Source organism: Miniopterus natalensis, chromosome 5, assembly GCF_054644295.1.
Source record: "Miniopterus natalensis isolate mMinNat1 chromosome 5, mMinNat1.hap1, whole genome shotgun sequence".
Lineage (NCBI taxonomy): Eukaryota > Metazoa > Chordata > Mammalia > Chiroptera > Miniopteridae > Miniopterus > Miniopterus natalensis.
This window is the reverse complement of record NC_142085.1, coordinates 55,009,251-55,081,189: the sequence shown is the minus strand read 5'-3', so window position 1 is coordinate 55,081,189 and position 71,939 is coordinate 55,009,251. Positions and strand designations below refer to the sequence as shown.

General features: G+C 44.9%; 1 protein-coding gene and 1 pseudogene across 1 annotated transcript; both read right to left on the bottom strand.

Moving 5' to 3' along the window:
* Positions 1 to 15,654: 15,654 nt before the first annotated feature.
* Positions 15,655 to 23,381, bottom strand: LOC148093104 (large ribosomal subunit protein eL33 pseudogene; annotated as a pseudogene).
* Positions 23,382 to 45,010: 21,629 nt separating this feature from the next.
* PRDM1 (PR/SET domain 1) lies at positions 45,011 to 64,966 on the bottom strand. The gene is made up of 7 exons (XM_016217559.2): positions 64,815 to 64,966; positions 62,964 to 63,215; positions 56,404 to 56,523; positions 52,876 to 53,128; positions 46,978 to 48,074; positions 46,376 to 46,504; positions 45,011 to 45,994 (listed from the first exon to the last, which is right to left on the bottom strand). Exons 1-7 carry the CDS (start codon positions 64,854 to 64,856, stop codon positions 45,422 to 45,424), a joined length of 2,466 nt encoding a protein of 821 aa, XP_016073045.1. The 5' UTR covers positions 64,857 to 64,966; the 3' UTR covers positions 45,011 to 45,421.
* Between the last annotated feature and the right edge of the window lie 6,973 nt (positions 64,967 to 71,939).

The following is a 71,939-nucleotide window of genomic DNA, read 5'->3' as shown; positions in this document are numbered from 1 at the left end:
GTGTTGGCTATTTGACACCTCGGGTGATAGGAGTTGGGATGGAGACCGTATTCTGGGTCCATGGCGCAAAGGTTCTTGAATTGTTGGGAGGAGCGTGTTTGGGTTATTTGGTGAGGAATGAAGGGCCTTGGAAAGTCGCAAGGCTGGATGGTACAGAGTCGAGGGGGACTGAGTGTGCAGGACGGGTTAAAGCAGGAGATGGGGATTGTTGGCAGACCAGGAGGGCAGAAGAGGCAAAGATTAATCAGAGCCTGCACCCTCGCTCTGGCAGTAGGGGTGAAAAACGGCCCAGTCTCTGGGGTGGATAGAACTTCCACGGCGGAGCCACAGAGTGAGCACGGCACCCCCCCGGAACCCCCCCCCGGCAGGCCCCCCGGCAGGCTCCCCCCACCCCCCACAGGCCCACCCTCCCATGCTGTGTGCTCCTCAGCCGGTAACCTGTGCCGGGTGCTGCCAGGAAGAGAGGGCGTTGTGACATTTGAGGAGATAAGAGTGACTGTAGCACCCAGCGAGCGATAAATGGTGAGTGTGATAAGAGAAGCATGGCTGAAGAACCACAGGCTCGGGCCCTGGCCCGGCGGCTCAGGGGGTTGGAGCGGGTTCGATTCCCGGTTGGGGAGCGTATGGGAGGCAACCAATCTGTTTCTCTCTCTCCCTCTCTCCCTTCCTCTCTCTCTAAAAATCAATAAACATATCCTCGAGTGATGATAGAAAAAACAAAAATAAAACTACAGGCTAGGGTGGGAGAAAGATGGCACCGGCCGCAGCCATGGAGTCTTCCAGAAAGAATGACATCGAGTCATTGTTTTGCTTATAGGTGGCAAATGAAAAAAGGATAGGGGTCTGCATTTTTCCTGTAAACAACTAATAAAGCTTCACCTCATCCCAGTACACACACACTCACACACTCACTCAGCTGGAACCGGCTGACTCATGCTTACAGGACTTTCACAATGACAAACACGGGGAAACAGTTATTCCTGCAAACGCTCAGTTGGGTTGTTCTAGAAGAAAACTTGGTTGCCATAAAATAGTGCTGTGGGCCATTCCTTAGACACCGGCTTCCCTTACCTCCCTCCCTAACTGACTGCCCAAGCCACGGTTGTTGTCATGATTAAAAAGGGTAAGAGACAGACAACGTCGTTTTTGTTCAGCCACCAGCCGACCAGCCAAGGGCAGGCTAGGCCAGCGGGGCTCTTCCTCCTTCCCCTCGGTTGTGGGGAAGCGCACATCTTCCACCCTCACTTTAAAGGCAGACAATTTGTTTTTATCATTTGCCAACACAGCTGAGGATGATTATTAATTAATCAAAAACACTAACTTTTAACTTCCCACGCTCTCTCCAGAGATGCTCCAGTGACAGCCTGCATCTGGACTTCAGAACTGTTTAGATAGAAGTGGGCACCACGCAGCAGAGACGTGTTTTTTCTGGTTTATTCTTTTTAAAACACAACTCTAGCTAACTCCCATGTAGTCAGTAAACTTGATTTTAAGGTGGTCTCATTCTGTGGGGTTTCTGTTGGTCTTTTTACACAGCTCCCTTTGAAACCAGAAATGCTGTGTCAGGATGTCACAAAAAGGAAAATAAGTTCAGTACATTTTCTGTTCATCAAAAGCCCAGCCCGAAGCGCCCCAGCAGCCTGTCTCCGTGAGCAATGAAACGCCGCTGTCTTCCTCCGCTTGCAAGCTTATGTTTTGGTCCTACCTGCCAAGGTCAAGGTCTCCACAGCGAGTACCTGACAGTTTCTGAGAGCAAGTTTGAAAGGCTGCATTTGAAATATCACAACAAAGGATTATCTGATTCAGTTGGCTGAGGTTTAAGCAACTGAATCCCCCCACCCCACCCTTTCTAAGATGGCGCTGCTGAGCAGCCAGAGCCCCCGCGCTTGTGGCCATACAGTGGTTTTTAATGAAAAAAGGAAGGAGAGGCAGAAGATAGCTTGCCTCAAATTACACATCAAAGCCCATGGCTGCCTCTAGAGTGAGATGGGGGTGCGGCCTGGCCTCACCACCAGGCAGAGGCTAGAATGCCTTTAGGGGCAGCACAGACTGAAAAAAATTTTAAGCAGCCCTGGCTGGTGTCTCAGTTAGTTGGAACGTCATCTGGTGCACCAAAAGCTTGCAGGTTCGATTCCTGGTCACGGCACATACCTAGGTTGTGGGTTCGATTCCCGGTCGGGGCGCATACAGGAGGCAACCAATCAATGTTTCTCTCTCTCTCTCAAAATTAATAAAACATATGCTGAACTTAGGAGGAAAGGCTGCTTCACTTCCATTTAGTGAGGGCCACATCTTCAGGATCTCAAAATACCTGGAAGGAAGTGTGTTGTCTGGTAAAAGCAGGGCTCCAAACTTGGGGAGTGTTTTGTGAAACATGGAGCTAGAGACCCAGGCCTGATGAGGCTCCGCTGCCCCTCCCCCATCTTCAGGGACAGTGTTCCCGTGAGACCTCCAACTTCAACACAACTCCCGTCTTGCTAGTGCTTTAACCATGCGAGTTTTTGTGTCTTCTCTCCATCCTTCTGCCACCTGTGTTTTTTCCATGTCATTGTTTATTAGCATCACCACTGGAGGTGTGTGCCGGAAATAAAAGGAGATAAACTCAGATTCTCACAGTCACTTGTTTCCCATTAACGACTCTGGTAAAAGGCCAGAGAGGAAGCTATTGGCCAAGAGTTTAGATAAGGTTTGAGGATTATCTGTAAAATTCATCTATTCATGGTTACCTACCCACCTGAGGATAATGGGTGGGATGGGTGTATCTTTATCATGTACTTTTTTTTTTTTTAGGAAGAGCAAAATTATTCAGTCATTTCTAAGAACTAGTCAAAATAACTCGAGATACAACTAGTACAGCTACTTTATACCTTGGTGACATAAAACTAGCATAGCAGCTAAAAATCTCAGCTGAAAATCCACTCCATTGTTTTTTTTAAATATATCTTTATTGACTTTAGAGAGAGGTAAAGAGAGGGAGAGAGAGAGATAGAAACATCAATGATAAGAGAGTCATCCACAGGCATGTGCCCTGCCTGGGAATCGAACCCCGGTTGCCTGGGTTCTAGGTCAATGCTCAACCGCTGAGCCACGCCCAGCTGGGCTCCACTCCATTGTTTAACTCAAGTCAAGTGCCTCTGAAAATGAAGAATTTCCTATCTTTAGGCGGGAAATTTAACTCATTCTTGGGTTAATGGGAGTCACTGGACAGCTCTGCAGTGCTTTTGAATGGCTGGGAAGAAGCAAATTGAATAGATAAGTTAAGGTCTTTGATTGCAAGTCAGAGAAAACAATTGAAACTAATTTAAACCAAAAAGGTCAATTTATTACAGAGACTCAGCAGAGGGATCTCTTGGGACCCTCAAGGGCCAGTTTTCTGCAAAGGGCTGGGGCTGAGGCCTGGAAGGCTTTAGGACTCTTGACTCAACTACCCCACCCCCCTCTTTTTAAATCTATCCATCCTCTCAGTCCTCATTTATACCCTAATCTGCCCCTACCCCCACCCCCTTCGCCATGTACAGGGTAGGAAAAACAGCTGATTTAGGCTCCCAAATTTCCACTTTTACTTAGCCAGCCACAAAGAAACAGACACCATTCTCTTGACACTAAAATTCTCAAGAGAGCATCTGATTGGCCCAGTGTGACTCAGGTATCTGCCTCTGGCCCAGTCAGCTCTGATGGGAGGGCAGGGTCATAAGTATAAATTTGGCTGCCGGGTCAAAGATAGATAGTGCTCAGAACAAAGTGTGGGTGATGGTGTAGGACCACTCAATGTTTACTAATGTAACAAAAGAAGAGGGACATGGTACCTGACCTCATACTCACAATCATGTAGGAAGACAATTAAAATTATTTAGTGCCCATAACCATGAGGATAAAAACTCTCATTAGAATGAACTCTTAGGAAATTGCCCTTCTTCAATAGAATAGATGAATACATTAGGGATACGCATAAAGTAGAACCCACAACACAGCAGTACAAATTAATGAGCTACAGCTACGTATTTCAGTATGGATGAGTCTCAAACGTATAATGATGCATGAAGAAAGCAAGTCACAGAAAAATACATACCAGATGATTTTACTTATGGGAGCTTCATAAAAACATGCAAAATTGGGCAATATATTATATAGGGTTATATGTGTGTATGTAAACTAAAGAGAAAACAGTGACAGACTAAATTTTGAGGTGGGAAATGAAGATGTGCTCAGGAAGAGAAACACAGACCTTCAGACAGGTTGGGCACATTCCATTTCTTAAGCGGAGCGGTAGATTTGATGACATTAATTTTATTATTATTTAATCTCAACTTATGTACTCTTTGTCTAGATGATATATTTTATAATTTTAAAAATATATAAATGAATGCCATTAAGGAAGAGTTCTGTCTAAGGAAGCCATTTCCCTGACCTGGGTGACAGCCAGCCATGTTGTGGTCGCCTGGTCAGGGGACGGTAGTGAGTAATTCTGTTTGTCAAGTGATTTTCTGGTTTCTATCCATGTGACAACCACCCTAACAAGGAAGGTGTCTGGGGTGACCTGTCAGCACTGTAGCCTGGAGAGCGTGAGGTACAGCCACACTTTCCTCAGGTCTTTGGCCTGATGACAAGCCGCTCAATTATTCATCTCTACTCCTCGCTCAAACGCCCCACCATCCCCACCCCAGAAAGCCGTCTCATGCTGAACATTCCCATCAAGACAGACACAATTACAAACTGTTTGGCTGTTTCACACAAGGTTAGACATAGAACTACCCTGTGGCTCATCAATTCTACTAGTTATATCCCAAAAAATTGAAAGCAGGGACTCAAGCAGACACACCAATGTTCACAGCAGCATTATTTACAGCAGCAGAAAGGTGGAAACAACCAAGTACCAACAGATGAGTGGATCAGCAATGTGCGGTATATCCATACAGTGGAAGATTCGGCCATGAGAAGGAATGAGGCTCTGACACCTGCTACACGTCGATGAGCCCTGAAAAATCGTGCTTTGTGAAATAAGTCAGGAGGATAAATATATGAGGCTACTTACATATGATACCTAGAATAGGCAACTTCATAGACACAGAAGGTAGAAAACGTCATAGATACAGAAGGCAGAATGGTGGTTACCAAGGGCTGGGAGGAGAGGGAGAAAGGAGTCAGTGTTTACTGGGTACAACGTTTTTGTCGGGGTTGATGAAAAATTTTTGGTGTAGAAGCGTGGTAGTTACACAACATTGTATGTATTTAATCCTATGGAACTGTACACAAACAAATAATAAATATGTATATTTTACCACAATTAAAAAGAAGCACAATTGCATAGCACTGAGAAGGATGTACATTGGGATAGAGGTAGATGAGTGCATGGCATTGTTTTTCCTGAGATTTCTTCCTAAGTTTCCTTACTAATTCCCTGCAGAGTATCTAAACATCATTTCACCTCCAATGCAGTCCTGCAGTCCTGGACCATCATTTCCAGCAATATTTTCAGCGCAACAAAATGAGAGCTGTTGCCTCCTACATGGAGAACGTCCTTCTAAACAGACAGAGATCATTCCCAGGTCCACAGAATGGTGGGAGGAAAGGGGCATGACTGGGTAGGTTAGGAGTGGGTTGTAAGTAACAATGTACAGCTGAAGTCACCCTAAAACAGAAAGGGACCTCTCCAGGGAGCGAGGGCTTGGATGCATCCCAGCCTCATGAAGAAGCCAGGGCTACATTATGGTCCTAAAGGACCCTGGTCACTATTGCCTTGTGTGCCCCCTTCTCCCAATATCAATATAAAAATTATTTTTAATATAACTTTAAATACATCAACATTTTTGTCTCTTTTAGACAAAATTTAATTGGTTTTTGTGGGCCCTAAAACTTTTTTTTCTGATGTAAGAAAAAAAATTAAAGCATTTTCCTAGGCCCCTGTAGGTATTTCTGCCCTAGCACTGCGCCTACTATGTAACCTGAGGACTGGCACATGCCTTCTATTTCTTCCTGTAGGATTCATTCTCCTGGGGTAGGAAGGGACTTTGAGGTCACCTGTGCCACCTCCCATGCCTGCAGGAATCTCACTAAGGCATCTGCAACATGGGATCCTGTAGTGTCTGCTTCCAGCAGGGGATCTAAGCAGCCCTGCTAAGTACAAGCAAGTGCATGATATTGAGCTTTTGTTGTTAATCCTCACCTGAGGATATTTTTTCCATTGAATTTTTAGAGAGAGTAGAAGCGAAAGAGGGAGAGAGAGAAACAGTGATGTGAGAGACACATTGATTCATTCCCTCCCACAAGCACCCCAACCCAGGCTGGGGATTGAACCTGCAACCTAGGTACATGCCCTCGACCAGGAATCAAACCTGTGACGGTTTGATGCGAAGGCCGACCTTCTAACCACTGAGCCACAGTGGACAGGGCTTGATACTAAACTTTTGAGCAAAAATCTTCTCAATATTTGAATACAACTCCTATGCGTCATCCCTACCCCTCAACCCAAGCTCTGTGCTCCAGGTTAAGCACCCTGAGATCTGTGTGACAAGATTCGCACACCCCTCATCTGCCCAGCACCCTCCTCCAGACAAGGGCCAGCGACCTGATCACACCTGTTCCCTCTGCTACAATGTCACCCTTCTACCATGGTCACTTAGTAGATCACATGATTGGTACACACTAAGCCTGTAATTAGACCCCATAGTTCTTTGTTTCCCTCCCAAATTGAAGTTAAGCCCATCTCTCCCAATCTCAACTCAAGTCACTGATCTGTTCTGCGTGGAGACATACGGTATCTTTGTCTTGGTTCCTCAAGATTTTTATTCCATTTTCCCGGACAGAAGTTGTCCTTTCCATGCTTGTCTATCTACAAATTTAACAAACACACTTTTTTGGGTCTTCATCTTAATGTGACAGGGAACAAATCTATTTTCAAATTTGCCAGCACTTTCTCCAGTTACTGAAGATTGAGTCTGCACCCTGACATGATTGAAATCAAGAAACTTCCATTTTTGATTTGTGAGTGATTTTTGCATTCTGGGGAAAAAGGAAATTAGCCCTTGGAGTTCGTTTGTCCTTTTGTTATACGAGGAATCCTTTCGATTAGGGTTTTCATTGTTTTAAGTAACCAGGTGTAAGGCTAGATGTTATGGGCCAAGCTTCCAGGAGAGATGATCCATCCTGGCCACACGGTGGTGGAGCAGTGCTTTGGTGAGAGGTAGCTAGGGAAAGATGGAGGTGATAAGGAAGGCTCGTGGGAAGCTACCTCCTTGAAGCTTCTGTTTCTGCTCTGTAATTCCCTTATGTTATTCTGCTGCCTTGGGGGAAACAGGCAGCTTGCCTGGACCGGGAGGAGCAGAAGTGAAGACAATGAGAAACAACCAGGATGGATTTGGAGAACAAAGACGCACTCCCAGGGCATCCCCAGAAAGGGAGAGGGGGCATGGGGGCAGAGATGGACCTTCTGACAGGGGTTACTCAGGCAAGGGTGACCTGCGAGGTCTGGAGAACGCCGACCGTGCAGGTTCCACGAGACATTGCCAGCAGTGAGAAGGCAGGGATTCAGGAGCTCAGTCAGAGGAGGATGTCTGGCAGACGCTGTCAATTTAACATTAGTTTTTTTTTAAGTCACATGCTTTGGGTGTGGAATCATACCTGGGGTACTCCAACAGCCTGACACCCCTCTAGCTGTGTTGTTGTTATCCACTTACCTACGTCTTTCTTTGGTTTCTTTTTAATTACAAAAGTAATCTGTGCTTCTCAGGAAAATCCAAATGATAAAGAGGTATACTGGAAAACATTTTGTCAAATGTTATGTTAAAATCCGGGCCTAGTTGGGTGTGGCTCAGTGGTTGAGCATCCATCCACCTGGGATCCAGGCGATTGGGCTTCGATTCCCAGTCAGGACACATGCCTGGGTTGTGGGCTCGATCCCCAGTTGGGGGCCTGCAGGAGGCAGCCGATCAATGACTGTCATCATTGATGTTTCAACTCTCTCTCTCCCTCTCCCTTCCTCTCTCTGAAATCAATAAGATATATTTAAAAAAAAAATCTGGCTTATGGCATTTGCCAGATGTTTTTGACAGTGAGGCTCTTGTTGACTTGGCGTGCTGTCTGCCCTCCCCCAGCTGTAGAGTGTGGTCTGGAGACTCAAACTTTTAAGTTCCTTGAGGTGGTGTTGTCACTTAGCAAGAAATAGTATTTGAGGGCCAAGCTAAGATTTTGAGTGGGAATAGAAATGGCATTTAGAAAAATATTCTGTTAGTGCACATGGTAAAATGTTGACTTTTAATTTCTACATATAAGATGGTAGAGATCGATTGTTTTTACCTGCCGTACACTCTTTCCCTCATTTGCAAATAGCATGCCAATTTTCCTTTGGGGAACCACTCCTCCCCCATACTGGACTCTAGTGGTCTCTGAGGGGCCACCTCCATATCCTGGCTTTATGCATAAGCATGTAACCTAGGCCAAGACGACAAGAGCGACACATCCACCTGTTCCAGTGACCTCAGAGAGGAACATGGGTTCCAGTGGGCCAACCACAGTCAATTCAGGACTTTATGCCTGTGCTGTCAGTCAAGAAGGGCTCTCACCTGCAGGGTTGCTCCACTGGGGGGTGTCAGCCTGAGCTCAAGTGGCTACTTTGCCTTGAGGAGGTCAATCCTGGGCAGAGAGAGAGGGAAACACTTGGGTAACGATGACATCATTTGCTCACAGGAGTCCATCTCCACCGGAAGCTATCCCTGGAATTCTCCATCGATGCCAGTTTCAATAGAGGCCCTGTAACTGACAATTGAGAGGCCAGTATCCTTTTAGCAGCTGCAGTAAAAATGCTGTTTCTAGAAAAATAATTGGTGTCGCAGTCATATTTTGTTCATCCTATGTTGAATTTATCAAGATATATGAATATATGAGAGGGATAGTTCTAAGGAGTCTGAATGATTGACTGTACAAACAATATTTAGAATTTTTAAGCAACAGTTGGGCAAGATAATTAGGAGGAAAGGTGGTTTCCACGTAGTGTCTAAATCATAGGGAGAACACCTTTGGTTCTTTAGACAATTAACTAACTCAACTCTTTAGACCAAAATACAAAAATAAAGGTGGCAAAGAAAGGAAGTCTAGCAGACTGCTGACATGTACATGAAACCGCAGTTAGGAGGAATCCTGCCTTTCCTCACACAGAGCGGGCACGTCGCTGCCAGCTCTTGTCCTGTTTAGGGGCTGTCCACCAGCAGCAGGAGATGGCTTGGCCTGGACTGGCAGGCCAGTTCCACACATCACCTGCCTTTCTTTCCTGAACTCCTGGAGAAATGCCTTCTCTGGTGTGTGTGTCAGTCTGATGTGGTTCTTAAGTCTTCAGTGATGGACAAGTGGGACCCAAGCCTCAGACCAGGAGACAGGGAAGCCCAAATTTTAATTTCAGGTATGACACTGAATCCCTGTGTGGCTTTGAAAAAGATACTTACCCTCCTGGCCTCAGTTTCCCTGTCTTCAAAATAAGGCTCATAATCCAAATTTAGATGCCTCACCAGGCTGCTGTGTACATTAATTATTGTTTATAGTGCAAGTGGAAGTTGAGCTGTGTTAATTATTATTATCATTTCTGGGTCTTCTAGCCAAGTTCAAGCCAAGCCCTTGTCTTGCTTTCAGTTCCTGAGATCTGACAAGATACAGCCCTGGGCCATGCAGAGGGCCATAAATCCAGGCTAATCAGCAGATTATGCATATCTCACTGCAAGGGACTGGCCCTAGAAGACTCTGTGAGCCACAGGCAGTCATTTCTGGGGCTCCAGGGCAGCCTGGGGATGCATAGGCTTTATTAGAACCCCATCCTAGCAGCCGGACTTGTGAAGCCGCTGCCACACTCCTGTCCCCTGCCTCTTTGTGTACCTGCCATTTAATTTACTAAGAAGTCTGGAGATCAATAAGAGGAGCTCACCCTGTCATTAGACAAGGCCCTAAATTGCAAGTTACAGGTGGAGAAGCTTCAGAAGTATTGTGATCACTCATGAAGAAAGATGACTAATCGCTTTCTTCTGGTCACTTATTTGGCTTATGACTTTGGTTTCTACTCTCTAAGTACAACAGTTATCAGATTTCCATGTAAGTGGGCAGCTTCATTGAAAACACTTGTGGGTTCTGCCACTTCCCCTAGTCCAACCTGCTTGGTTGTATTTCCCCCACCATCAAGTAAAGTTCAGGAGGCGAGTGAAGGAGAGAAAGCTCACCTCACCAGTTGCCATCTCCATCTCCATCTCCATCAGCATCACTGTTGTGTGTCCAGGAGACACCGTGTGTTTAACCCTTTGCAGGGAGGTTAATCTCTGGGTATACAGTGCAAGTTGGGTAAACAGTTCCAGCAAGTTTGGATCTTGGCCGTGTGCAGAACCCCGGACTTTCGAAAACAGCACCCAGATACATGAACATTCTGAAGAGCAGGAAAATCCATATTTTGCAGAAGGTTTCAAGTGAACTGTCCAGGGCACAGAGGCAGCCTGTTTCCTGTATTGGCTCACTTGGAGCCATCTGATTTTAGGGAAATTCTGAGCCCCCTATGAGGCACCATCCTTACCCACCCAGGACTGGAGCCAGTTGTTCAAGGGCAGATTGTGTCCCTGCCTGTGTGCTCGACATCTTTGTCCAGGAATATAATATATTCACATCTATTTGCCCTAATTCATAACTGTCTCCTTCCAAATTCAGTCCTTGATGTTAATATCCCCCACCAACACACACACACACACACACACATACACACACACACACACACACACACAGCCTTCACCTCACATGCCCTAGCCCTCACTTTCCCCAGCTCTGTAATCCCCTGGCAAACAGTCAGGGCCCGCCTGGCTCTTTTGTCTGCTCAGCACAGCAGGCAGACGGCAGGGGGGGTGTTGGTGAGTGCTAGTTAACTAATTAATGATTGTAGAGCACTTTGAAAACATAAAGAACTAGATAAATGCCAACTATTATTGTTATTAATGATGAGGAGGCTGGTTAGTCACCCTTCGCTGTGAACTCAGCCTGCTGCCTCCTCTGTGGCCGCAGGGTGAGCTGTGAACTAGGATGAGCGCTCTCCCCCTCCCTGCAGGCGCTGTTTCACACTGAGTCAGTGACCAAGGTGAAGGCCAGGGGCCAGGAAACCTCTCCTCGTCTCCCACCTGCTCTCGAAGCACGGCCTGGTTTGTGGCTGTAATGCTAACATTTACCGAAAGCCAGGCTCTGAAACTGCCTATTTCCCATTCACCTGTTTAGTAAGTTCGCTGATGTTTGAGTTCTTAATTACGGTGAATTAGACTGCTCCTATCTCAGCTCAGGAGGAAGCCCACAGCGAAGCCCCACTTTTCATTTTGCGTGTGGACTCACTCACACGCACGATCATTATCTCCTTTACAGGCTTTTAGGGCCTCCTCCCTCCCACCCCCATCCCCCAGGGCCCCTATTCACATTTGCTTGTTTGAGAGAATAATTCAGTTGGCTTAGGGAAGGCAGATGTATTTTCCCCATTTTACAGACTGGAAATCTGAGGCTTAGGGACGTTAGAGACCTTGCCTAAGGCTCCAGGGTATCTAGCATCTGGAGACAGGGCCACAGTTCACCCAGCTCTCCTGTGCCAGGGCTGAGCGGTGCCCTCCAACACACAAGATGATTGCAACAGACTCCAGACACCTGGCAGGATGTGCAGGGAAATGTTAACGAGGCTCTGTGATATATTCAAGTGAAGCAAACGCGCTCAGGAGCACCTGGCCTCTGCACAGTCGTCTGACAGGAAGCCCCGGCCGCTGGCCAGCATCGAGCTCTCCTGTGTCCTGCTTGAGGCTTGCGCTCCTGGGATCTGACATTCTATCAGAGCCAGAACGACCTCAGAATCCATCCGTGTAACACGTTCCCTTCACCGATGATGAAACTTCGATCCAGAGATGTCAAAGTACTCATTCCAGACGACGGAGCAGTCAAGGAATGAGGCTTGAGGCATGCCGTGCCCCTCTGCTGCACGGATTCTTCTCAGTAGCCATCCCTGACTCAGCGCCCGGGGCTCTGTCACCAGACGGCGAAGCTTCAGGCAGCTTCATGCTCTTTGAACCTTTCTGTGTTTTCCAAAATTTCTTCTGAAACAAATGATAGAAATAATCAGAGAACAGATCATTGTTCCGTGTGTATTGAGCACACACGCAGGTATGGAGCACTGTACTTTTCTTCCCCAAACACCTAACTCTTCCTTGAATTGATAGATATTCTTATAATGGAGGCTTAGTTTAGGGTTCATCATTGCTGGTTGTCTTAGCTGTTGAAACGGCTGTTACAAAATACCACAGACAAGGTGGGTTATAAACAACAGAAATTCATTGTTTACAGTTCTGGAGGCTGGCAGTCAGAGAGCAGGGTGTCTGCACAGTCGTGAGGCCCTCTTCCAGTTTGCAGAGTTCTGTCCTCGCTGTGGTGGGAGGGGCCAGGGAGCTCTGTGGGGTCTCACTCGTAAGAGCACCGATTCCACCTAAGCCCCTCCCAATACCATCCTAACACCATCACATTGGACATTAGGATTCAACATATGAACTTTGGAGGCCCTGGGGACACAAATATTCAGTCCACACCACTGGTTATGGTCTCCCATTTTAGTTTCTAAAAAGGAGTCATTTCAACAAACCTACAACTTGGTCTAGGTCTAAGTCACCAAAGGTGGGGGACATGGGCCTGGGACAGCTGGTTGGCCTGAACCTCAGCCCTGTCAGTAGCTTCTCTGCCTCAGAAAACATTTCAAGGGCGCTTCAGTGACCATGGGATCTAGCTAACACCACCACAGGCCATGCACCTTGACCAAGAGCTGGACCTGGCACAGTGGCCCAAGCTGCTGTGGGGTTTCTTTTTTTATGTAGTGAGTTTATGATGTAGCTACATTTAAACAGTGCAGCTTCAAAATACACCAAAGTTCAAACCTGCATCATGAATGAAACCTGGAGTGAAGTTAGAAAGCCCAGTGGTGCTTGTCAGAGCCTCAGTTCTGCCCTCCTTTGCCCTTTCTCAGTTGAGAGCAGCCCCTTGAGTTGCCCCCGTGGCTGCAACGCAGTGGGACCATGGCCCTCCTCAGGGGGGCAGGTGGATGGGCACAGCCAGCAGGTTTCTCTTCATGTACCTTTGAGCAGGTGCTTTGTCCTGAAGAATTCTGGAGTGTCTGGAGAGAGCAGAAGAGAAAGAGAATCCAGCAGAGAAACACCACTGGGGAGGGTGAGTCAGTAAGAGGCATCAGACTAGTCAAGTGGACAGTAAGGCAAGCATGTCCCAGGAAAATCAATAGCCCCCCTTTGGGGTTTTCTGGCATGAGTATGGCATAATTCACATGGCCAAGTGATAAAAAAGAAAATTAGCTTCTGAAAGTTAGAATTTTCACCATCACAACCATTCCTGTCTTCCTAACATGGATTGAGCACTTACAGTGTCTCAGGTACTACACAGATAGTCTCTCATTTAAGTCTCATGTCTGCCTAGGAGCTCAATTTTACAGATGAGGAAACTAAGGCCCAGGGAGGTTAAGGGGCTTGCCCAAGGACACACAGCTCCTATATGGTAGAACTGGGATTTGAATTGTGTCGCCCTGATTCCAAAGCCCACGCTCTTCATTTTTTTGGTATTTAGACACCATAATCCCATCACAGTCTCTCTAATCCAGCTGCCCTCTCAGTCTGAGAGCCAAATGAGAGGGAAAAATATTCTGGAATCTCTTGTAATCCTGAAAAAAATTGCCCAAGAGATGTTAGGAAGGTAGAGGTACTGGCTGAGTCACCCGATGGGGAATTTCTTCCCAGGGCTGGTGCTCTTGGTGAAAGAAGGAAACGCACAGAGGAGCTTTGCTGTTGGTCGAGCGGGATCTGGAGGGAGTCAAGCCGGATCTTGAGTGTGTAAACCACCTGCACAGGAGCGAGAACACCAGGCCTTCTCCACAGGGGGAGAGATTAGCTTACAAGTACTTTAGTTGCCCATGATTTGAACACTGCAGTACGATTTCCATTTCCATCAAAATCCACCTATAGATACTGTTTTAACGAGCCTGACTTTAAGCATAAAGGCGTAGGTGCTGGGAGAAAGGGATTTCAGATACACTACCTCCCTGTTTGAAAAGCTTTTGTGTGGGCTGTTGTGTTAATACTCATGTTCTAGCAGCAGACATTGCAGCTCTGCAGAACCCGTGCTAAGAATTTGGACTCTGCCCTGAATATTGGTTCTATTTCACAGGCAGCTCAGCAGCGTGGTAACAGCCTTCTCCCCAAAGAGTGGCTGACAGAGTGTGACAAGCAGGAAGCGACAGCCGAAGAGAATCATGCTCGTGACAACACTTGCCCCTGAAAGCCCCTCACCTGTCGCTCGCAAGGCAGCGCTTGGTAAGCGTGGCTGCCTCGTGTTTTACAGATTGGGACGTGGAGGAATGTGGGGCTGTTACATGACTTTCTTCAGGCAGCGCCTCCCCAAAGAGCTGGGACTGAGTGATGGGGGAACCCTCCCTCTACCCTGGGGGAACAGCAGAGAGACTGATGCCAGGTTCAGTGAGCAGAAGTCAGGCCCTTGTCACCTGCCACCTTCCCCTTTCCCTTGCACACAGTCCCCAGTAGCACTAAGTGTGTGTACTAGCAGGGAGAGGTTCTCAAAGACCCAAGAAACCAAAGTGGGGCTGAGAGTAGAAGAGAAAGAATGAAAAGCAATAAATAGCACAGAGGGAGGTTAGAGGTTCTCTCCAACTTCCTGTAAGTATAATCCTCCTGGCCACATGTGAGGGAAACCAAATGTCATGCAAAGCAGTGAAATTGTCACCCTGGGGGGTTTGGGCTTGTAGGCGAAAAGGTCAGAATAATCCCTTCTCAAGCAAAGTAGAAGTCCCAATACTATTTTTAGAAGCTCCTAGAATTTGCCACCTATTTTAGAAACTCCTAGAATTGGCCACCTCAACATGATCTGAGAACTGCCCAAGAACTACACTTCACCACCCTGCAGTGCGGCGTCACGCCTCCCTCCGCCGGGGCTGACTGGCTTCTGAGAAGCCTACGGGACAGATGTTGGGAAAGTGAATCACACCTTGAACGCGCCGGGCTCCCTAATGGTTAGGGCCGGGGTGGAGGATCGGCGCAAACAGTCATCACCCCACCTGCGCAGCTTACGTTTACCCTAGTGGTTGGGAGTGTGGACTTTGAAGTCCTGCACAGCCAAGCTCCAGCCCAGCCCTACCTGCCTCCACAGCCATGTTTCCTGGGCGAGCCTCAGTTTCCTCCTCTGTTAATGAGGGCTAGTTGTGCCCCCCTCCTGCAGTGGTTGTAAGAGCTACGTGAGACAATACTAGTTCCTAATAAGCATTCAGTGACCAGCAGCTGTTGTTACATCCTTAAGTTTTACGTATTGGTTTTTCTTTACTGAAAGGGTATCTCTTCCTGATGGCAGGGGATGACCGGAGCACTTGGTTTCCTTAGGGTCTGAAACATCCCACCCTGCACGCCGCGTTAGTGCCCTCTCGATCCGTGTCTGGAACACAGCTGACTCTGCCGGGCCTAGAAAGCCCTTGTTTCTCCTTTCCTGGGGAGGGGCACAGGTCAACATGGCAGCCAGTGCGGTCCTGGGGCTGATGGTTTGTCAAGAGGGCCAGCATTATTTTTCTTTTTTTTCCCCAAGAGAACATATTCACTTTTATTTACTTACTTTTCAGTACCTGTAAATCCATGAGGGGTACAACATTACACAGATGCTGTGTCCACTGGCCTTAGCAGGAAGGTTGCTTCAGAATTTGGCACGAACCATGCCCCTGTTTCCATGAGCACGAGTTACTTTCCCCAGACGGCTCTGGTTTTGTTCCGTTTGCACTGTTGTTCTTTGCTTTGCACACATAAGCACATCTCTTGCCTAGACAGAATTCAGTTTCACCTCTAGCATAAACGCCTTCAGTTTTAAGAAGCGCTGCGTGCTCCCTCTGGTTCCGGAGACCCCACTTACAGCCAGCAAGAACGGCCTTGGGCCACAGCCTTCCAGACACGTTTGTCGTCCTAGAGGTCCTGTTCCCAGCAGCCTCCCCAGGCTGCAAGATGGCAGAAAAAGGAAGGCGAGGCCCATTATTTTTGTTCTCTTTCTTTCTTTCTTTTTTATTGTTGACACTATTACAGATGTCCCCCATGTCCCCCTCCTTTGTCCATCTCCACCCAGTCCCCTCCCCACCTCCTCCGCCCCTGGCCTTCGCCACAGTTGCGTGTGCCCATGAGCTATGCATATATGTTCTTTGGCTAATCTCTTCACCTTCTGTCATCCAGTTCCCGCCCTCCTACCCCTCTGCGATCTGTCAGCCTGTTCCATTATTTTCTTAGAAGGTCTGAAGCAATGATAGAACCTTTTTCAATGCCCCTTGAAAATTTGAGAAAAGTCATGGTCCTCTCCCTCTCAAAAAGTGCAGACGCATGCCCAGTTCTCGCTGTTTGTGTGGTCATGTTCCATAAAGTCTCTGGGAGGGCTGACTTCACCAATGCTTAGCCACTGCCCCTGGGGAAAACACAGTTAGGTTCCCAGGAGCCTCTGGCCATAGCAGTTTCATCAACTAATCAATGCATAACTCTGTGCTACATGTGTCTCTGTTTCAAGACACCCTATTTAATACATATTGTTGATTCTTTAACATTGAACTCACGGCCAACAGCACTGTAATTTATGCCCAAACAAATCTTATCTAACCCAAGTATGTATTCTGTGAGGCGTCACAGCCCTCTTGCACTTAGGAACACCAGACAGCACTTCAGCGGCATGCTCAGGGACTTTTAAACAGTGGAATCACTAACAAAAAGGACAGAGAGACAAATCACATGGAATTAAATAGACTGCGGAGGTCACTTGTTTACAGTGCAGAGCGTTGCCTCGTTCAACCTCAGTTGGGGATGTGCCTTTGGGTGAGTCAAAATTTTCCCTGCTCTGCACATGTGCGTGTCCACAAACGACTGCAAAAGTGCCAGGAGGATTGACTGTGGGATTACAGATAAATTTTAGCAAGTATATGAACTTGCAAATACAGAATCCGCAAATAATGAGGATTGACTGCATGCAAAGCCCATGGAAGCCACTCCGATGGGAGTTAGGCAGAGCAAAGTAGTTAATCTTTTGCGACCCTTTGGAACCTAACACGGAGCAAGTAAAATATCTTTCTGTAAAAGGGGTGGGCATCCTTTACCAGGCCTTTCAATTCTTTCCTTCTTTAATATTTTAAACCTCTGGTCTTTGCCTGAGGCCCAGCAATTTAAAACCTAGGCAATTGGGGAAAAAATGAGCCTGTTCTTATAAAAACTAAGAATATTTGGTGCTTTCTTACATGTATTATTACTGGCCTTAGCAGTAAAATGTTTGTCTTTCTCAAACAAGCCCGATTATAACTATTTGAAAGAATCTGCTTATGCAGAGAGATTGGAAGGAAACATGAAAAAAAAATAAAAAAATTAAAGCCGTTGTTGGGGTAGCAGAATGTGAAAATATTTTTCCTTCATAATGTGTTCTTCAGTGTTGGTGCTATGTGATCTCAGACATAAATAAACCTAAGGAAACACTTCAATTAAAACAATGTCTGGAAGTAGGAGAGAAGCAGGGGAAATATATTTAAGCACAGGGGGCACATTGGTAAAAAAGATTGAATACTCCAACTTCCCTGCCATTTCTGTTATTTCACGTTATTTCTCCCAGGGATGGGTTTTGACATTCTAAGTCCTTTATATGCTTTTGTTCCTACTGACACATGATGCTAAGACAGGAAATAAAAAAGCATTATAGTCAAGGTGTAAACAGCACAGTTAACTAGAGCATCCTCAGGTGTCTCTGGAAAACGGGAAACTCAGCAACATGTGATTTTGTGAAAACTACTGAGGAGCAGGTCCAGAGAGAAGTGGCCAGCAGGGGTGCAGGCAAGTGGCTGTAATAAAGCAGACTGGGCACAGGTGGGGACTCCAGGCTTTGGGCACAGAATCAGATACCATGCGTGGGCCCAAATGCCTTAGTAAGACTCCCTCTCGATGACCACAGAAATCCGCCAAGCCGGGGTTTTTTAGTACATTTTATATGTCAGGCTGCGCTATATGTGGCAGGTACCAAGAAAAATCAGACCCAGACCTCAGCCCCAATTTCCAGTCTGCTTGGGAAGACAGGATTTGGTCATCAAAGAAGCCTCTGCTCTCGATGGGCACACAGTGCTGGGCCCCTGTTGGTACCAGGCCTCTGTCTGGGCTCTTGGGTAAATGAGAGAAAGTCCCTATCTTTAGGTGCTCAGATTCTTGTGAGGGACAGACAATAAACAAGGAAACAAATAAGTAAACAAGACCACGTCAGACAGAGATGGAGTGCTCTGACGACAACAAATGGCAATGTGATAAGGAGTGCTGGGCCTCTTTGGGGAGATCGTATTTGAGCCCTGGGCGAAAAGTGAGCCAACTGTGGTAAGACCTTGGGGGAGGTTTCTGTGGTATGTGGCAGATCAGGGGACTGGTCCAGAGGGAGAGAAAGACACCCGTAAGGAGGGGATCCTTGATTTGATCCTGTAGGTCAGGGATGCACCCACCTCTGTTCCCAAAGCAGACATTGCTAACCTAACCCCGCACTGTCTCCCACCAGGCCCGGGGGCAACCTCTCAAGCAGACACCACCAATCAACTGGAGTTGATGTGTGAGTTAAAGACTATTTGCCTCCTGTACTATAAACAATGGGGAGCCTTTTAAAGGTTTTGAGCAAGAGACTATCAAAATAGAGGGAATGTTTTAAAGAAATGAATCTAACCTAGGTTTTACTACATGAAATAACTTTATAGCTTTACTCATTTTCATCAACCTCAAAGGTAGGTATTATCTCCTTTGAGCAGACAGAGAAACTGAGGCTCAAAGAATGTAATTCATTCCGTTTCAAAGCCTCAGCTCATTTCTCTATGGAACACTGATGTTTTAATTGTAAGGCAATGGGAATTTGGATGGAAATATTGGACAGATGTGAAAAACATAAAGGAAAAATTAGTGGGAGTTGATGACTAATTGGATAGTAGAAGAAAGGCAAGGGTCAGGTCAAAGGTAATAATCACAACAAAAGAAAATATGTCTTGGTTGCAGAGAGAAAAGTCTAGAATACCACACCCAGACTGTAGCAGTGCTACTTCTGAGGAGTGAGATGGAGAGTGGCCGTGGGGGCAGCACATTTTTGTTACTTTATAAGCTTCTGCATTTTGTTTTGCAATAAGCATGTAATATGTAATTAAAGAATAATTTTAAGGTTTTTTTTTTTCTCCTGGGTGACTGAGAGATGCCACTGACAGAATTCAGCAGAAGCTAAGTTTGGGCTCAGGAGCAAAGAGAATACATGCTGACAGGCATGTTGAGTGAGTGCTGGTGGCAGAGCCACGTGGCAGCAACTCACAGCATTTAGTCAAAGGACAGATTCAGACGCATTTGTACTTCCAAGCTCTGACTCCAGTCCAGACCATCATGTCTGCCCCAGGCTGTCCCTCTAGGCAGGTCACTTAAGCTACGAGCACCAGGGACCATGCACCAGCTCGGCCCAGTGCACAGGAACAGGGCTGGACCAGAGGTGGAGCTGACACCACTCTGGGCACATTCTTCTTCATCTGCTCGCAGTTCCCAAGACTGGCCCTGGCCCCTGGCGAAACGCTAGCACCCTGGTCTAGAAAATGAGCCCTTGCCAGGAGAGCCTTCCCGGGGGTGCCTGACCTCTCTGTGCCCCGTATGGGCATCACCCCACACTGTTTACCTCAGAGCAGTGGGGTTGTGAGCAATGGCTAATAAAAAGAGCTACTTGACAACTAGCAGTTAACATAATCACAGCCATAACAAGACCAAAAATAATAACATGTGCAGGAAAAACAACAGTTCACTAAAAATTTGAGAGTAGGTTCCTGAGGCAGGAATGACATGCCCCCATAATCATCTTACTTGAGATGCGTTTTAATAGAAGGTAATAAGCAGAAATGAAACCGGCAGCACCATAGGAAATAATTGCCAGCCAGCCAGCCAGGCTGCCTGGAGCGAGCCTTCCTTGGCCTGCGCCTCTGGTCAGCCGTGGACCCCGATTTCCCCCAGCGCTCAGGAGCGGCCTGCCCTCCACATGCAGCCTTTCAGAGCTGGAGCCAAGGGAGCCCACTAAGCCCACACATATTGTCCCAGCTTCCGAGGGGCCAGGAAGCTTTGAACTCCAAGAGTGCGCTGTTTCCTCTGTGGGAGGGAAATGAGTGGGGCAGGCCCAGGACGGACACGTTTCCCCCTGTTTGTTTACCATATGTGTGGCTTCGCAGCAGTCTGGCCTGGAGTGGGTACACGGCTACCGCCGCCCGGGTGGCCTCTGTGCGGGACCCCCAGCACTGCAAGGCTGCAGAGGCAGTCTCCCTTGGGCTCTCAAGCAGCCTAGAAATGTGTAATTTCTATAGAAATTGGCCTGAGAACAGACAGCTATCCAAATGTACCAGCTGTCCCAAAGTGCTCGTGGTCCCCTAGGCACAGGGTGGGGGTGGGGGGGACGACACCAGAGGAGTCATGCCCTGTAGGCTGCACTGCACGTCCTCCTGGCAGTTTCTGGGCTGACATTTGACCCGAGGTGTCTCTGTCCCTCGGGTGGTCAATGCCTCGTGACCCTGGAGCCCTACTTTTGTCGTTAAAGACCTGATCCTAAAGCTTCACTTCACACTTGTGGCTGTTGGCAGGGAAATTCCTCCAAGCGGCAGAAGCAAATCTTGTGGTTGTGGTGTGTGATGCAGCACTTTTACCGGCCTCGAGATCCCTGGCTGAACCTGTGAGATTTGGGAAAGATCTCAGCTCTCTTTAGGAAACGGCAGCCCGAGCGCCGCGGCCCTGCCCTGCATTACTCAGAGTCTCGGCGCTGATTCACGTCAGTGATACAGAGACTGGGGGAATCCACAGCACTCTCTGTTACACACCTGTCGCAGTTAATCACTTGGAATCACCTGACATCAATGGGATTGTTGTACAATGTGTTTTGTCAAATTTTATTTATGAGAGCTGGAGGGGAGGCTAGACCCCCTTTCCCCTCTCCCCGGGCCTAGTCGCTAGGACAGGGCACTGGGCGTTTTGGCCACTGGCTGCCTGGCTTCACCTGCACCTTTGTGTCTCAGGAAGCCCCTGGGATTGCTCAGTGCATTCCTTTCATCCGTCTGGCGAGTCTCTCCGCGGTGCGGTTGGTGGCTCCTTCCTTTCCTGGCAAGCTCCTGAGCCCAAGGTAGACAGGATCATCCCAAGGGAGGCTCTGGAGTCGGTAATCCCTCCCCCTGTCGTTTCCTCTTCCTCTCCTCGTTCTGCCCGGGCCTGCCACCCTCATCCCTGGCTGCCCAGAGTCCCACTAGCATGACTTAGATCCGCAAAACCTCTGAGCCCACAAAGGGCCTTTACCCCTCTTCTTTCCTCCCTCTGTCCCAACACTGTCTCCATTGTTGACCCTTCTCTACTCAAAGAGCGTTTATTCTGCTCAGCTGGTACCAGGAGGGGCAAGTATTGGACATTTCTTCTTATTTTTCTTCCCACTACTAAATTCCTATGGTTAGTGCCAGGAAGTGTGGCTGGCCTGCAATGTTCCCAGCAGAGTGACATGCCAGCCTCTCCGCAGAGGGCTCGGCCTGCACTGTCGCTAATGGCAGCAGGAGCCACACTTGCAAAGCGGCCGCTACACAGAGAAATGCTCTCTGTGTGTATAATACCTGCCAGGTTTCTATGACTTAGAACTCCAGCAACAAAAGGATCTCAAATATTTTATTAATCATTTTTATATTGATTATATGGTGAAATGATATTTTGGATGTATTAGGTTAAATAAAATATTAAAATTGCTTTACCTGTTTCTTTTTACTTTTTCCAAATTTGGCTACTAGAGAATTTAAAGTTACCTGTGTGGCTTGCTTGTATTCCCACTGGTCTAGGGTGAAACACTAGTCATTACTTCCCAGGCTAATTCTACTGTTTAGCCTTTTGGAAATGGCTCCAGAGAACATGGCCTTCAGGCTCAGCCTTCACATGGTGATTTCCACCCACACAGTGAAGATGGGATTAAGGGGCGAAAGTGAAAAAAAAAAATTCTTCCTAGTTACCTGAATAGCTTTAGGTTATGTTATTGCTATCAGTGTGGTGGCCCCCAAGAAACATGTTAGTTACTGTGGCTATTGTTAGACCCAATATTTATACCAGCCATAATAATCATCTATTGAGCCAGAGCGAGCAAATATTCCACGAGACTGAAATGTGTACTCTTTAACTCAGCACTGGAGCGTGTGTTTGGAAAACTAGTTCTTCCAGGGACTAAATGATACCCCAAAGTCCTGAGAGAGTTAATGGGGAAGGAATGCCCTGCCAGGTGATGGCTTCCTTAACTCCAGGTGGCTGTGCAGAGACACTCATCTATGGATATAAAATTGCTGTAAATGTATCTATGAATTTTCTTTGGAGAATCAAAAACAGCTCCAGTATATTATCACTTCCAATGCAGAAGTGGCTACAAACCCACCTGTGTGGCTCACATTCTGTGATAGTTCCTGGAGCGTCAGGCAGGAGTCCCAGGTCAGGGCTTCCCTCCTGGAGTAGCTGCCACTGGCCGCTCTGTCTACAGACCCTCCTTCTTCCGTCCGCAGCCTCACTGCGTGTTCATCTTCCTGAAAGGAGGAAGGCTCCATGTGACTCCCTCGCTCAGAAACTTGCAGCGAGTTTGTTGTCTGCAGGATAAATCCCAAAACGTATAGGACTCAACACCCCAGCACTCTGGCCCCTGATTCTTTCTTTCACTTTCTTTTCCCCCATTTCTATCTCCTGGAGTCTACTGTCTAGTGAGAAAATAACGACACAAACAATTGTTTGGAAACTGCTTGGAGGGAGAAGTCCAGGGGCGGGAGAAGCACACCCTAGCTTTCCTTCAGCCTCTGCTCTCCGCCTGCAGCGGATACTCCTTGATGAGGGTCATGTCTTTGCCTCCCCAGGGGGACGCACATCGTGGGTGCTCAGGGAATTCCAGGCAGAGATGATTGGTGACACAGAATGAGAAGTGGGTAGGCTCCTCCAAGCCGTGTAGTCAGTGTGTTCCATGTCTGTGCCCAGTGGCTCAGGTCTCAGAAGTGCCTGGTGAGCAGCAGAAGCGAGCCAGGGTGTGGGCTGTGCCCCTGCCAGGCTTTGTGCAAGGCCATCAATGGCAGTACCTTCCTGGGAGTTTTACCTGATACTGTAGAGGTGATTTTATTCTGTTCACTTTGATTGAGGAGCAACATGTTTAAAAGACATTTTACATCTTCCTGCAAGACCCTCCCTGCAAATGGAGGGCACTGAAAAGGAAATGATGGCTCTTTCACTTTGTGTGGCTCAGACCCCACCAGGAAGGTGTCCTACCGGGGGAATGTGGTGGGTGATGCCCATCAAAGTCATCGTGTCCCGCCCTCGGGTTGTCAGCCAAGGAGCGTGCAGAGCAAGACCGATGTGACACCATCACCCATCGAGACAGCATTATCTCATCCAAGTTCATGGTGAGTTTCTGTGGAACCAGAACCAGTGAGTTTCTTGCTCACTGCCATGAGGTGTCTCATGAGTGGAAGTGAACACGATCTTATGAAATCATAACTTGCATTTTCTTCCTGTGGACTCACTGGGCCATGTGGCAGTTTTTAAAGTGAGGCCCTCAGGCTACTTTCAGGCTAGAGTCATCTGGGAATTCCTGCGCCTCACCTCAAATCTTCCAAACCAGGACTAGGGTGAGCCCCAGGAATCTGCACCCTGCCTAAGCTCCCCAAGGGACTCGTGCAAACTCACCCGTGACCAGCCCCGACCCTGCCCTCAATTCCTACCTCTTGCTTCTCTCGCTGTCAGTGTTGCCTCCGGATCTGCCCTGGACATGGTGTTTTGCTTTCCGTGCTCCTCAAAAGTTACTGCCTGCCATCAAAGCTGCCCACCCTGCTGTCGCCCCGAACTTTCTAGAGTTGTTGAAGTTGATTGTTGGTAGTAAGTGCCCACACACAGACACACACAAACATACACTGTCACTCCCCCCAGAGTTCCGATGCCAGGTACAGGTTCTAGCCACACTCGTTTTCCCTCGAATGAGACAGACCTGAGTCTGGGTCACTGGTTCAGACTCCTCACTCATGGTGAGTTTTGATGGCCAAGGGTAGGGTGGGCATGGGGTGAATTCTAGGACCCTTCTTCACCAGCTCACCTCAGTCAGGCCTACACAGTCCTTCAGCAATGTTCTTATGTTGAACCTCAAAGAATAACCGCTAAGAACTCAGCCTCTTTCCTCTTCGGCAGTTCTGACACAGGGTCCACTTCCTGCTGCTCGGACACCCTAAAGTATATGGAGAGGGCCATCTTTGTCAAGCAAAAAAAAAAAGGGTTCTACTAACTTATCCCTTTTCACGGAATGCGTGAAAAGGACCACTGGAAGTATTCTTCCTAAAGTCACCGACCAGTTGTCACAGCTACTTAAAAGAGAGGCAGCTGGAAACTTTTTGAATATCATCTTAACTAAAAGTTATTAAAAATGGTATGGATTTAAACTCTCTTTAAAAAATGAGAGTGTCCTTTCTACCGTGTCCTTTCTACCACTCCCAAATCCTGAATATTGGTAATAAAAATGTTTCAATATAATTTTTTCCCAAGGCAACCTCTTAAAGGAAATACTTCTGAGGCTAATCCTGGCCAGCGCTGTGAATTTGACTTTTTTACCTCCTATTGTTCTGTTCCCTTCCCCTGTTTCAGGCTCTGTCCATCCCCAGGCTACAGGGATGTAAGCTGTCTCTCCCAAGTCTTCTGTTCTTGAAGAAATAATTTGATAAAAACCAACTTACACTGATAAAAAACAACTATTGGCAAGATTTTAGGAATCTTCCAGCAGAATAACATTTTTAAAAGAGCTCTAGAGAGAGAGCAAGTAATGGTTAACACCAAAAATGAATCACTAATGATGGCATTCATCATCCGTGGGGTAAACAGCTTTGACATACTTCCAATCACACCTTATGTTTGGGTGCCTGGCTGCTCTGCTGGAGGCCAGCCCTGAACACTCCCAGCTTGCTGGAAAATAAAATAGGAGTTTGGTGTGGGCACACTAAGGAATACTATTTAAGACAGACAAATATCCATAATAGTTGAAGCTGGATGATGGGTGCATGGAGGTTCATTATATATTGTCTCTACTTTTGTGGTTGTTCAAAAATTTCCATAATAGAAAGTTTTTAAATGCTCTTTAACCAAAAACTAGTGGTGATTATGTTGGGCTTTTGACTGTGTGTAGGTTGGAAGAGTGAATAAAAAGATTCTGTTGATTTTGATACATATCATTTCAATTAGTCAGCTCATAGCCAACAGGTTCATTTTAAACATGGGGAATTGAGTTAAATCATTGCACAAAAATATGTCACAAATCCAGATTCTTTCTTGTTAGTAAAATATTATTTTTATAATCCAGGAAGTAAGGTTATGCAAAAAGGGAGGGATCTTTGTACACAGTCCAGGCCCTCCAAAAAGATTATGAGAGTCATTGTGTATGCAAAATAACCACAGTCCTAGGTTGGCTACTGCTCTTGCCAGAATCAGTCATGAAACCTGTGCTTGCAAAAATTCAGTGTCTCCTGAAATAGTCATACATGTGTTGAGGTTCATGAAGTTAAAGCTGATGAGTGTGTCATAATCTGAGAACTTGTCACTGGATGATATAAAAGTATGGTTAGCAGAAACTAATAGTGACAGTGTGACTTATCTCTGGGATGACTTGTATGTCAATACACAAAATAAAACTTGGCCATCTAGAAATCTTGGAGAATGAGTCATTTTTGCTATCTTGGGGTTACTGATATTCTTCAGGCAATAAAACTTTAACCATTATTTATAGAAATTCTTTGAAAAAGTTGTGAACCTCTTCATCTTGTCTTGTTACTGTTGATCATGGTCTGTCCTTGTCGTGATGACTTGGGGACAGGGTGATAAACAAGCTGCCGCATTTCTCAATGTCAGGGAAGCTGTGGGTGGGCTGCCTGCTCCCGCACTAACTGCTCTTACACTTGTACCTTTGTAAAGCGCTTCTCTCTTTTGTCCAGATACCAGTTACCTATGCTACGCACTCTCCGATGAAGGTTTCCAGCATCTTTTCCTCTGGCTCTGTCTTTTGATTTGTTGCCTCTAGTCTTCTAGGGACTGGAAAGAAGATCCATGACCCTTTTTGAATTGTGTAGAAAGTAAGAGTAAATAAAATGGAAATAACTCTGAATGAGGGGCTCAACTAATGAGCCAAGTACTGGATTTTAGGACTGAACTTTTACAATACCCTTTCTGGTGGATCAGAGGCCGGTATTCTGAATGGATAAGGTTTTCTTCAAAATAACTTATATAGTTTTGGTAGGTATAACATTTCTGTGTTATATTTTGAGCTCTATGTCATCTTATTAAAGGGAGTTAATAGTCACAGATCAAAATTACATCAGATGGATTATTTTTTAATTTAAGTGTGTGTGTGTGTGAGTGTGTGTGTGTCTTAATTGGCCAAGAAATGATTAGGCAACACATAGGTGGCGAGAGGCAGAGCAGCGCAGTATTAAGAACCAGGCCACCTCCATGGTACTCTGGGGACGAGCATACGGTTGTTGGGTGTTATATGAGTTGGTATTGATAAAGCATTTGGCTGGGAGAAGAATGACCAGGACAGAAGGCTGGTTCAGGATCAGAACAAGAATAACCCCCTTCCACCTTGGCCAGTGTGGCTCAGTTTGTTGGGTGTTGTACTGTGCACCAAAAGGTTGTCAGTTCGATTCCCAGTCAGGGCACATGCCCAGGTTTTGGGTTTGGCCCACAGTTGGGATGTGTGCAGGAAGCAGCTGATCGATGTTTCTCTCTCCCCATCTCCTTTCCTCTCTCAAATCAGTAAAAACACATTTAAAAAATATAATCCCCTTCCCCCCACCTTCTTTCTGCTTCAGGGGAAGAAAGAGAGAGAGAGAAATAGGGAGAGAAAGAAAGAGAGAGAAGAGGATAGTGAAAATGGAGAAGAAGCCATGGAGGTACTGGTGACTGTGTCTATTTGTAAAATGACCATTACCTAAAACAGAACTATAATGTAAATACTGATGATAACTTGATGATCTGCTCATATCTGGCAAGTAAAAATGTAGAAAAGACAAGGGTAGAGTGAGAGAATAGTGAAAATAGTTATGGGGATGAACCAACAAGGACATCCAAAGGTGACAGGTGAGCAGTGAGAACTCGTTGCCCCTTCCAGATACCTTGTCTACAGGGATATCCTAGAGAGAGGGAGTCAGGAATGAAAGTCATCAGGGTCGGGCCAGGGACAAGGACTGGTGAACAGTGAACTTGGCAGACTTCTTTAATTTTATGATCTCATGAAACAGAAACTCATCTGCAAGGAAGTGCAGTTTTGAATTGTTAATTAAACACTGATTCAATAAATGAAAGGACAAAGCCTGAAGATTCGGCATAATTGATTGAGTGGCTCTGTTTTTCTCCCCCATCTGTTAGTTGAGTCATTTCCAAAGACAGAGAAGCAGAACCCCTGAGCTGTGGCTGGAAATGAAGAGTGAAGATTAGCTTAGATGCTGACACTTTTTTATCCATCAAGACCTGGACACTGGTCATAGAACAGAACTTTCAAAGCTTTCAATGAAAGCCAAACAATAGTCAAGAAAAGTCTCTTCTCAATAGGAATGGAGAGGCCCTCTCCCTGCTGCTCAGTTTCCGGGATGTCAACACATGAAAAAACAAGATGGTTGGTGGTTTTTGTTGTAAACAGTCAGCTCCAAATACCTTAACTCGTCAAGCAGTCGGACAAGGAGGATGATCCATTTTGACTCATGCTGCCTAGGTGGCGGAAGTCCTGCTGAAAACAGCAGGAGGAATTAAATGAGACTAAATTAACTCAGGTGTCTGGAAATGGGTGGGAAGAAGCAGTGATTCATGGCCAAGACAAAGATAAGCTGCTTCTTGTTCTCATAAACTCCAAGTCCAGAGTCCATTTTCTTAAGTCATTATAAAAAGTAAATTCATTTTAGTAAATAGAAAGTCAAAGATGTCAGAGTGACAGAGTTGAGACTTCAGCTGGGTTAGAGGTCACCACCCAGGAGTGATGACCTCATTTACCAACCTGACCCAGTGAGCTCTGATGCCCAGAGGCTTGATTTGATTCCATAGACATGGGGGACTCACACACGTAGCAAAAAGAGAGATGGTATTGAACTTCACCCTTACCTTTTTTGAAAGTTAGGGCAATTACTGAGGTTTTGTTATTATCTTACTCTACAGAAAAGAGACAGAAGTTGTCTATCTTCCTTATTGCTTTAGTCCTGAAGTATGGTTTCCAGAACTGAGCCAGTAGGAGAATTTTTTATAACCCATCACTGATAAAAATTGATATGAGATGCATTTGGGGGTGGAATTTTTGATGCTGAAACTTCTAGGTTGGACTTGATCTATGGTGGGGGTTGGGGTTAGACATCCTGAAGATTACTGGTCCTGGCTGTTTGCTGGGAAGTCTGTGTGATCACCGCCTTCTCTCCAACAGGAGGAGAGAACCACCTGGTCCCCCTGCTCCCATCCCAAACTCTGTCTCAGCATCCTGGACTTAGGGAAGCCCTGAGCTCGATTTATTGACTTTGCCCTCAGTGTTCAATCACTTTTAGAGGAATAGATGTTATTGCCTTAGTATTGCCCCTACTGAAAATCCAAGGGGACCGTGACTATATGTAACATCATAAAAAGAGCACTGGACTCAAGAGTCCAAGGGTATAGTCCCAGCTTTGCACCCAATGCCTGATGTGTCTATGGGCGGGTCACTCTTCCCTGTGGCCTTATGTAAGATGAGGGTGCTGAGGATAATTTCCAGAGTCCTTCCTACATCTAAGATTCTACTGGTCTATGAAGTGCTATCATTGATGGTAACAGAGATCTTGATAAACTGCCATACCGTCTGGGAATGTACAAGGGAGAACTTAGAACCAAGAAAACATGACCCACCTTATGACAGGAGCCGCGTGTCCAAGTGAGAAGAGGACACCCATGAGTGTGACAGAGCCAGCAAGGGATCTCAGGGAAGGAAGAATCTTCTACTCAGTACTTCTGACTTGCTCTCCTGTGTTCCCCAAATCCCCTCCCTCAGCACTGTCCCACATCCTTTTGAAAACTCATGTTGAAACAGTGACCTAAAACCTCCATCCCAATGTAGTGTGAGGTTATAGAAACCCCCCTTTTGCTCTCCTCCATGTGTCAGAAGCATCAGATTGGAACTGACTTGAAAGGCACAGAACGATTTTGTCCAGTAGAACCATTTCAAAAACCTCTTGCATTGCATTCACTCTAGGTGTCAGACCTCCATGAAAAACTCGATTTTTCTCTCAATGTTTACCAGCCCTCACTGTGGAGAGCTGACCAGAAGATTAAGGCACATTTCAAATATTATTTTTCATTTAAGAATTTTATAATATAAGTACCTGGCACAAAATTCAAAAAAAACTAGAGAATATTAAAGGTAAAGTAAGTCTTCCTCCTTCCCCATTATTTAGCCTTCCATGTCTTCCCAGATATTCAGTTTTTTCAGATTCTTGTGTATGTGCTCAAGGATATTCAATGCATATGTAAGATTCTGCATACATACTTCTATTCTTTTTCACAAATGGGAGCACAGTGCATACTATTACACACTTGCTTTTTTTCTCTTGAAGCTATATTTTGGAGCTCTTCCATTTTAGGACATGTACAGACACCCCATTCTTTTTCAATAGCTGCATAATATTCCATTGTATAAATGATCACAATGTGTTCAACCAGTCTTCTATTAATAGATGTTTAGATGGTTTCTAAATATCATTATAGCAAACAATGCTGCACTGAATGTCTTGTACAGATAACGTGTCTTTTTGGCATCATCACGTATTGTAATGTGCTGTTAGTTTTATTTTCATGTATAAATGTCTATCTTTTCACCCGGCCGGGAGTGGCTCAGCAGTTGACCATCAACCTAGGATCCAGGAGATCGGGGTTCGATTCCCGGTCAGGGCACATGCCCAGGTTGGGGGCTCAATCCCCAGTGGGGGGCCTGCAGGAGGCAGCCGATCAATGACTCTCTCATCATTGACGTTTCTCTCTCTCTCCCCCTTCCTTTCCTCTCTCTGAAATCAATAAAGATACGTTTAAAAAAGTAAAAATAAATGTCTATCTTTTCAATTAGGTTGTAAATATCTAGAGAACAGGAGCAGATATTGTGCTGTCCTGTGACTCTAGCAACACAAAATGCAACATCATTTGGGTTTCTTAAATACTGGATGAATGAATTAAAGATCCTCAATTGTGCCCATGGTCCTTTAGAAAAAGTAAATGCTAGTTTAAAGGTTAAATGACTTACCTAAAATTATATAGAACCAGACAGTCATCGGAAACACCAATAAAATAAAATAGATGAAAATAAAAGCAGGTATTTAGAATATGTTCCAAAAGTAGAATATTTTTCCATGTTTACATGCACACTTAGAGGAGATCATTCCATTGGCTAGTTCTGCAAGGTGAGTAAACAACTCCTCTGAAAATATTGGTCATCTTGGGAGGCAGGCAGATGTCTCCAGCTCTTGGAATTCCACTGGGTAAGTGTTGACTCCAGTTCACCAAACGGCGTCCCAGTGACCTGGAAAAGTTAAGCATCGCCCGAAGTGCCTGACTGGTCAGCAAGGAGACATTTCATTAATGAGGAAACCTAGTTCAGCCCAGAGGAAGAAAATAAAGGAGGAGAAAGAGAAGAAGAAAAAATCAGGGGGAGAAAAAAATGTTCTCCAACCACATGACAGCTCTAGGAAAAATCAGGAAAAAAGAGGGAATGAGTGGATAACTTTAATTGTGCCACCTCAGCTGTCACCAGTGATACATGAAGAGAATGCCCCTTTGTTAGCAAACAAGGAGGGCGTTGTTATCATGATGTTTAATGAACACTCATTAAAACCAGGTAGTACGAAATGTGTGGTCTGATTGGTTGATCTCAAAACAATTATGTCGACATCTCATAGCTTAAAGATTATACAGCTTTGTAGTTTCACAACTTATCACCCCTTAAAAACAAAACAGTTTTCTGTACAAATAAGTGTTCATCTTTACGAAAGTTTTCCAAGATTTCCAAGACCCCTACCTACCTAGAGTGACTCTAATCGGCACCAATGTTTTTGAGGTCATTAGTTTCACTGGCCCTCAAATTGGGAAGAGTGTTGGATTGCTTGTTTTCTTTGCTCTTTCTTTTCTCTTTAGTGACCTGAAAGAGCAGACCCATTGGCTCCAGGAAAAATATCCCGATTCACTCTTATCCCTACTCCCAACCAATAAAAGCCTTGTCATCAGGGTCATGGGTTGGAAGACAACAAGCCAACTACACAACACCAGGGAATAGGAAGTGTGGATGCCACACAGCACTGAAATGCAAGGATAATTTGAGGAGCATAATTATCCAAGGTGGCAGTTGATGAAGGGATGGAAGTTGACACTCCTAAGCTTGAGTAAAGTGTCTTGGAATCTGAGTGGTTCTAAATGGTCCACATTTCAGGTTCCTGCCTCACCCCAAAGTGCTGGCAGCTCCCTCATAACAAGGCTCACCTGAGCACCTGCAGCCCTGGTCCTCAGGGGACAGAGCCACATGCTGAGTCATCAATACCTCCCAAAGCTCTGAGCCAAGAGCTACAGGGCAAGGCCACCCTGTTTTCCTTTGCCACCCTGACCAAAACATGTGCAGGGCAGAGTGGCTAGAAGGGAGCGTCACCAGCTGAGGCTTCAACAAGGCCTTTTAATGTTAATGCAGCCTTATTAAAATGAACGACAAGCTTTTGCACTCACTGATTTGTAGAAATGGACTTAGAGGTCATCTGGTTTAACTGCTGCATTTTACAGGTGTGGAAACAGACCCAGAGAGGTTACACCTCTTGCTAAAGTCACTTAGCTGGCTGAACCAGGAATAAACCCAGGACTCTTGATGACCTGTTCCCCCAACCACCCCTCAGTCGAGTGCTCTTTCCATTTCATGACACTAACCGCCCCCCCGCCCCCCCATCATTGCTGTTGTTCTGGGAGTGAATTCTTTTGAAATAAAATAATGACCTGACATGATTTTATGAATCCTTATGAGATACTTCGATGGTTAAAGATAAAACCTAGGACATCTTAGCATAGAACGTTTTATATAATGTTAAAAAATACACTTGAGTTCTTTTTGTTTATGATTTTATCCAGAAATTCATATTTCTGAAGAACTTCTTAAGATTTAGATAGAAATGATACTGTAGTCCCACTTCAAGGAACCAACCACCTACTTTTAAATTATCACTGATTTATAACAAAAATTTAAAAATTTTCCTTGCAGGTACAGCTAGACATAAGAATGTGTTTTGCTGATACTCTGTTCTAGCCAATCAAATAAATGTAACAACTGAACATGGAATTCTCTATTGGACATCAGATCCCCAAATACGGTCAGAATATACACCTCTTAATTAAATCATCTTGTTGAGCCAAAGGAAAATTATATGCAGAAGAGACCCAAAATACCTATAAAGTTAAATGCTACAAAATGAAAGCTAGGTATTAATGTTTCTAATTCAACTTGATCCCTCTTAGCAGATAATAATAGAACTAATTTATTTAAAAGAGGCCAATACATAAATTGTACATAGATCTCTCTCTCTACCGGCAAGTAACTCCTTGAGATCAAGGTCTTGTTCTTATTCATGCCTGAGCCTGGCCCCAGCCTGGCCCAATGTTTGAAGTATAATTGGCAACCAATACGTGTTTGTTGAATGAACTAATGAATGAATACATAAGTAAAAATGTTGGTTTTATCTTTCATTATTAGGATGAAAACCCCACAATTTGAGACAAAAAACAACAACAACACTCCACAAATCTCAGGACTCAGATGTTGGATCAAGCTATCTGATGAAGGGATTTAAAAGTAAGAGGAACAATAGAGAGGACTTCCTAAGCATTTTTTTCCTGGGGGGAAATGGGTAAAAAGAATATAAGGCTATGTGAATTATATTGAGTGAATCTTCAATAAACTCTCTAATTTTATAGCTAAAATGTAATAACGTGGAGATTCCAGAGTGCAGTTAAAACGCTATCTCTTGTATTTTTGTGGACTAAGGCTGCTACACTGAGGTGGAGAGAGAAGCTATCAGACATGATTTGGGAAGGTTCTGGTCAGAGTTACTAGTTAGGTGACATTAAGCCAATTACTTAAGAATAGTTACTGTCTGGGAGTACCTCCTCTATACTCTGGGTTAAAGGTCTTTTCCTACATTACCTAACTTGTTTGATCTCTCAGGGCCTCTGTTTGCTGGTGTGTAAAATTGGGTAACAGAACCCGACTTGTGAGGATTAAATGAGAGAACGGCCGCTACGGGTCATAGTAACTTATACAGTATAAATCAAACGGGAGGCATTATTTTCATAATTTTGATTGTATTACCGAAGCACCTGAATCAGTATTTAAGGTAGATTTTTACTTTCTGTTTCTTCTACTGGAACCATGCCATTTAAAATGAACCCCGTAGAGCAAAAATAGACATGACTCATTAATCAGATGTTCTTTGGAACCTTTATCTGTCGCTCTCTTCAATAATGTCATGAAGGAAATGAACCAAAGAAGGAAAAAGTCAAGGTAAGAGTGAGAGAGGACAGAAAGTCACTCTAAGAAGCGCCCAGCTAATTTCTAGAAAGCTTATCTGCAAACAGCCTGGTCAGAGTGTTCGGCAGGCGCGTTTCAGAGCGCCTGCAGGCCGGGCCCATTCCTGCGCTTTCTCCCTCCCCAGCTGCTGCTCTCGGCGGGCAGCCTGGAGGAAGTGCGTCGTAAAAGCCTGGCAGCTTTGTTCTGGGCGGGAGAAAATGGTCTCTTGAAAAACAAGGCAGCCTCCTTCTGGGCCTTGAAGCTTGACAGTGTCATTTACGGAGTGACACAGTCAGGCTGTAAAGGACCAGAGACATTCCAGGGTTCATGACTGCGGTGTAACAACACTTGAAGGGAGGCTGCAGGCCCCGGGCGCCACCCTCTGCCGTGACTTGCAGAGGGACCACGCCCCCTGGAATGTGGCTCCGCGAAAGGAAGGCCTTCCTCCTGTCCCCACACCAAGCGCTGGGGGCGGGAACTGGACAGACTGGAGGGACGACTCTATTTTCGGGGAGCGATGCCCTGACTGTGCTCATTGGTGAGGCCTTACCTGCCCGCCTGTGCGCCTGGACGGCCCTCGGCTTGGGAGTGACCTGTATGAGGAAGCGTCGCGGGGCAACAGAACCCAAACAGCCTGCCACCGAGGGTGCCTGCAAGCCAGGCTCTATTAGAAAATTGGAGGCGAAGGGCCTTCTCCTCCCATAGTCTTGCAGTCAGCAAGTTGCTGGAAAGGACATTCCATCCCGCTGAGAGGGAGAGGAGACAAGATGGCAGCTCTAAATTACATGTGCGACAGGCCGGGAGGCTTGTAAACATCCAAGGAGCTGATTGTTATTTTCATTCCTGACTGGTTGGATGGTGCAAATCACAGCTCCATAAACTGCTGGAGCCCAGCTGGAGTGCTGAGGACATGCATTTGTAAACCAGATCACAGAGAGTGATGAATATTCATGGCAGAGTGAATCTGCTCCCCAAACAGGTCAGCTGGTGCGTGAACTGGAAACAGGTCTGGGTATGGAAATCAAGTTTATAGGTCTCACCAAAGGAAAGCACTCAGGGTTGGTAGCGTGGTCAGGAAATGGCACTGCACAGAGGCTGACGGGGAGCAGGGGAAGGGGAGCTCTTCAGTGGGCGTAGAGTTGAGCTTTGCAAGATGAAAATGGTCTAGGGATCAGTGGCGCAATGCTCCTGAATAAAGCAGCATTAACTTAACGCTTAAAAATGGTTAAGATATGGTCAATTTTATTCTTTTAATCACAGTTAAGAAAGAAAAGAGCAGAAATGTCACTTCAGAGACTCCCCTAAAACAGCTCAAACCAAAAACATGGTTGTGTCCCAACCTCTCTCCTTAACCTTGTAACTCGTGGGAACAGGTGCTAAGGAGGCTACACCGAGGTAACTGTGGCCACTCTTCGGGCTTCCCAGAAACACAGAGCTCTTGAACTAAATGTTCTTTCCTTTGTCTAATGATCTCTTCCCCCATCACCATGAAATGATCCGAGGCATAAAAAGATACGCTTTGCTGCTCTGAGGATAGAAGAGTCTGGCTGGGGTGGGTGCCGTGTCTAGGCCAGAGAAGAAACCATAACCATCTCTCCTCTCCCCTCTCCCACTACCCCTTTGCCAGGCCCCCAACACCTTCTACCCCCACAGGCACCATCAAAAGGGACTTTCCCTCTCTAACCACCAGGGTCTCCAGTGGTGAGCGAAGACTATGACAAAAGACGTGATGTGGTTTCTGCTCAGTTAGAAGCACAGGAAAAACTTTCAAACACCCCTTAGAAGGGAGAAAAACCCAACTGCGGAAGGAAGTCTGTGCACCCTTAGTCTCCTTTTTTTTTTTTTTTTTTGTCTTGCAGAAACATATGCCTTTCTTTTGGAGAAGCCCACTGAGTGCCCATGGACCTCGGTAGATCTCGTGGAAAGCTGGGGATGTGTCTACTGGCAAATGCTCATCTCCACCCTCCCACCTCCAAACTCTCATTTCCCTGATGTGAACAAGATTTGGAGCTGAATTTGAGACACTGCTCTCATTTCTAAGTTATACAGCTAGTTTTAAAAGATTTCTTTCTTCCTTTTCTTTTTTTTTTATCCAGCCAATCCTCTTAAGAGCATATAATTCTTCAGACTATATATAGATGAACAATAATATATTATGCTATTACCCTAAAGTTGGAGGGGGGTTGAAACAGCTGTAACCTATCTAAGATGGGCTGAATGGTTTGCTTCAGATAATGTACATTTCAGTCTGGAATCCACGTGTAGGTCAAAACTAGAGAAGACAAAAACTACCAATTTGAAGCAATCCGACTATAAATCTTGCAGGGTTTCTGTTGGTTGCAAAAGCTGTATCGCAGGTGGGCACACTGAAAGGCTACAGATAGTTCTTAGAGGAATCGTGCCTTTTGGGATTACATTGCCCGGGAACAAAAAGGTAGAACAGACTGCTCTTTCTCAACTTTCATCTCTGTCTCCAGGTACACTGGTTAACTATATATGGGCAATATTTAAAACAGAGAACATACCTTCTTAAACTCAAAAGTAAAGTTGGTTTTTAAAAAAAATGTGCACTTGAAGCAGAAAATATGTCCATTTATACGTTTCCTCTCCTTTGTAGAAAACACAGGCCCTCCATGCTTTAAAGTAGAATGAACTTAAAGCCACTTTATCTAAAATAGCATCTGAATTTTTGCCATTGCCCAATGTCTTCTATCTGAGAATCTCTGTGCCCTTCAGCTGCAGTTGCCAGAGCTCTGAGGCATGCTCTGACAGGGTAGGGTTATCTCTGTGCCTCAGTTTCCTTTCTGGGACACTGCTGACCCGAGGCTAACACAGAACTACTGGAGCCTGACACCCACGCTTTTGCTAACACACACAGAAACACCCAATCTGGTGCTGTGAGGGGGAACTGGCCACCCCCAGAGTGATGAACATCGTTCAATGGAGGGTCATCTGGAAGCAGCTCAGCTTCAGAGACCTGAAAGCTGTGTGGAGTTCTAAGTGTGATAGATTCAGAATAATGGGCTCTAGTGGCCACAGTTCTCCAAGACTCCGTCTGCTCCTTGCTCTCTTGAAATGTCTGCAGAATTAGTTAAGAGTCAAGCTCCCGACAGCAAAGACATTAATTTAATGCTATAAAACTGTGCTGTTTTGGCAAGCCTGCCTGCAGTACAAACATCAGCGACTGCTGTGGGCCCTGCCCAGCTCGGCAATAGCAGCATTGTCTGATCTGCTAATGTAGGAAGCAGAGGCAGGAAGCTGGGCTTTGGTTTCTAAGTCCAGCTGGCGCTCATGGGGTGGCTCGGGCATCTGGGCATTTTTCCTGACCTCTCATGTTTTGATATTCCCATTTCTAGGACAGAAATACTTAAAGCCTGACCCTACCTACCTCCTTCAAGAAAAAAATTCAAGAGGGATAGCATATAGCCTTAAACCTTCTCCCAGCACTAGGCCGGGTACTTTTTGCAGCAACAGCAAGAGCAGATACCAGGGCCTGTTTTGAGGAAAATCTCAGCCCATTGGCCAGATGTACAGATCTACAATCTTACCCTGGTTATTAAAAATGAAACAGATTCATTAAAATGGAACCTCATTCTTTGATTGTACAGCCAGCTGTGTGCATGGGGACTAGCTGCTTCATGGGTCACTTGGGTCAAATGTTCCCCAGTGGGCCACCTGCCTCCCTGGAGCCTGCCAGAGACAAGGGTGTGCTCAGTGGGGGCGAGTGCTGGCCAACAAAGCACTCCCACACCGATGACCTTGCAGCCTGTGACCACCCATTTTCCACCTCCTTTCTGTTGAAGCGGACAATCAGAACTTAGCTGCGTGCCAGCAGTTCCCATGCAGACGTATGTTCCACACTAGGAATGGGAAGGGGAGCTACCCTGCAGCGCTGGGCATAGCTTGTACCGTTTGTACCAGCCGTTCCCCATGACGCTTGACCTGCCTTCTGGTGGGTGCCCGAGCGCTTCCGCTCCTCGGTGCTCTTCCTGGAGGCTGGGAGGGCGAGGCCCCACTGGGAGGACTGATTCACTTCCCAGTGCTCCCAGTGCTTCCTCAAGTATGGGTGGGGTGGAGGCAGGGCTGCTATGATTGGCATTTTATTTGCTAGCCCTGAGCCCAGATGTTCTCTGAAAAGGGTATTCTGTCGGCTCTTGGCACAGAAGACCCTGTATGCCTGTGGGAACATACCACCCAGGTGACAAGGAGCCCTGAGCGTCAGATCAACATTCTCAATTTCAGAAAAAGGCAGAGGCCGGCCGAGGCTTCAGGCCTCATTAACTGCGCAGCTTCTCCTTCCCCCGGGAGGGCAGCTCACCTTCCCCTGGCCCTACTCCTTGGTTTGTCTGTTTCCTCTATGTCCTCCGGAGGATGTCACCTGCCTTGTGAGTGTCAGCAGGTTGGAGAGACGACCAAGTCCTGGTTTTTGTGTTCAAAGGGGCAAAATGGCCCCATGCGTCTGCGACGCGGGGTAATCACAGTGAAACTGACACTCAAGTAGAAAACGGCGCCGCCCACGGCCCGGCCCGCACCAGCTGCTGCAGGCGGCCTCGGCGTGGAGTCGCCGCTCAGGTCAGCCGCTGGCTTCCACGAGCTCGTGGTTCAGTAATAACTGGAAGCACAATTGCTTTTTCACTCACTATTTTTTTAACAGTTTATTCATAAAGCAATTTTTCACTTTTCACTTATTTTCAGCCCCTTTCACATCTATCTACTCATAGTTTCTGTCTTGGTTTAACCTTTCCCTCTCTCCTCCTCCCTCTCTTTGCCTCATTTGTCTTTATTCCCTTTTTAAAACTTCGAACCATTAAAACAGTATCGAGGCCTTGATTGCTTTGCTAACCAAGGTGTTTCATTTCAGCATCTTCTTGGGTTCTCTCTTTTGGGTTCTCATTCTCTTCTTTAGCTACCAGCAATATTGTTCCCCCTTTTCTTTTTGTGGTAACAAACTTAAATCTTTCCTAGTCTTCCTATAAGTATGCCTTTGCTTAAAAAAAAAAAGTCCCCCCAAGCTCTCCCTTCAGGACCCACTAAACTAAACATCTTAATATTCACCCAGAGCTCTAGCAGAGATTTGACTTAAGCACAACACATTATTTTCATTAAAAGAATCTTGATTCCTTTCATATTAATTCCTAGGGAAAACTCATGGTTCTCACAAATTAGTAGGACCTCTGTGAGCCCAATCTCTTTTGCCTAAAGAAGCCACAATGGTTTTTCCATACAAGCCTGCCCCTCATTTCTATTTTCTATGACATCTCTCTCTGCTTCATCTCTCTAAGTTACAAATATCTACCCATAGCAACAATCAGAGTTCCAAGGAGAACAAACTCAAAGGAAATAAGAGACAATGATGGGATCTTAGCATCTGGAGAGATGTAATACTTTGAAAGAGCAGGAAGATAACCTAGGAACAACCCCTTCCTTTTATGGATCAAGAAATGGAGGCCCAGGGATTTTCCAGGCACAGGGATTTTCTTGAGAGCACACAGGTATCCAGGCGCTGAACCAGGACTAGAACTAAGTGTCTAAACCCTTGGTTCACTGTTCTTTCCACCACAGTGGGAGCTCATGATCTCAGTTTCCACCTCAAGTTGGGTGTATTTTTAAGCTCTGGCCCAAGGAACCAGGGAAGGAATTAAATGACCCCCATTAATGATCCTTAGTTGGTTGGTCTCACAACAACTCACTATCTGTTACTTGTACTAAAACTGGGGAGGCAAAGAATGGTTGCATGGAAGGGGAACAGTGTTTCCCCTTGCCTGTGTGAATGGGAACAGTACTCAAGGGAGGCCATGCTGATGGGAGGAAGCAAGGTAAAGACTTCCCTTCCCTTCTTCCCTTCCCTTCCCTTCCCTTCCCTTCCCTTCCCTTCCCTTCCCTTCCCTTCCCTTCCCTTCCCTTCCCTTCCCTTCCCTTCCCTTCCCTTCCCTTCCCTTCCCTTCCCTTCCCTTCCCTTCCCTTCCCTTCCCTTCCCTTCCCTTCGAGTTACCTCACTGAAAGGCTGCAAGCCTGGAGGTTGCTCTGCAGAGTGCCAGATGCCAGGTGACAGTGACACCAAGCCCCATTTCAAGATCCTTGGGAAGACCTCAAATATGGAATAAATAAAATAAAATAAAAATTTAATTGATATTTAGAGAGAGGAAGGGAGAGAGAGAGAAACATTGATGTGAGAGGGAAACATTGATCAGCTGCCAACTGCACATGCCCCGATCAGGGGATTAAACCTGTAACCTGGGTCTGTGCCCCGACTAGGAATCAAACCGGCAACCTTTTGGTGCATGGGACGGTGTTCCAACCAACTGAGCCACACCGGCCAGGCCTGCAATAAATTTTTAAATATTTTACAAAATATACAGCACAGTTCATTTCATGGTGTCATGGACTCTTCCTCAGAATTAGACATGCTCTCTAGATCTGTGTTTCATATATATATATTACACACACACACAAACATACACACAGTATAGTTTTATATATAGTTTCTTGGCAGAGTCAGAATTTAAGGAAAACTCTCTGCCAAAGCTTATATCTTTCTTGTCCCCAGGTGCATGGTCATTTATAAGGTTGATAGAAATTGTTGAATTATAGACCTAGGGAGGGTTTGCCAGAGCATCTTGTACATCTTGTGCTTCTAAACAACCTGAGTCCTCTCTAAGGCCTCCCAGGAAGGAGCCCTCCTTCTTCTCTCCCATGGAAAGGAACCTGTTGTGTTACAAACCCTAAAGATAGGTGTTAGTGTTTGTGATTTAAACCAAAGCCCCTTCTGCTATGGCTTCATTTCATTTCCTTTGCTCTGCCTCGCACCAGCAGCATAGGACAGCTGGTTGCCATCATCCGCAAGTGAGTCCTCCAGGTACTTAGGGAGAGGGGAAGTGTCATCACGATTCCATGAGGACACCCCCCTTTAGTTAGCACACTGAAGAATTTCTGCCCCAAATCACTCGTTGGCACTTACCTATCACTTCCTCTCTCTTCTTGTTGGGGTGAGGGACAAACTACAAGGCGACTACATTCACATTTATGTTAAAGAAAAGCTTCTACCTTAAATTCAGAGAGAAGGAAATGTGTACCTGGCCAACTTGGGTTCATTACTTTTAAACCTGGAAGAAAGAGTGAACTAGGAGAGGGTTTGTTAGTTTATAGTATTCTGTGAAGCTGAGAGAGAGTGTTTGCATAAATCAGGTTAAAAATAACTTTTTGAAATCTTGCTATTTAAAAAAATTTTTTTTTGCTTAAATGACATGACTAAGGCTGTATTGAGATCAGAATCACTTCTCATTTAAGGAGCAGCCCCCAGCAGCACTTTGAACCAATGGACTTGAGGTTCTGAGAATTTGAAGCTCGGAAAAGAATGTGATGGGAGGCTCACCCCTGGGTACTGAAACATTTCTCGCAGCTGCTATGTACCTGTAAGTGGACTCTGAAGAGGTAGCCGGAGTCCAGAATGATCTGATTCCTCCTGGCCAGAGGTTGGTGATGGACATGTTATGGACAAAGAACTCTATGGTCTCCTACAGGAAAATGAAGGGTCTTCTGAATGGTCCAGTGATCACACTATGTAATCTCTCTGCTAGTCATTAAGTTTTTTAGCTGCCGTCCTCTGGTACAGCCTTCCTTTCTATGTCAGATTACCCTGAAGGCCTGGCTTTACATTACTTTCATTTCTCTGGTCTGGCCTTTTCCCCATGAACTCCTTTTAAAAACTCTACAGTCTCCTCCTACCCCCCCTTCCCCCCCAGGATTAAATAAATGAATGAGTCCTATATTGGTTTCCTGACTCCCAAAGGGGGAAAAGAAATCTAGAAATGTGCCCATAAACTCTCATGGAACCATTTATTCTATGTATTTCCTTATGGTGGGGAATTGAATGCATCATTTCTGAACAGAGCTTTTATTTTAAGGAACACTCAGAAAACGGTTTTTTCAGCCTTGTCTTTGCCCTACAAACAGCTGCACGAAGCCTTGATCCAACTGTGTGGACACCGGCTAGGCAGACTTGTGCTCCTAGTGAATGTTATCTTTTCATGTAATGTTTCATTAAACAGCCAAGTCCACAAGTGTTCCCAAGATATATAACTCTCAAGAAAGAAAGACATGCTTTGCCAAGTAAAGAACTATGATTTATGACAGTAACTGTTATACTCTGGATCTTATCGGGCTTTGTTTTGAAAAATTATTGCCACAATGGTTCTGTAGAATTTAGTAGTGCAACCAGCACCATTTGGCACGTTTATGACAACAGGGTTCTGGTTTTCTTAACCCCACAGTTACATGTTGGCAGCATTTCAAGTTCTTGGCACAGATGTTTAAGTGAATATAAAGAAGAAACATTAAAAACAAATTGGGCAGTTTCGAGTGTCCACATGTAAGAAGGAGCATTATTTTCTGAGCATGCAGTTCGCGTGGGCATGGAACCATGAACTTGGTAATGGATGACATGGCAAGCATGAAAACCATTTGAAAAGAGCTTTGAGATTTTTTTCTTTTCATTGAGGGCACTAACACTTTTCCAGAATCATCTCCTATTCACATCTATCAACTGAGACTCGGCTTTATTTGTGCCTGGGGACAGGTTAGTTTCTGGAGCATCAATGGACAAGCAAGTAGGTCCCTTCCCACCATATGACCCTTGGGGCCACATGGCCACACTGCCACGATCCCTGGGTTTCACACTAACAATGCCCAGCTTCTGGTAAAACAGCAGCTTTCTTGAATTGAAATACACAAGTGGCAAACCTACTTCCCAAATTGTGAAGAAAAAAAAAATACCCTAAGATATAGGGCAGGAAGACTATGCAGAGCACAAAAGAACTTGTTCTCTGTGGCGCGCTCAGTGCTAACTACTGAAGCAAAAGTGGCGTCATCGATGGGCAAAGTGTTCCTTGACTCAGCCTCCAAGGGCTTCCCCAGGGCTCCCCACCCGGGAGTGAGCTGGGTCTGAACACACGCACACACACGCGCACACACGCTGGCACAAGGCTAGGAAGGCATTTCTGGAATTAATCCAAATCTTCCTTACCTTCCCACCAACCATGCCTATCAACAAAGTAAAGCAAACAAAAATGTCCGATAAAAGCAAACAAATCTTCCCCCACTTACTAGCTAATGCTTGAAATCTCTCCTGGGAGAACATTTTTGTAGCTCATAATTGAAGAAAAATCTTACACTGTTGAGTTATGAGATAACAGAGCAACTCTGAGATTACGCCCACGTGCTGTCCCTGATGCAGGTGGGGAGAGGAGGGAATCATCCGGGGGGGGGGGGGGCAGGAGAGAGACAAATCGTGTTGTGTTCAAAATCTGTTCTGGGGCCACCTTTGTAGTGTGGTTAAGATGTCGCTCACTGGCCCCTCACTCAAGACACTGGACAAGCATTGGTAGAGCATGAACATTTATATTTAATTTACATTTTGACAATTTGCACATAAATAACAATGTAAACCAGTACGTAAACATAAGATAGTTTGTTGTTCTAGCAAAGGAAAATGTCAGTAACTTTGGTCAGTTTTGACTTTGAGGGGGAAAAATAGAACCACTGTTGATTGTGGGCCCAACATTCAGACGTAAGAGGCTAGGAGGGCAAGTCGGACGCTACAGAGAAGCAGGAAGTCTCAAGCCGCCATGCAGGTCTTGGTAAAAATTCCCACATAAAGGGAAAAAGGACAACTGAGCGGTGGGGAATAGGAAGTACTTGGTGTCAATGTCAGTGTGATGCTTTGGTTTATTTACCTATACATTTAAGGACTGTGTTTGTCAAACAATGATACATAAAAAACTCAGGTTTGCTACAAGAACAGATCAGTAAGGCTCTTGGGCGTCCCTGGATTATCCTAAATTTGTTGTTCTCTTCTGCAGTTGACATTAGTTGCCATGAAAAGAATGCTGCATATATATAAACCAGATCAATTAGTGATCCATCAGCTATTTAGGAAGGAGAGGAAGAGAGAAAAAAAATTACAATAGTAAAAGAGTAATGAAGGGATTTTTATTTCTGTGACTTGGGTGTGACCACATAATGGCGCAAAACAGCAATAAAGCCATCTTAGATTGTCCTTAATAGTAAAAAAGCAACATCTCTTTCTCCCTGGTTGTTGAGATCTCCACCTTTGCACCAAGGTTTTAGGGTCTCTTACAAGGGTGAGGGGTGCCCAAGCTCATCAATATGATTGTGAGGTCACCGAGTGCTAAACAAAGTCTCAGAAAGGGTTTTGTTCTTTTTTTTTCTTGCCCATAGGAAAAGTAGGTTCTTTTATATGGTTTGGCTCACAATTTAAGTGGTTATAAATATATTATATATACATGGTATAGTGGTATAAATAGATTTATAAATATACATCATTCTTCCATACACCTTGAATGCCAACATGTGATCTTTGGGCTAAGCAGAGTAAGAGCTACAATGGCATCGTGCTTCTTTCTGGAGCACACTTAGTTTCGTCTAGAGTAGCAAATCATCAGATAAGCCATCATTTCCCGCACTACTGGACACACTCAATGAGGTAATTATTGTTGAATAACTTTGCAATGCCCTTTCATCTTCAATTAAATTAACCATAAAATGTGAAAACACAAATACTGAGGAAAATTGAGTTTTACAGAAAGAATACAATTGATGTGTTGGGGATAGGAATGCTCATTACCCGCTTTTACCCTAAGATGAGAATACCCGTTTGTTTTTTTGCTTTTTAAGTTTGGTTTGTTTTTTTTTTTTAAAGTGTGGCCTGAGCCTGTCTACCTCAAATCCTTCCTGGTAGAGCACCATGTTTGTGCAATTTTGACATAACAAAAACAACAACAAAAACATCACCTAGACTCAAGCCCCCAAACCTCACACACACAAAACCACCTGTGCTTTGGGAACATTTCTCAGTGGTTTTAAACATGCCATTTTGTTTTCTTCACATTTTCAGATAATAAAGTGGGATGCAAAAGTCCATGGCCACTCTGAATGGTCACATGACTTCAGGGTTGGGGTGACCCTGCTTTTTGGAGAGGGAGAGAGGTTGGCAGAGCCTTGTCACCTTTCTAGTAAATCTGTGGCTAGGGGAAAAAACTGAGCTATCTACAGAAACATACAAGATTCCCTTTCTTGTTTATCCTACTGAAGTTATTATCGGGTAATTCTGTTCACATACCCCCAAGTAATACAATGCTGCTCAAATGATATGCTCCTGTAAATTAACACATCAGCTGTCTAACTTTGGCAATACCAAAATCTCATTTTCAAGCCATTACTATAGAGGGAGGTTGACTGAAGTAATGTATTTGAATACTAAATCTTAGTTACTTAAACAGATGTGCAGAAATTGTCTACAAAGAATGGCCACAAGACAAAAATATAACATTTATACTCAAATTACAAGGAATTTTTCCAGGCATTGTAAACTTTTTTTAATTATTGCTTCTTAAGTGGTAAATTGTATAATAAATTATGGAGGATTATCATTGAAAAAAATAATTACGGCTAGGTAATAGTCTTAGCAATGGGAAGGCTATGCAAACATATTCACACAAAATATTCAAAATACACAGGTTCAAATATATATATATATATGGGGTGTAAATAAGTATATATAATATGTATATATATTGTCTTTGCCTCATTTATGCCCTGAGATTTCAGTAACTTTGGAAGATCCTTCTTTGATTCCAGACAGGTGGGGGAGAGCTTTGCAGAACCGGGGTCTATGTACAAGTAATTTGCTACAGGCACCCTGACTTGCCAAAGTCATAAGTTAAGAAACAAAACAAAAACACTTCTTTGTTTTCTGAAAATCTTAAGGATCCACTGGTTCAACTGTTTCTTGTTTGACCTTGACAGGTCCCAGAGGTAGTGGGTTGCTGGGAGGCAACTTCATGAGGGACAGGTCTGATGATTCATAGAGGTTACACCCTGAGAGGAGTCCATTCCCCATGTTTCTTTGCAAAGACACTTTGAGGCCAGTTTCTTCTTTCTCCTTCCTGACCACAGCCAGGATCTCCTTCTCCACCACAGAGGTCACATCGATGTTGTCCTCCATGTCCTCGAGCCGGTCGGCATTGTCACTGATGTCGAACTTCTCGATTTCTTCGTTGATCCGGGTCAGGTCCTCCAACGGCAGCCCCGTGGTTGGGGCCACAGGACAGTTCCCCTTCAGGTGGACCTTGAGGCTGCAGAGATGGATGTAGCTCTTGTGGCAATGGGCGCACTTGTGGGGCCGCTCCCGGGTGTGTAGGCGCTTGTGGAGTTTCAGGTGCACAAACTGGGTGAACTTGGCGGGGCACACCTTGCACTGGTAAGGTTTCTCTCCAGAGTGGAGTCGCAGGTGAGTCTTGAGATTGCTGGTGCTGCTAAATCGCTTGTGGCAAACCTGCGGTGTGGGGAAGAGGGCACCGGAGGGAGAGGGGAAGACCAGAAGGTTAAGAATCATCAGTGGGAGGGGCAAGCTCACCACCCGACGCGCAGCAGCCCGGGAGGGGAGAAGCCTTCCTGTGGCACCTATGGTGTGGCATTAAGCAAACAGGGCGATGTGGCCACACTGCACACGAGGTGGTGTTTATTTCCCCTACCATTTTCCACCCACTGGGAGCTTGCTGTGTCATCACCTAGCTCACAGCAGGAACAGGCAGCCAGCCCGTGCCAAGGCAGGATTCTCCTGTTGGCTAATCTATGGGCTACATGACCTGGGGAGGGCACCTCCTCAGACGTTTTCTACAAAGGTCAAAAGTTCTACCCCAAAAATACCGCCCACCTGGCATTCGTGTGGCTTTTCTCCTGTGTGTACCAGGTAGTGTTTCTGCAGGTGCGCGAGCTGAGTAAAGCCTTTGTTGCAAGTCTGGCATTTGAAAGGCCGCTCTCCACTGTGCACTCTGAGGTGGACCTGGGAAGAAGCCGCATGTGTTAGCTCTGCTCTCGGTTGTCTGCAAGACCTAACATTTCTGCTCAAGGACTCAGGCATATATGATGTGGAGATCTTGAGAAAAGCATCAAGATAAAGCCTTAGACAGAACAAACAATGCCCTGAGGTTTTCAGAAGGCCTTGTTCTGTCTGAGCTAAAGGAACAGAAGTCACAGGCTAGCAGGGACTTTCAGCTGGTCTTCTGGCCCAAACCCCATGTTTTGATTCTGCAGAAGAAACTCAGGAGAGGGGAAGTCATTCGTCCAAAGCCACACAGCCACAAGTGGTAAAGGCAAAGGCAAAGGCAAACCCACGTAACCTATCCCCAGCCCACGGCTCACCCTATTGAAAATGGAATCGGTAACCCGTGGGAAGCGAGCCAAATGCAGACACCCGTAAGCGCTCGCGGGGACAGACGCCAGCAGTAGGACAGACTGCCCTGCTCCGAGGCCTACCTTCAGGTTTGAGAGCTGGCCGAAAGTCTTGGAGCAGACATTGCATTCATACTTAATCTTGCCATTCTGCTTCTTCAGGGGGTAGGGAAGCGTCTTGTAGCCAGTCATGTTTCTTTTGTTTTTGATGAGATTCATGGCTTCGTCACTGCTGGGGGCCGCCATCGCCGCTGAGGTAGCTTTGGGCTGCACCACGTGCTCCGCCGAGGCCGCTGTCCCTGCGGTGGGGGACCCGCTGGTGGGGCTGCACACCTTGTCCTTCAGGCTGGCGGCCCCGGGGAGGGAGAAGGCACTGTGGTGCGCCGGGCCCAGCACCTCTCTGGGGTGTTCGGGCTGAAGCAGCCTCCGGGCGCCTTCCGACGGCAGCGAGCCGGGGAGGGTGGCCGGGTTGAGCATGGGGTGAGGCAGGCTGCCCCCGCCCAGGAGGTTACTGTAGACGGGGTACAACCTGGGGAACAGGCTGAAGTTGTTGATGCCGCCCACGGTGCTCAGGCCGTTACAGTTCATGCTGTAGGGGGGCAAAAGGAACTTGGGGTAGTGAGCATTATAGGAGGGGATGAAGGCTGGCGGGAGGTGGGGGGGAGGCGCGTATCCGGGGTAGGCGCCCAGGCCTTCGGGGCCGTAGGGCGCGTTCAAGTAGGAGTAAGAGTCCCGGTGTTCTTGAGGGCCAGGGGCCAGGGGCGACACCATGTTCCCCGGGCTGCTGTGCGGGCTGGAGCTTTGGAGACTTTGGTCGGGGCTGCTTCTTGCGGAGGGGCTGGGCGTCGTGGAGGACGGGATGGGGGAGTGAGGGATGTACGTGGGCCTCTCCATCCCGTAGGCCAGGGAAGCTTTCAGAAAGTCTTCCGGGAGAGGGGCCCGGATCGGGTACACCACCCGGGGGTAGAAGGGCATTTCGGGGCTCCCATTTTTCCTGAAGTCGTCGGCGTCCTTTTCTGAAGTGAGGGGTGAAATGTTCGAACGGTAGAAGTCCTTTCCTTTGGAGGGGTTGGAGTCCAATTTTAGGATTTCTCTCACACTGTGCTCTCTCTTTGGGACATTCTTTGGGCAAAGGTCATTTTTCTCAGTGCTCTGCTGCTTTGGGTGGCTCTGTGTTTGTGCTGAAATAGAAAAGAAAGGACGATTACTCAGAGGGGTACAGAGAACTGAAGTGAAATTGCCCAGTGGTTCTCTCCTTGAGAAAACCTGAGCAGCAGCTGGTCACAGCGAGACACCTGGTTTCTCAACGCCTCTGATGCTAGAGGGCCTGGGGCCACTCGAAACACTGCTCCATTTCCTTCCCAGCACAACAGGGCACTGGCAGCGTTGATCGAGCCAACAGCACCGTTTGGATTGTTTTGTTTCCACTAGCAAAAAAAACCCCTTATGATGGAAAAATGCTGTTCAAGCTAGAACAGGAGAGAGTCTATTAAAATGGGGTGGAAAAATACTGGGGTGGGGGTGTCAGAGATTAATAAATGTCATTCTGAGGAAATCAGCACACCCTGCGAACTAGATGTGAAAGGTTAAGACTCATTTCAAGTAATAAATAGTCATCAATTTTCACCCTCATTCTTGTTTAATATGAATTTGATAAAACCTTGTTCAAACCGATTGTGCCAAAAAGATTAGAAACGCAGATGCCACCACTTAGCCTCAATTTGCTGACAACACCGAATTTCACCATGGCTTTGTCTGGTCTAACCAGGCTCCCAGCACTGCTGTCCCCTGGAATCACAAGGCATGACACGGTTGTCTCTGCCAAACCACAACAGGCACTTCCCGAGCCAGTTCAATTACTTAGAACACCAAAGAAAACAGGCAGCTGAGATGAAAGCATTTATTCCAAAGGACGGCATATTATTACTTGATAAATATACTATTTAGGAATAGCAGCAACAAAAAAGACATTTCCATTCTCTCCAGGCCATCGCCAGCCCTTGCCGCCCGGAACACACAGCACAAAAGATGCCTCCAGGAAAGCACCAGTGAGAGCAGACACATCCCTGCTGCTTAGCTGGAGCTCAGGCTATTTATTGGAGGGCACTCACTCCACCGTGAACACCTGCCCTAGCCCTAGGAGGTTGAAGGCATCGGCCACGAGAGGCAGGAGAGCTCTTGGGGATCAGGCTGACGCCTCTGTAAAAGTATCATTCGTCGCCTTAGAAAAATGTCCCTGTTTGATTTAACTGAGAAGGAACTCCAGGCTTGATATCCGGTCTAGAAATGAACTCTGTGGAACTCCAGATTCTGAGCTCTCCAAATCCATTCCCTAGGATGACAGGCTGGAGGGATTCAATTCCAGTTGGAGAGCCCTTCGGAGAATGTTATCTGCTGCTGGCTGTTATCAGTTACTCTGGGGTGAGCCAGCAGCTCCAGAATAAACACAGCCGAGACACTATCAGGGAAGATGCTGTTGGGGGCAGTGATGGAAAGCTTGTTGAGGAAGAGGGATTTCTGAAGCCACTAAACCAAAATAAATATCCCCTTATCAGGCCAATATCAGTCTTTCAGTGAGGCCCAGCAGGCAGGAAGTTCAAATTGTCACTTTTGTTTTTTAAAGCTGAAATGGTAAAGGAAGAGAGACAACTAAGTTGGAAAACTGATAGGCAAGACATCTATCTCACAGCCACTGGAAGGAATGCGAGGGAGGTTGAAAAAGATGATTCAGAGGCATCCACACAGGCCCACATTAACAAAAGAAAGTCATCCTAATAAAATGAAAATGCAGACACTTCACCATCATGATTTCCTGCCATTTTTATGTGGCAAATTACATCTAAGTCTCTTAATGTTTCCAGCGGCTTCAATACTCCCTTAATTCTAAAATACAACAAATTAAAGCCGAAAGCAAAAAGTTTAAGCCCATCCATAGCATTGTTCCTCCTCATGAGGTGTTCTTACTAAGCGCATCAGCAATCCATTTATTGAACTGAAACAAAGCTAATGACTGGGTCAACAAATGAGCAAGTTGAAATTCCTATTTTCTACAAAATATTCAGCACAGTGTCCGGCATATAGTAAGTCCACAATAAATGTTTGCCATCTTTTACGCCTTTGTAAAAACAAATTTATGTCTTATTCCAAAACAATATCCAGAGGTAAGTGTTAGTCCTTCCTAAGATGTTCAGAGGCGGAAATCATGCCATCCACATGAAGGTGCATTTTTAAAAATGATCCTCAGCAGCTGAGTAATCAGTGGAGCTGGTGTCATTTCTGACTCTCCCACTCAGCAGCAGCTTGCGTTAACATAAAAAGGAAAATCAAGATCTGTTTTTGTTCTTCAATCTTACATGGCTGTAGGCGGACAGAGTCATTTCAAGAGTGAACTTCTTCTGAAGACTCTGAATGGCTTAATTATGCCGACTCACATTTTCGATCTATAATAAGAACCCCCAAGACTACAAGAAAGAACCTAGAAGTTCTGCAGTAGGCAAAACAAAGTCTGTTTTCAACTGAAACTGAGAAAGCAGATGAACATTTAGAAGTCTATAATTTGGTCAACTGTTTTCTAGATGGGTTAGTAAGATAGATATATAGAAAAAAATATCAAAAAAACTTGGGAGGGGCAGGAGTTAAACTTAATAGCTCCGACTCCTTTTCTTTTGCTTTTAAAAAATTCCAATTTGTGATTTCTGGATACTTATTTTTCTTGACCTCAGTTTGCTTCAAATCTCTTCTCAACACTCTACCTCTACTAGTTGAGCCATCACTGCCATTTAAAGGCCTCATGGAGATTCTGGCACAGACCTTTATTGTGCTTGAAGCATGGAAACCCAACACAACTCACCTAAAGACACAATCTACCTATTAGGCCTGATGAAATAGTGGAAATTTTCCTGATCAGAGTCTCAATCACCAGTTACCACACCTAAGACAACTGGTTTCACAATCAGCAGTAGGAGTCTTGGCTTAATGTGACTGGTATTGTTAACTCTTCATTCTTTACTATGAATACCGGACAATGAAAATGTACTTGGAAGTGTTAAACCACCACTTAGAAAGAAATTCTGCATAAGCAAACAGGGATATTTGAGGGGAGAAAGGTGTCATTTCACAGTTATACAAGAATGCTGCTTCTGAACATAAAGGGCAAACCCTTGAATCTTAAAATACTGTGCAAACCTTTTCACTGGGGGATAAAAATGCAAGACCTTTAAAGCCTTTCTTTGATTGGCAGAGAGTGAGGGACCTATGCAAAAGAACTCTTTTTGTGGTTGGCGCAAAGTCATTGGGATGTATTACCTCAAATGCAGTTACTGTTTAAAAAAAAGAAATCAAGGTCTTTCTCTGATCCATGAATGATTAAGCTCAAGGATTGTAAGGAGACCTCCAAGAGGAAGTGACTTGCTGTGCTGAGAAAGTTAGGAGGAAGCTGCCCATCTCCCCATAAGGTGCCCTGCTGGAATATAAGATGTCTTTTACCACCAGGCTTTGAGCACTGGGCCTGGCACATACAGATGGCGAAATAGGTGAATGGCTCCTGGGATGCTTGGCTCTGGGGACATGATGGAGATTCTTGGGAGCAGTGAAGAGAGGTGAGGAAAAAGAATGGCCACCTTAGGCCAGGACCTGACTATCCCCATCATGTTTATGCCGGAAACCAGTTTATTCCCGAATATTCTAAGACTTCTTCATGAAGCTCAAGGGTGCATTGTGTGTGTCCATGTGAGTGTGTGTATATGGACCACAAACACAAATCTGAAAGACGGTCTTATAAGAGAGATCCTTAATGTTTTATGGTCCCTGTTTTTCAGAAAACTACAAATATAGTCTTGAGATCATAGGGAGATGAAGTAGACACTGTGGGAAGAGCACTAAATAGCTACAGAGTTGGATTATACTTGACTAGGTAAATTGGTCCTAGGGTTGAAGTCAAAATTCTAATTTATGCCAATATTAACATTATTCCAAAAGCCTCAAAGATGAAAGTGTGAACTAAAACAATTTAGCCTTCAGATAAAGCAAATGGGTAAACATCAATGATTGATGAATCTGGGTAAGGGGTACCTGGGAATTCTTTGTACTATTCTTGCAACTCCCCCTTAAGTTTGAAATGATGTCGAAACCAAAAGTTACAAAAGCATTAGCATTCAGATGCTGAAACTTTTAAACCAAAAGGCTTAAAATTTTGCTTTAAAAATTTAAATTTAATTTTAAAAACTGCTTTATTATTTAGCAGTGTAACTGAGAACACACTAGTTACAACAGGTTGGAATGTTAGGGTAATTCTTAAGTCATTCATAGAGGTCACCTGAGACTGACTAAAAGGAAGTAGCCCTTTGCAGACAGGTAAGGACAGCAAGTTTCACTAAGTAAAAAAGTAAAACTTTATAAATCTAAGGAACTGAGAAATTGTTACAATAAATTGATTGGCTACTAGAATACTTATCAGGTGATCAGATGAAGGAAGGAAACTAAGATACAAAATCCTGCAATTCATTCACAACCTTTGAAAAATTATAGCTGCGAGTTTTTCTAGAATCAATCTTCTATGTTCCATATCACACCATAACTTAATAACCAAACACACATCTCTGTAAGATTTCAAGTGCACATTTTAAGCACCGACAAATTACCACAAACAAGGGGGTGGGCAGTTTCCTTGCAAACTCAGCCTGTCAGGACCAATCTCTATTTTACTCTTACCTGCCCCCTTTTGGATAGATTAGAATTGGACATATATTTCTTGTGACTGTCTGAATTAAACACTCAAAGTAGTTCTTAAATATTTTTTAAATGATCAAGTTTTATAATAGGAAATAGGCACTAAAAATTTTCTCCCTTCTTCTTAGTGCCTAGTTTAGCAACCTACTTGGCCCAACAGATGAAGCCATATAATTAAACAACATGTTATTAGCTCATAGGGGCAGAACTGACAGGACTGGCATTTAAAATTTTTTTGTTCTGTAATCCACTTACTGAGATTCATCATTGTCAGCTCTCCAGGATAAGGGTAGTGAAGCCTTTCTGCAAAGTCCCGGCAATACCACACAAGAAGCTCCTGGTTGGCAGGAATGGGCTTAATGGTGTAGAAGTAGATGTTCATCCCGTTCTGACACGCAGCCAGGTTTTGCTCCCGGGCAGAGTGTGCCGGATTCACGTAGCGCATCCAGTTGCTCTTCTCCTCATTAAAGCCATCGATGAAGTGGTGAAGCTCCCCTCTGGAGTAGATCTGTCCAAAAGAGAAGACAGACGGGTTGAAGAGAAATCCGCCCCCGACGCCTCTGAGAATCAACACGGCAAGCCTGCCTGTGACTCTGCTCCCCCCATCGCCTCTCTAGAAAAAGAATCCATTCAGTTTGGCGGGGTAGTCTTGAATCAGCAGAAATAAGGGCGGAAACAGGTGAGGCACACTTTGTCGGTTACCTTTTCCATCTCGGGTTTATCGTCTTTTCACGTGGGGGAAAATAACAGAAGAATGAAACACAAAATTTCATTTAAGGAGCTGCCTCAGGCCAATGAAACCACCGGGAGTCCTACTTTTGCTATGGCAGCGAATGGCAAACGGGTGATGCTATGAACTCGGGTTCCCATTATGCTGACTTTTAATGCTTTGAGTCACTGGGTAGAAGACCGAGCCGGCTGACTACGTCAAACTGAGTCTCTCCACTTTTTCTATGGCCTCTGTACTTGCCGTTTCCTACACCCCCGCCCAAGGCTTAAACTATGCAAACATCCTCCACCCCCAAGCTCGAGTCCAGAAGTAACACTTGTTCGTATGAACACTTGGAGCCTGGCCTTTTTGTGGAAGCACTTGGGTGGGGCAAAGGTGAACTTCACCTGCCATAACAAAGTGAGCCCCGGGCCAGAGGCCAGCCTCTGACAGCCTACTGAGGAGTCACTTTTCCTCTTGATAAACATGTTCAGCCCTGCCAGAGGAGGGGAGAGGGAACCCTCCTATCTGTGAGGTTGGCTGAAACGTCACTCTCAGAGCCATAGGCATGTGTTTTTGGAAACAGAACAGGAAGATACCATGTCATTCTTTAAAGGCAACACATAATGAAGAACTCAGAGTTTGCCTTGTAGTAATCCTTCTGGTTAACAGATGCACACAGGCCACTGGGGAAAAGGCAGAGGTAAGAGCAGGAGAAATGAAAATACACATTCTTCCTGAAACGGCTTCATAAACAATCTCCTTACCCGTCCACAGAAAGTCTCTCTCTCTCACTTTTCAGCATGCACCACCTTTTCTTCAGACCTCAGAAATCTCCTCACACAAACGCATTGACACCTGGCCATCTGCAACTCGTGGTCCCCAAGAACTGGGGCACGGCTCGTAGCAGAAGCTGTGCTCTAACTGGAGAGCAGGCTATTGCTTTGTTCTTAGTCACATACTATGTGAGTCTATAAACTGAGTCTATATTTCGCTCCAACGTTATCAGAGACGAAAAGGAACCCTGTCCCTTTAACACAGGCAGTAAACACCAGAATCACTTTCTTTTAAGAGTAACTTCCTGTAAATTGTGAAGGGGGAAATACATGTGGCTTCATCAAAGCAGCTTGTGAGAGCTTTTGCGGTGTGTTTTGTTAAGAGAAAATGGAACAAGGCTGGGTGAATTCTGCTATCAAGAGGGGTTTTCAAGTTTGTTTACTCTGATGTGCAAACTTCCAGGAACATGGGGTTCCATCGCTCTTGCACTCTTGGTCGGGCGGAAACTGCTTTCTAAAGCTACGGGTATATTGATTCCAGTCAGCTTTCCACGGACTACAATTTACTGTATCCTCATTTAAAAACAGAAATAGCAATGCCATGAAGTCACACACTCACACACATGAAAATATGCATACGTCAAATGAACACTGCTCCCTGTCACCTCACTACATTTCCATATATTATCAAGAAGATTAAAAAGTGCTGACTCATAGTACAGTTACAAGAAATGTCACTGGTTTCTCAACTTGAACATCCCTTCTCTTCTTTGACTGTGTAATTTGCATGAAACTTTTTCTTTCCTCAAACAGATGTTCATATTCCTGCCAGCAAAATCAGGATGCTTTTAGCAACATGTGGGACGTTATCTCTTACAATATCCTTTGCATGTGAAAGACTGATTCAAATAAATCCTTCTAAGGACAGCATTTCAGTTACTTATAGTGAATCTTTAATGAACCAGGGAACTGGGACAGAGATAGGAAGTTCTTAGGTATTTCTTGCCTTTGTCAAAATGACCAGGCGTTAATGAGATTTACGCTAGATTGTCTTAATTCAGATCTGCGACTTCAGAATTACACACCTCTAAGGGTCACTTCTGAGAAGATTTTATTGTCAAGGCAAAAATGCACTCATTTACGTTTTGCCCATTATAAGTCATGTATTTTAAGCATGATAAAGTTATTTTTAAAAATTGTGAACACACTATTCTCAGAGCTCTCTTTTGCTTGGAAAATAGAATAACCCATTTCTAAAAACACAAAACGTCCTGACTTTTAAAAAAATCTTGTTTCTTAGGAACAACTTTTGAATGATTCCCAAATATCTTTTATCAAGATACGTGTCCAAAAGGTATAAGCGTTCTAGGTAAGTACTGGCCAAAGTAAGTATGATCCAATTTTTGTTGTTACCATGCAGCTGTTTCTGAAAAGAATTCAAATAACGATTCGCCAACAGTTGTGTGCTTTTTATGCATGTATAAAAAATTACTTTTAAATTTTGTAAACAAATCTTTATTTTCTAATTGAGGAAACTGAATATCCTGGAGAGCAGTGGGAAGATATAAAGCAGTCCAATTTTTTCTCTGTTCACTGATAATTCAGGGTCTTTTACTTAAGGAATCCATCTAATTAATTCACCTTTGAGGTGCTTTCTAACCCTGATATTCCAAAGGAAATTGTATTGGCCAGGCTTTTTGACGGGATGGTATAGAAAAGTTTATCGTCTTACATGATTGTAAGCATTTTTCCATGCTATGGATGTAATCTACATACTGTCAAATCCGATAGTTTTATGGTGCAGACAAATTTAAACAGGACTAGTCCTGAAGTCTATCTCCATTTCCCTAGTGCTCTCTTCTACCTAGCCTTCCTGAATGGTACTTTTTTCAAGATAATGATTAGTCTTTCATTCTATTAAAGTTAACTCAGCAAGAAATCAGAAGAGGTGAAATCTAAGGCTTGGTGACTCATTACTACTTCCTTGCAGAGAAATGCAAATGAGCCTACCCTGAAGCAAGTAACAAACTGTTTCCTTTCATCACAAAAGCTCGATGAATTGCAAAAATTAAGATTCACATATAGTCCATATCTCCATCCCTAACCACATATATATAGATAGTGTTTCCAGGGCCAAACATTTAGCCAGTTTCATCACACTTGCTTAGAATTGGCTGTGTCCATGGGGACCCTGGATAGTTGTGGTGAGGCCCAGTACAAGTTGAAAAAGGAAGTGACCTAGCAATTCTAGCTCTACTTTTTTTTCTTAATGAATCTGAAAAAACTTTCCATACTTACCCGCCAAAAATATTTCCTGTTGGCATTCTTGGGAACTGTATCATTGGTGTAGATTTCACCTATTAGAGGTCCGAATCGTGTTCCCTTTGGTATATATTCTTTACTCACTACTCCAATAACCTAAAGGAGGTAAAACATATGAAACAATTACTTTGACTGTAAAACAGTAGCCAGTCTTTTTATTTCAATCAATTGTTTTGTCAAGTGGTAATGCAACTAACAATGACAAAATTGTGATATGGTGCCTACGTAATTAACAATGAGCTTCACCTTAGGGGAAGACCATTTTTAAACTCCCAGATCCTAAACAAATACTCAACCAAGCATTAAAATAATCTAGAGGATTATTCTCCAGTGACTGAGGGTCCTTTATTTTTATTATTACTTTTTACAAGAACAGAGAGGGTAGCCATTCTGTTTTAGAATGAGAATCAGATACTGCAGAATTAGGTGATCAAGGTTAGGCCAATTCGGCCTGCTCCTAGTTTCCTATTTCTCCGTTTCCCTCAAACCATAAACACAGTGTGCTTGAGGGGAATACAATAGTTTTAACCTCAGAAACCAAAATAATGCTCTTTGGTTGTTCCACAAAGGCCTAAGGAACCAGAAACCAAACACATTCTATTTTTTTCAACCCAGATGAGGGTTGTTTTTTTTCGTGTTTTTTTTTTTTTTTCATAGCTTGCAAGTTCTCTTTATAAAAAGAAAAATCTTTCCAGTAACTTTTGTTCTTCTCTAGCATCTTTCTACTCAACAGTGGTCAAAAGCCCTCCTCTGAAATGAAATTTATACTGAGGAGAGTTGTGGGTTCTGAGAGCTGTGGGTTCTAAGATCTGAGGAAATGACCTTCTCAGACTGGAAGTATCATACATTCTAACTTTGTAGGGCCTTACTAAAGAAACATGTTAACTATGCCAGTTCCTCCTTGATCGTAAATTTCTTTAAGGAGGGTGGAAAAAAAAAATCACCAACCATGAATCAGGAAGCAATTCATCAGTATTGAAAAAACTCCTCTGTAATTAGTCCTTTACAACGTTTTGCAGTTAGTTTTGTTTGGGTTCTTATACACTCACTTTCCCATTTTTATTTTCTTCTCAGTCAAAAGAGCCTACAAATTAGTTACTAAATAGCATACTGAAATGGACCAAGAGGGGAGGTTTAAAAGACAACATTATTTTCCTGTTTTTATTATCCCTGGTGGTTCCTGTGTAATTGTACCTGAAATGGAGACCCAAATATGTAAATCAATTGAATGTTCACAGTGGAATCTAAGATTTGGGTTATGATATGCACTGACACGTCATTAAATCGCATCAAGAATTCAAGCCCGTTTAAATGCATGTAGAATAGGCACACTTATAAAGATAGGGACAGACCAGTCTTTCTCATGTACATTTCTGATCAGCCATTAAATTATTTATTTATTTATTTTCTAAAATATATATATTTTTAATTACTCAATATTCAAGTCAATGGAACATACCCAGAAGGGAAAGACAGAAAACATTTTTTTCCTACACCTAATACAAGTTGAAACGAGGTTGGTGAGCTACAGTTTTATTTTTGGTCATTTATGAATTTCTGTCAGACAGGTGAAAAAAGCAGATGTTCATTTCATCTTCTTCCTCTGCCTTCATTTACATCTATCTGACCTTTCAATAGCAGTTTGTCATTATTGGTATTTGTTGGCAGTACAACTATTGGGGGCAAGAGTACCTCAGAATAGTCTTGAGATAAAAATATATACTCGAGAATAAGTGGACTTACTTATTCAGAAGCTCATTGTTTATGACACAAGAGTGAACCTAATTAATTGGAAAAATTCATGGAATTGACTTCTATGACACACAAACCACTTGGCATTCATGTCTGAGTGATTATTCCATAATATTAAAATGACAAACAGGAAAAACAAATAATGTCATTTGTTGGTGAGCCAATAATTAGCAGTTGATATTTTCAACATATCCACTTTAAAGCAGTAATTTCAAGAAAGGTACTCAACTGGTTCATCAACTTTGTTTTAAATTATAGTCTCTTGCAGACCGTGTCTTAGGAGTCAGAGCTTGATTACCAACAAGGAGCACTGCATTGAGGTCAGGGGTTTTATTCTCAATTGCCATTCTTTTAACCATTGGCTTCTTGGATTTCAGCTACCAATTTTACATTAAGAAAACACACAACATTTTCTTATGGCCAAAAGAAGTCAATTAGAAATTTGAGGAAGCTATAAAGCACCCAGCACCTATTTGAGCAATATGGGGAAGCTATAAGGTACTACTGGAGGTAACTCTTCCCATCTGTAATCTTACAAATGCAATACAGCAGGCAAGACAGGGGAACAACTAGAAAGAGGAAGGTCTGTGGTGGAAGAGAGATCTATGAAAATCCTTAAGAGCCCCAAAGATATAAAAGACCTCAATATTAGATTATCTTTACAAGTGAGACAGAAGCTTAATATTTTAAATTCCTATTATACACAAAGCTATAGGATACATATAAACTCATATATATGGAGAGAGACATAAAATCACAGATTTTTTAAGTGGGAAGAAATCGTGTAGCTAATATGCCATCCATATGCATTTCCAGTCTAGCGCTCTAACACACAATAAACACCTTCATCTCAAATCCATGTCTGAGATATTACTCGAAGAGGACATATAATAGCTGCAGCTCTAAGATTCCGGTGCTTGGCCAGGTAACTAAGGGGAACAGGAATCAAGGGTTTCTTTAAACGGGAAGTGGGAGACCAGGTCATAGCTCTCACTCTGGCCCTGGAAAGACGCAGCCAGACGTGAACCTTAGCCAACAACATTCCATCCCTGGAGCAAGCACAAGACAGAGGGCACAGGGGAACCCGCTCTGTGCCCTGGGTCTCGCAGTGCCAAACAGCCTAAGAATGTGTTCACCTAGCTCGGGAAGGAAACTTCACTGGAACTGACCAGGGTCCTAAAGAATGTCTGCTGGGGACAGGCTGTGTGCCTTCCGTAAGCCTTTCAGCGAGACCACACCGGCCGCCACACTCCTTGCCCCTCAGAGGCCCTTCGATGTCATGGGTTATGCGCGAAGCCGGCCCCTCCGCCACGTGGGCAGATCTGTCTCTGTCAGTGGCCTCAGTTTTACGGAGTAGCTACCAGACAGAATGAAGATTTCACAACTTAGGATGGATGGGTGTATGGGGGGGGGGCGAAATAAAAATCTGATAGCAAGGAGAATGTAAGTTCTTTGTTTGTTGTTTGTTTTTAAAAGCAATTCCTCCTTTGGGGAATATTCACATACACACACAGCAGTGGGTTTTAACCAGAAACAGCATTCAGATCTAAATGTGCTATGAGCATCCTCTCCCCTAGGGTACATTAAGATCATTTTAATTACTAGCTCTCTCTCCCCCTCCTCAACCCCTCCTCCCCTAAAATGGCCCATTCGATGAAAATTACAAGGATTATCTGCAATGAGATGACTAGAACTCGGTCGTGGACCAAGACTTTAAGCCGGTAATGCACCCCATTTTTTAAAAAGGGGTGGAGTGAATGGAGATGTTTTTAGAAGGTTTCCTCCTTAATTATCTTTGTATTAAAGGAAATGTGGTAATGCCTCAGTACATGCCTCCCAAATAAAAGGCAGTCGGAAGAAAAGGGAATTGCACGTTGTGGCGAGATACTTTTTACAGATGGCTTGAGTTAATAATGGACTTCAATCAAAGTGGACACTGAGCGAGTCCCCATCACCCGTCTGATGTTTATCACCACATGGCTTTGGGAGGTCAGACTCGGAGCCACAGAGCCTCTAGAGCGCAGCAATTTCAGTGCAGGCTACTGTTTCTAAAATATAAATGTTTAAATGGATCTTTCTGTATTCAAATAGTCACAGAAAATTATTTCAAGAGGACAAGGGGAAAATCCCCCTAGACGAATAATGCATCAGTTGAAAAAGTTTTAAAAGTTTTGAATACTATGTCTATATTTGGTTTGAGTTCTGGAAATAGGAAGTACGAACAGCCTCATTAAAGGTGCAGAATGATTCTAAACCAAATCTAAAAATGGGGGTCGAGATCAGAAATATGGTTTGTATGTTTTGTTTTTAAACCAAAAGAAAAAAAAAAGGTGCTGACACATAGCACAAATTCATAATGAAAAATGGTCTTGTTAAAAAAAAAATTCCCCAAGTATGTCAGCACAATAGTACATAATGTAACATCTTCTGCTACTTAAATGAAAACATTTAAAGAAGAGCAAGTTAAATCAGTCAAATCAGGGAGATAAAAACTACATGCAGAAAAGCTTTTTTCACCTATTTCCACAGCCTGTGGGCCTGAGAGGACTAACTGAATAATGATAATGTAAACAGTTCATCAATCCTAAAGGTCCCTGTTTGAGAACAGGTTTGCAGCAAGCACGTCCTCAATGGCCCAATTCCACAGCCCTCTTTCATCACCTTAAGGGAGCTGTCCTTCCCCAAAGTTCAAAAAGGAAGGGAGAAACAGAAAAACAGGTATAAATTCCAGAGTAGGCTTCAGACAGTATTACATTTAAGTTGGATCCCTGGTTGCTTTTAAGATTAGGAACTTAAGATGTGCTATTTTAGTCAAGTGTTTCAGTTAAAATACTGGAAAGTATAACAAGAGAGCCCTGATCTCTTACTAGGTTAGGGGCTGAAGGACCCTCTTTAGGAATACAGGCACTGCGTGGTTTTTGGCATGCTGAACATACTGAAATAAGGAGTTACACGTTCAGAGAAAAAAGAACCAAGCCAGCTTAATAAAGGATCGGTCTGAAATATGTTCAGACTATAAATAAAGCCACAGTGACACCAAGAGGGGCCAGTGTAGCACAATCAAGAAGCACTGTCTGGGGAAGTTAGTAGAACTTTGCTCCCTCAAAGTCTCTGCTCTGGCTCTAACTATACACCTTGGGTAAGTGACTATCTTTCTGAACCTTGGACTACATGATCTAAATTTAGCTATAATTTTTAAGTAGAATGATGGAAATTGAAAAACACAAGCTGAGTGCTGAACGGAGGATGAGAACATTGTAGAATTGAAAGGCAAAGATGACCCACACAACAGAGACTTTTTTCAGTCCCAAAGGACCGGACAGGGCAATACAGCACAGATGAACCCGGGGAACAGACCAACATTTGGTCAAATCGGATATGGGATAAAACACACTGCACTGTTTAAAGCCACAGCCAAACCTTAAACACCCAAACAAATCCTGCATTGATTGCAGGGGCCACATTGTAAGAAACTTTCTATTGAGAACAGTGTTACTTGCAAAGAGATAGAATTTAAGGCTGATCTCTTGGGTTAAACTTTTAGTGATGTTCACGTACTGCTACAATTTAAATTTTGCTTTTTATAAAATCTGTCTTCACTCTCCCAACAGGGGGAAGAAAGAAAAAAAGGCCGCTTTATGATGAAACTCAAAGCAAAGATGCTCTATTTAATTTTAGACAGCTGTGTCTTCCCCTCACCAAAAACACTGTCTCTTTCCTGTTTGTGTCTGAGTGCAAAGGATTTCCCAAACAGGCTCCTGGCTCCTTCAAATGCTGTTCCTCAGAGAAGGAAGAGAGTGATTTGCCATGGCTATAGTGAATAGTCCCAATACTGAATTTGGATTCTTACAGCAAAGGATCCCCTTTTCACTACTCTGTGAAGGCAGTAATCGAATTGACAGTGGCTTGTGGTCATGCTGGTGGTGGGAAGTCTGTTGAGCTGTCGATTCCTTCAACTCAGCCCAGCAGACTAGTGAGAGCAACTGCGGTAGGCAAACGCTCAAAACAAGAGGTGGTTCTGCAAGTTATTTCACAGCTAAACATCATGCCTAGCTATAATAGTTATATTAAAGGATAAACACAAATCCCTTGCTCATTCCAAGTTGGGGTTTTCAGCTCCTTTGAAACAACAAAGAGTGTACCCACTTCAGAGGCCAGTAAGGAACAGGCCTGCCAGCCCAGCCAGAGCCAGGGAGCTGCCTCCGATAAACGGTGGTGAGCTCTGAGGTCATCCGGACGGAGGACACTTTTACATGACCCTCTGCTCAGTTTATGCCATCACTTCAGTTCATAAACACCTCAGGGTTTTCAGAATAATTTTAGAAACCCAGCCAATAAAGCTGGCTCGTTAAAAAGAATAAAGCCATCTAATGACCCAAAGGAGACAAAAGAAACATGACAAAGTTTTTTTCTTAGAAAAAGTTTTCTCCCTCAAAAGCTGTTTTACACCTGGGGGGGCCTAGGGCGAGCGGGCCCAGAGTGGCCAGCAGCTCTCTCCAAGACTGCTGACAATTTCGTCTACCCCATGCTGCAGTTGAGCTTTGCCAAGACAAGTTGACTTGCCAAAAGGTTTAACTGTTTACTAATTAGCAGGGAACAGTGGCGGGCTGCAGGAAGCGAGCCAGAACTGACTTAGGGAAAGAGACAGCAATGAAACAAGTGAACCAAGCGATCAGTTACTTACAGGTCTTCAGAGATCCTCACAGACATAGGAGGCCTCAAGGACTAGTCGGGAGACTTGGTATCAGATGCCAGTCTTCTTTAGCAATAAAGCAGCGACTTACCTCCTCTTTGCTGTTTGTGGCATATTTGAAAAGCAGATTCCTGGGTAAGGATGCCTCTGCCTGAACCGAGGTCCCTCCGTCGGCTCCGGAGTCCCAGGGGTGATCCTTCACGATGTATGTACACTTCTCTTCAAACTCAGCCTCTGTCCACAGAGTCATATCCGCATCCTCCATGTCCATTTTCATGGTCCCCTCGATCCCCTCTGCCAATCCTCGAAACCTCACAGAACTGGAGCTACACTTCGGGGCAGCCTGGAAGAGAAGGGCAAGGCCGTCGAGATCCTCATTAAAATGAGGATTAAAATTCCCATTGTCCTGTGGCTCCCTCCGAGAGGCTATGACTAATACAGTAGTCTGAAGACTTTAAAAGCAGATGCGGAGTGCTTGGTACAGTTGAGTAAGAGCCAAAAAGCAGTATAAAGAAGATTGCCTCGAAGAGGCCGGGTTTTAGAATGCTACTCGAAGTTTAAAAAAAAAAAAAAAGTGTGGCAACTTCATGGGGGGGGAACAAATTTAAAAAAAAAAAAAAAGAACCACCTCTGAACAATCCCTGGCTTTACCTCTCACGGCAGAAAAATGTTGTGGGCGCTCAGTCCTGTGTCCCAGAGCGCCTGGGGTCATGGCTGCCAGACCCTCAGCTCTGTGGAAAAGCTGCCTCAGAAAAGTGTCACAAACAAGGAGAGGAAGAGGAAGGAGCTCTGTCTGCCTGTGAATGAAGCTAAAAATGGAAAGCGCGTGTGGTGCAGGAGCGGAACCGGCCTGCCTTTCCCAAATGGGGAAGACTGAACTTTCCCACCAGCTCCCAACGCAAAACAACTTTCAAAACAACTTGCCCCCCCCCTCTGCTGTGTGCTCTTTCATTCTCTGAAGTCTGGAAAGGCTTGCATCCTGCCCGCATCACCGAGGTGCAGCTTTTCAGAAATTGTTTGGACCATGGGAAAAGAGGAGGAAAGATGGGGGGGGGGGACAAAGCCCCACAGTGTCTTTAGACTCGTGGGCATCTCACGCCAAAGGGAAAAAGCAAAAAACAAAACATGAAACTGTTCAACAGAATTCCCGGGAGAGAATTCCTTCAGGAGCCCTCGGCTACAAATAGCACTTTCCATTTAAATCTGAAAGTGTACAAATTCCCAGAAGTCGCTGATGTGCTACAGTTTACTGTAACTAAAGTTACAACAAATAGAGAAGACTCAGAGGACTCCCTCTGCTTCCACTTGTAAATGGATCAAGAGATTCCCGCAAGTCTCTCCTCACGCGCGACAGTGTTTTCCAGAGAGAGAGAGAGGGAGAGAAGGTAAACAACTTCTGAGATGCTTTCCCATATACACATGTTTGATAAAAAGTAGAAACATGCGTATCATTTCCATGTAAGAGCGTGTCCCACTTAGAGTGTACACATAACCCCGCGCGAGTCCTTCAGGGTGGCTTCCACCTTCTCCTATCTCCTTAAGCAGGATGCTTTTTATTTAAAAAAAAAGTCAGATGCGAAGTCATCTTCCCCTCGGTTCCGATTTAAACACTCTTAGCTTGTTATTTAGTTGCAACATGCACAGTCATGATGCCAAATCAACGTTAAAATAAAAACAAAATTTAAAAATCAAGCCAACCCGGAATAGTTACTTTGTTTGACGGGGGTGGGCAGAAGGCACTACTGAAATTTCAGTGCATTGACAATTACGCCTAGAACTGAAAGGGTTAATGATTCATAAGGAAAAAGTCTTATAAATGTTTGACAGTTCTAAGTGCCTTAAAGCAGAAGCCTTTCTGGTTTCTACTGCGACTACGCTAGCCAAAAAAAAAAAAAAAAAGTTTTCGGATCAATTTGAGATTTACAAAGATCAAGTTCCTTACCAAGGTCGTACCCACACGTTTTTCCAAGCAAATATCCAACATCGGAGATAAGTGTCGCTCATCTCTACACAGTCCACATTCCCTCCGCGTCCCCTCGCGGGCTGGGGACCGAAGCGCAGCGCGGGGCTCCCTGGCGGTGGGCGCCCGGCTGGGGCTCGGGCTCGGGCTCGGGCTCGGGCTCGGGCTCGGGCTGCGGCTGCGGCTCCGGCTCCGGCTCGCGGCGGCGGACAGGTGCTGCGCGCTGTGCCTCCCGCAGCACTGAGGCCGAGTGTCGCCGCGGCACTTTCAGTCTGTGTTAACCAGCGCGGCGCCCGCTCTCCCCTCCCAGCTGCAGATTTCCCATTTGATTGACTCAACCAGGGCCCGAAGTGGGGGCGTGGCCTCACCTGGACCAGCGCAGCCCGGCCCAGCCCAGTGCTTTCCCCCGAGCGCGAGCGTCCCACAGCTTCCTCTGCTCGCCTGGGAATTTCAACATTCACTTGGAATCTTCCTTCTTCCCTTGGAAGGCATTTAACCTCCACGTTTACTCAGGCTGTATTGTATTCTAAATACTCCAGACCGCCCTCCTTCCTGCTGCGGCTTTTTTTTGGGGGGGGCGGGGCGGGGGGCGGCGCGGTGCGGGGGGGGGGGAGGGGGCGCATATTCCCTAGATTAAGACAAACCTAAAATTTACCTAAACATGTTTGTAGTTCCTCGGCTGAAACTCACAGTTACAGATTTACCAAAAAAATTAATGAAAAGAGCAAGTGAAATTATTTTTTCATCTAATGTAATAAAATGTAGCCGTCTGGTCCTCAAGCTATTACCTATGAAATAGTCACACACACACACACACACACACACACACGGACCTGTAAGCTTCCATTTCTCCTGTTAACTAAACTGCATTCAAATTTGGCAGGACTAACTTCCCCTTTTCAACTATTTAGTAAATAGGGAAATAGGAAAAAGTTATCATCCTACAGATTAACGTTTCTTTGCCTTTTTTCTCCCCCCAAAACCCACAGCCAGACTTCCGAGAAGTGTGTAAGCCATATAGTGCATTAATCGCTTCCCAGTTAAAGGGAATGTTGAACTGGTCACTCCAAGAGGAGGGCAGACAGAGGCAGTAATTAGTGGGGCTCATTCGGAGCCCTGTCGTTGGGAGCCCTGTCCGGCTTTTCCTCCAGCCCCAGTCAGTCCTTTGTTGAAGGAAGGACATCCTGTGATGATGGCATACAATGTCCTGTTTGTTTATTATTAAGAGCATAGACCTTGCATTCCTGCTTCTCATTACAAAACAAACCAGATGCTTTACTTCCTTCAATGGTCTTGTGCCTTCAGCAAGGAATCCTCTAATTCAGAGAAACAATGATGCATAGGGTCCATTTACAGCAGGCACCCCTTTGCAATTACTGTTTAGGTCACCGGCACAAGTCTCCCACTTTTCCTGCTTGCCTCATATAGGTGGTTGTTTTTAAAGCCATCTCTCCTTCCACCTTAGGCTGCAATGCCTTTTCTAACATTCTAAATACATGTGTGCATACACACCCACGTCTCAACACACACACACCCACGTACACACACCCAGTCTCAACATAATAATACCAACTTAGTCATACAATGAAGTGGACATCTGAGTATTTGTTTACAGGAAGAAACAAAAACAAGCGAACCAAAATCCCAACTCAGTCATAAAAATATGTCTGTTTATCCTTAAAAGTTCTTTTCTCCTTTTCAGGGTGCTTTTCTAGAATATTTGGGGGGAGGTGGGTCGGAGGCCAAAGATTATGTGCCAGGAAATGTTTCTTGTGTCTAAAGTCCTTCCACAATCTCTGTAGTACAGAACAATGAAATTCCCACTAGGGGACATAAGTAACACACTCTCTGCTCACAGCCTGGTGGCCTGTTATTGCACATTATGCCAGAGGGGACGCTAGCATCAAGAGGAAACAGGACTTTTAGTTGGCAGATGTATAAAACCGAATGAACAGTTCCTAAGAGTTCTCAGAAAGCTCCAAGATGATAATTAAACCAGAGAAACCCAGCCTTCTCGAGAGGGTTTACCAAGTGATGCTGAGTCAGCGCCACAATGGACAGAAAAACAATGTAGTCATCCTGAAGGCCGGCCTGCTGCTTAAACAGTCTCGCCTGCAGATGTGGAAGAGTAGCTCACTTCCCTTTCCGACTCGAACTCTGTTCTTAGGCCACATGTACCAGGCAAGGACCGGTGAGTCAACCCTGACGGAGTAAGGGAAGAGGCAAAGAGTCGGATAGTTGAGGTGGGAAGAGGCTGTTTTAAGCCAAATATTTACTTTAATGACTGGAAGATGCCAGTGAATCAGCTCACTGTTAATTAATATCAGCCTGCACTCACCTTCAGAGGTGGTGAAATGGGCTTGAGTCTAGGGAGGACGCAGACTTCAAATACCCGTGTGGGGCTCAGCCAGGCAACCCTGAAATTAGTTCCAGGTGCTCCAGCTGAGCTGGAGAAGGCCACGAGTGGGACCTCAAGGAAAGGAAATTTGGAGGCACAGAATGCCCCATTATAAAACTCTTCAAATGTTTGCTTCTTGTCTAAAATAATACAAAAAGAAGCACCCCGCCGAACCAAACCACTTCTAAGTTGCAAATCATAGCAGTCAAGGATAATGTAAATTAAAATGGAAGATGCAAAAAAGGAAGAAGGAATAAAGGAAAGGAAGCCTGCCCCTAATAAGAAAAAAGCATGTTTATCTAGTCACATTTAGGTATTGTCCAGCACAGAAATGTTAAATGTCATCCCTTCTAGAAGGCCCAAGCATCACATTTAGAATGCTGACTAAAGCAGGGCGACACTGTCGCTGGTACAACTCTGCAGAGAGAGCTCTCTGAGGTTGCCACTGTCTGAAATCTGAAGTCTCAAAATGTTTGTTTTCAAGTAATAATTTGGTGCATTTTTAGTCACTATATGATTTCGCTCCCTGCTAGAACACCGGGGAAAACAACAACCTCAGTTACCTTTATTAATCAGCATTTCTCAGGCAGCGTTCTCTCATTAAGACTGTTCCTAATAGTAGCAAATCATGAATGATCTAAATAACTGGGCTCTCAGAAACCCCCATCTGTTCCCTTTGATGGTATCAACACAACGGCTCAACAAGCCCTTGTCACTCAGTTTCAGCCACTGGTCCCGGCCCAGTCCTCGGCGGGTTGGGAATTGCAAAGTAGGGGGCCAGAAGACTGGAGGAGAAGACTATTGTAGAATGAAAGGAGATTGAGCACCAAGTCTGGAAACCTGACTTCCCTTGGGGAGGGGATTATTTTTTCCTAAGGAAAGTAAAAGATGGGATGAAATGTGCCTAAGATGAAACGTGTTTTCATTTTCTAATTCAACTCCTGCTATAACCAAACAAGGTCAATGACAGACTAACCACATCAAGAGAACACCCCCCCACCCTCTTCTTCCCACTCCCTACCCACCCACCCACCCTCACCCCCCACACCCATTTCCCACTTCCTGTAAGTTAGGCATCTTCATGCTCGTAAACATTTGGGGACCAACTGCAAGCCTGAGCTCTAAGAGAGGGGCACTGCGGCTTTGAAGCGCTCCCACATGTCTCAAAGCCAAGCTGAGAACTAGAGGGACACTTGGTTTTTAAACTTTAACAGCCTTTTGAACTCAAATCATTGGGCTCGGCTTCCTGGCTGCCTTCCTTTTCTAAAGCCGGACAAGAAGAGCGAGTATGTGTAAGTGAGAGAGAATGTATGTATGACACATGCTATGTTACAATGCAGCGTGTGTGTCATTGGTATGATATGTGTATGATATGTTTCAGTGGGTTGCATCAGTTTAAAAATAGCACAAGTCTTCCTTCTGGTGACACAGTTCACCGCCCCAACACTTGACATACACAGTCAGGGCCTAAACCTTGGGGTGGTGATCCTAGGGGGCTGTGGATGTTTTGGAATGAGGTCAGTGTTTTGACTTCTTAAATAAGGGAAACAAAAACTAAATAAATTTAAGAACCCAAGTTGAACTTCCTCCCCTCCCTAGGAATCAAGATCTTGTAAGTGCCTCCCAGAGGACTTTATAAACCCCTCACAATGTCTGAGGTCTCAGTATTTACCAGACCACCTGTTATCATCACATCTAAGTGTCTTTTTTTTAGCCCTCTCTTCGAACAGGCATTTGTGTTTTATTGAATTATTTATATAGATTTAAGTTTCATTGAGTTCGACATCCACCAACTTAATAAATAACAATTATAATCATTTCCATATAAAGTATGGGGAAACCAAGATTAAATAGCCAAAGAGAGGAATTCAAATTTCTGAAAAGGCTGTGGGGAAGGACATGAGAAGGCAGATCATTTTTAAACCCAGAAAACATTTCCTAATCATACATGGGTGGGAAAAAGGAATAAAATTAAACTAACCAACAGAAGGCAAACTATGGACTGTAGATAATAGGGAAAGAGAGCAAAAGGAAAGGTGTATACTCCAAAGCTCAGCTTTCTCTTCCCTCTACTCTTCATTTAGGGAAGAGGGTGGGTAGCTTCCACACAACAGAAGGAAGCCAGGGGGCAAATGTTTGTTTCTCTCACCTTTTAGTGGGAGGAGAGGCCACACGGAAAGAGGGGAGGATTCAGGTGGAAATAAAGAGGGCAGTTATAGATAGGAGCACCTTACTAGAGTAAGATGAAAAAGGGCACGTTTGCTTAAAGACAAAGGTGACCCTGGCCGGGGAGCTCAGTGGTTAGAGCATCGTCCTGCCTGCCAAGGTTTCAGGTTCAGTCTCTGGTCAGGGCACATACAAGAATCAACGAATAATGCATAAATAAGTGGAACAACAAATCGATGTGGGTTTTTTGTGTGTTTTTTTCTCTCTTCCTCTCTCCCTTCCTCTCTCTCAAATCAATCAATAAAAAAAATAAAATAAAAACGAAGGTGAAACGAAGAGCAGCTGTGAGGCCGGGAGAGCCAGTGTGGGCCTGAACAGGTTAAAGTGCCCCACCTTTGGGCCTGTGTGCTCCCCTGAAATCACAGGATGTTAAACAAAGTTTCAAGGAAGAATTATTTCTTTTTGAAAATGGCACTGCCCTGGCTGGGTGGCTCAGTTGGTTGGAGTGTCATCCTGTACACCAAAAGAGTGAGGGTTTGATTCCAGTCAGGGCACATACCTGGGTTGTGGGTTTGATCCCGGGATGGAGCACATACAGGAAGTAACCAATCCGTGTTTCTCTCTCTCTCTGAAATCAGTCAACATATCCTTGGGTGAGAATTTTTTAAAAATGGGACTGACAATTTCTTTTCATCCTTTCTAAGGCAAGATTCAAGATTTCAGCGGCTTGATTTTTATGTGCCAGGATGAGTTTGGAGAGAAGAGACAGAATAAAGGTTAATAGTTGAAATCATCTGAACTCCTCACCAAAGAGAGGAAATGGAGAGAAAAAAAAAAAAAGAGGGCCTTCGTAATTTGCTTAAAGACAGAAAGGCACTCCCCCAATCCCCGCCCCCCAGTTTCCCAGTTCTGCTCCAAAGGACATTTAGTACGGAGCCTGAGTTGAAGACCATAAATCTAGCCCAACACCTCATTTTCCTGCTGAGAAACAGAGGGCCAAATAGGAAGCAGAAAGGGCATCTCTCCCGGCCCCCCTTTTGATATTTGGATCTTACAGACAACTGTAAACCTGGCAGATGCCAGCCCACAGACGTGCCACTGCTCAGGCAGAGGGCAAAACCAGAATTTGGTTCTCCGGATTTCCAGCTGAGAGGCCAGAGTTTTTATATTGAGTCCTTCTGTATTATTAAGCAAACACCTACTGGGCCTACGGTACTGGTAAGCCAAGAAAGGGGAAGGGAGGGGACCTGCCTATTGTAGAGCCTTTTAAATGCTAAACTGGTGGTGACGTGAATAACATTAAACCCACCTAATTCAGTGCCAGACAGAGCCTGGTCCCTTCAATGCCTTCTACTCCACCTGAGGAGCTGAGAGGCAAGAAGGAAAGAGAAGGCAACAGGAATACAATGACAAACCTCGCTTAATAGACACCTTATCTTTTGAAAAACTCTCTCACGTTGACTAAGAATAAGCCAGGAAGCCTTTTAACAAGAAGATAGTGTGAGATTCTGAAGCCATCAGCTCTGGCTTATCCGGTCCCCATCTACAGCCCATTGTTTGCTACGAGTACTTACCGGGGAAGCTGGGGCAGAGGGTTAATGTTCATTAGGCATCTTCCCCCTTAAGGTGCACCCCCTGGGGGCACCAGGGCAGCACTGTATTACCCTAGAATGGGACCAATCACAGAGAAAACCACAGCTGGCTGTTTTTTAGGCTGGCTTCCCAACAGCTCCTTTTTAAAACAACAGGCTAAATAAATAAATAAATAATAAAAATAAAAAAATAAAAGAAACAGGACTGTCTTTAGGAGAGATAATCCCACAGGGCACATCCATTAGAGGTATTAGGAGACCGACTGCCACCATGATCCTCGGAGGAGAGCTCTGTCCTGACAATAGACAATTAAAGCTGATAAATCCAAGCTACTTGTTGCTGTTCTAATTCCTCCTAATTGTAGGCCACTTGTCCCGGGTTCCTGCATTCGAGGATGAAGCACGCTCCTCTAATCTCCGAAATACCTGACCTACTTCCTACAGGATCTTTTCAGCATTCGTTTCTTCCCATCTGGACCCCCTTTCCTCCTCTACTTTTCCCTTCTTCCTCAGAGCTCGAGAGGGGGGAGGCGGTGTTGGCGGGGAGGGGGCGGTGGGGGAACAGAAGGCTGCGTCCAAATCAGTAACTCTAACTCGGGCGCCTTAGACAGTTGACTAATCATAACAGCTAATCATGCTCATGGGCACATCAGGGACTAAATCGCACATTGCATTAAGCTCAACAAGTGGCACGGGGCACACTCAGCATCCAACTGTTAGATCATTGCTAGCTGCCAAGTCTGCATGCGCTTCTGCGTGCGGAGTACATGCCTCAGTGATTCTATTTGTAGCTGACGGTGCGCTAATTACACTGCCACCACCAGCGACTCGGAGCAAAGCGTCCATTCTCACCCAGCACCCCAACCCACGTAATTCTATCTCAACAACAGAGCTTGAAATGCCAGTTTGGTGCCTGCCTGCATGTGTACGCTTTCCTTCCAGAATTAACCA

Bases quoted from the DNA above. Each gene is read 5' to 3' on its own strand.
- PRDM1 (XM_016217559.2), bottom strand. From the start codon at position 64,856: ATGTTGGATATTTGCTTGGAAAAACGTGTGGGTACGACCTTG. The intron at 63,216-64,814 runs GTAAGGAACTTG...CTTCTCTTCCAG, and splicing joins AACGTGTGGGTACGACCTTG to GCTGCCCCGAAGTGTAGCTC. The intron at 45,995-46,375 runs GTGGGCGGTATT...CCCACACCGCAG, and splicing joins AAAAGCCACACGAATGCCAG to GTTTGCCACAAGCGATTTAG.